At 39.5% G+C, this 72,089-nt stretch overlaps 3 protein-coding genes and 4 pseudogenes across 3 annotated transcripts in view; 5 read left to right on the top strand and 2 right to left on the bottom strand.

Moving 5' to 3' along the window:
* LOC131830414 (olfactory receptor 8B3-like) overlaps nucleotides 1-5,222 on the top strand; it is a 9,054-nt gene extending 3,832 nt beyond the window's left edge. Inside the window, exons 2-3 of the mRNA XM_059172677.1 lie at nucleotides 1,361-2,267; nucleotides 5,100-5,222. Coding sequence (XP_059028660.1) covers nucleotides 1,361-2,267; nucleotides 5,100-5,222 — 1,030 coding nt within the window. The remainder of the gene's footprint in view (nucleotides 1-1,360; nucleotides 2,268-5,099) is intronic.
* A 4,267-nt stretch (nucleotides 5,223-9,489) lies between these two features.
* On the top strand, nucleotides 9,490-10,425 carry LOC131820613 (olfactory receptor 143-like; annotated as a pseudogene).
* Nucleotides 10,426-23,437: 13,012 nt separating this feature from the next.
* LOC131820603 (olfactory receptor 8B8-like) lies at nucleotides 23,438-24,403 on the top strand. Its single transcript, XM_059156294.1, has one exon. The coding sequence runs from the start codon at nucleotides 23,471-23,473 to the stop codon at nucleotides 24,401-24,403; it is 933 nt and encodes a 310-aa protein (XP_059012277.1). The 5' UTR covers nucleotides 23,438-23,470.
* Nucleotides 24,404-37,761: 13,358 nt separating this feature from the next.
* LOC131820597 (olfactory receptor 8B8-like) lies at nucleotides 37,762-38,694 on the top strand. The gene has a single exon (XM_059156283.1). The coding sequence runs from the start codon at nucleotides 37,762-37,764 to the stop codon at nucleotides 38,692-38,694; it is 933 nt and encodes a 310-aa protein (XP_059012266.1).
* A 247-nt stretch (nucleotides 38,695-38,941) lies between these two features.
* Nucleotides 38,942-47,998, bottom strand: LOC131830303 (glyceraldehyde-3-phosphate dehydrogenase-like; annotated as a pseudogene).
* A 12,227-nt stretch (nucleotides 47,999-60,225) lies between these two features.
* LOC131830195 (glyceraldehyde-3-phosphate dehydrogenase-like) lies at nucleotides 60,226-61,280 on the top strand (annotated as a pseudogene).
* Nucleotides 61,281-61,590: 310 nt separating this feature from the next.
* On the bottom strand, nucleotides 61,591-62,437 carry LOC131820587 (olfactory receptor 8B3-like; annotated as a pseudogene).
* Nucleotides 62,438-72,089: the final 9,652 nt, after the last annotated feature.

The raw sequence follows: 72,089 nt of genomic DNA, 5'->3' as shown, positions 1-72,089 counted from the left end.
GATAGGAAGATCTTAGGGGAGACCTATACCTAGATTTCTAATGAGGTCCAAAAGAATTATAAGCCTTATGCAAAAGCCTTGTTCTCTAAGACATGGTACATCTCATGTTAGCATGTGGTTTCCCTTCAAACTCTCTTAGTAAATTTACAACTAGAAGTTTGATCTACTCCTCAGACTGACTCCTGGAACATTCAGTCTGGGAGATCTATGCTATTGCTCTTTGGCCTATAAATGAAGAAATCCTGTGACTATCTGCTCAGTTTTGATATTATAAAAGTCAGTTCCTCTAGGACAGTGGAGGTGAAACTCACAAAGACTCCGCACTGAGTTCTCACAATGGAAGGAAAGTGGGTTATGCAAATTTCTATTTTTCTCTTACTCTGTTGCTGAAAAATGGTGAAAAGTATTTATTTTTAATAACAAGAAACTCAAATATGCAACTCTGACCTCACTGCCTGCATTATTCTCAGCACACCCTTCTGGTGTTGGGATCATTCTCAGTTTGGTAACAGGAGACCTACAGCAGCTTCAAGTGACATGGTCAGAAAATAGGCACATCGGAGGAAGAAAAGTTTTGGGTTTTTTTTCTAGAAATATTTTTTTGCTGAAATATACTATACATATGGAAAGGTTTACATGTTATAGTCAGTATACAGATTGATATATTTCCACAAATGTTACTAATTTAATCAACATTCAAATGTTTCATGCCCTCCTGCAAAGCAAAGGAAACTCATCTACTTTGCTTTGTTCATTATCTTTCCAGCTAGGAGGGAACAAAGGAGGTGAATGTGTAGAAGCACCCAATGTCTAGTTAACTGCAAATCTTAGGCTACCAAAGGTCTCTTCAATAAGTGTTATCAGTAATTGACTTCGTGGATTCTTGTAGTAAAGGATTTGGAAACCCTCTGAGACACTTCCTTCTAGGAAGCAAAACATCTGGATGGTTGCTACTCTAGCGATTTTTCTCTTTTTTGATAGTCATCACGGGGGAACTGACATATGTGGTAGGGTAATGGAAACATGAGTAGGAATTACGAAGTGAAGGGTAGGATGAGTGGGAAGCAGAGATGGGGATAGCTCTCCTCTACCAAAGCTCACCAACAGGTAGCCTTTATCCTCAACTGCTCCATCCCTGTATCTTCTAGTAAAGACGGGAGCAGTTGTTTGTCACGTGCTGCTCACGAAACAAGACAGAGTGGTTTTAATGTTGAAAGGAGTATGTGCTAGTCCACTCTGACCCTGTGGAGTGAAGGAGGACTTATTTGCTGGTCTGAGTCTTCTTCTCATAGTTAAGAGTGTGTAAGGACGGGGGGAAAGCTGGGGTTTCTATTAACGGGACTTTCTTCTGTCCTCACAGATTTCCAAAGAAGACAATATTGGTTAGAAATGACTCCTCAGTGACTGAATTTCTTCTTGCTGGATTAACAGACCGCCCAGAGCTCCAGCAACCCCTCTTTTTCCTGTTTCTGATGATCTACATTGTCACCGTGGTGGGGAACCTTGGCTTGATCATTCTCATTGGTTTCGACTCTCACCTCCACACCCCCATGTACTACTTCCTCTTCAACCTATCCTTCATTGATCTCTGTTACTCTTCTGTTTTTACTCCCAAGATGCTGAAGAACTTTGTATCAAGGGAGAACATCATCTCTTATGTCGGGTGCATGACACAGCTGTTTTTCTTTCTCTTTTTTGTCATCTCGGAATGCTACATGTTGACGTCAATGGCCTATGACCGCTATGTGGCCATCTGTCATCCATTGCTGTATAGGGTCACCATGTCCCATCAGGTCTGTTGCTTGCTAACTGTTGCAGCATACATGATGGGATTTGCTGGAGCCTCTGCCCACACAGGCTGCATGCTTAGACTGACCTTCTGCCATGTCAATATTATCAACCATTACCTGTGTGACATTCTTCCTCTTCTCCAACTCTCTTGCACCAGCACCTATGTCAATGAGGTGGTAGTTCTGATAGTTGTGGGAATTAATATCACAGTACCCAGTTTTACCCTCCTGATTTCTTATGTCTTTATCCTCACTAGCATTCTTCATATCAGATCTGCTCAAGGACGATCAAAAGCCTTCAGTACCTGCAGCTCTCACATCATTGCTCTTTCTCTTTTTTTTGGGTCAGCAGCATTCATGTATCTTAAATATTCTCCTGAATCTATGGACCTGGGAAAAATTTCTTCAGTTTTCTATACTAATGTGGTACCCATGCTCAATCCTCTGATCTACAGTTTGAGGAACAAGGATATCAAGGTTACACTGCAGAATGCCCTGATTAAAATATGGAGAAGAAACATGCTATAGTTACAAGGTATAATGTAAAGGAATTTGATTTTTAAAAATTTTAGTTAGTATTTTTCAGGAAGAGGTTTTGATCATTATCTATATTTCTGCAGATTGTGTTATCTGTGTTTTAATAGATTCATCTTATCATTTCCCTTATGTCATTTCCCTAAGTTATCTCATTTTTTGCTTCCATATTCCTGTACCTGATAATAGTTTACTAAATAACTAATAACATCTTTATAAAAAGAACAAGTTGTACAGATTCTTTTTTATTCCTAACCTGGACAAGTATGATAAAATTCCCAAGTGCCAGAAAGTTGAAATTACAGCTTGCCCACCTAAACCCAGAAGTGTGAATTACTTTAGAAACATTCTTTTTCTTTTCCATATTGTCGCTGGTATAGGCAACAGGCTTCTATGAGATGTGTTCATTACAAACTACGTATATAGCTTAAAGTATAATCAAATCCTTTTGCTCTTTTAATTTTGTTCTATCTTCTTACTAACTTTGTTTTTATTATTCTGTTCTCTCTTGTTCCCTTTGAAAATGGTAAAATCTGTATTACATAGCACCTGCATTTGGGAACCTCAGTCAGCCCAGTTCATTTAATACTGAAGTGAATACATATGACTCCACCTTTTATTGCCAAAAATAGTATTAACATAGTATGACTATAGAAATCATACATATGTATCTCAGGATCCAAATATAGGGGATGACTGGTATATCAGATATTTTGAAAAAGAGCCTAAAGTTCTCACTGTAGTCTGTTATTTATCACTTAAAAGAAAATAATGCATATTGGGAGAAACATGTTAGACATTATTTTACCTTTTTAATGATGTTTATAATGAAAAAAGGGTATATACTAATGATAATAAACTATTCCTAGCAACATTTTGTGAGCTTACTTGTCTGTGTCTTAGTCCATTTGGACTGTTATAACAAAATACTACAGAGTTGGTGGCTAATAAACAATGGAAATTTATTTCTCACAGTTCTGGAGGCTGTAAGTCCAAGATCAGGATGCCAGTACGAATGACCGTGGGTACTCTTTTAAGTCACACACCTCTTCTTATATCCTTACATAGTGGAAGGCACTAGTGATCTATATGGAGCTGTTTTTATTTTATTTTATTTTAATTTTTAATTTTTATTTTTTAAAGATTTTATTTATTTGACAGACAGAAATCACAATTAGGCAGAGAGGCAGGCAGAGAGAGAGAGGAGGAAGCAGGCTCCCTGCTGAGCCGAGACCGCCTCCCCCCCAGCCCCATGCGGGGCTTGATTCCAGGACCTTGAGATCACCTGAGCTGAAGGCAGAGGCTTTAACCCACTGAGCCACATAGGCGCCCTCCTGGAGCTGTTTTTATAAGGCACAAATCACCCTCATGAGAACTCCATTGTCATGACCTAAGCACCTTCAAAAGGCCCCACATCCTGATATGTTTGCGGGTTAGGATTTCAACATTTGACCATAGCACTTTGTCTCACCAAGAAGATAATAAGGATTTAAAGTATATACTGTTTTCTATAATTTGCCTGTTTCTCAATGTTTTTCTCATTTGTATATTTAGAATATCAGATATATTGGGAGGACAAGAAATACTTGTTGAATTGGATTATCTTGTTTGAATAACAACAGTAATGTTTACTGCTAAATCAATAAATTATATTAATAAATATATAATGATATATTAATTAATAAAATTAATATAATATAATAGCAATAATAAATCAGAAAGAACTTTGGGGTATAATTTGTTTGTGGGAGTGGACTGTGGCAGTCATAAGGAGGTGCTGCTCAACTCTTCAAGAGAACCAGCTGTGGGAAGCATTGTTGACTGATGTCTATAGCTTATACTCCTTTGGATTCACTGTTGTGTTCAGGCAGAGTCCATGCTCACTCTGAGATGTCCCCAGCCAATGACTTAGTGTGATGGGTCATAGAGGGGCTGGCCAATAGCAGTGTAACATAGGTGTCTTCTGATAGGCATTCTTTGTTTAGGTACTTCCATTAATCCTAACAGAGACATTCTGGAAATGCACTGTAGTCTGAGATTTTCCTACCATGTCTTTCCTTCTTTCTCTTCTTTCTTAGGTGTCAGAGTTTGAACCCAGTTTGAAGATCTTTATCACTGACTCCCTCTCTCTCCCATTTTATCCTTCACAGCTATTTGCCACAATAAATGCCTTGGAGGTCTAATTATTTCTTGGCATCTGCTCCTTGGGGACCTCTAGATGACACAGAAGGTTTACACTAACTGATTTTAACACTTAAATTTAGGCTTTGATAATGAAGAAAGATCGTTTTTTTAAAAGATAGATAAATAAGTCATGGTACAGCACAGAAGGTTCAGAAAGAGATCCTTACTTATACAGTCAATTCATTTTTGACCAGGCAACAGAGTAAATCCATAGGGATAGGAAAATATTTTAAGCAATTGATTCTGGAAATTCTGTTCTTGAGAAAACAATTAAGTGATCGATCTCTACCTCACACACCATATACAATGATTAATTTTAAATGGATCAGTCTATACATGTAAAGTTTAAACATAAATCTTCTAGAAAAAAACAGAAGAAAGTATGTTGGTGTAGACATAGATTTCTTAGACATATTCTAGAAAGCACTAAACTAAAAAAAAAAAAAAAAAAACAAAGACAAAATAAATTTCATTAATATTAGAGCATCAGTTTACCAAAAAAATTCACAGGCAAGCCACAGATTTGAAGAAGATTTGCATACCTGTATCTGAGTCTCTGATAAAGGTGTTGTAACCATTACATATAACAAGTTAAAAATTAAAAGATACCTCAATAATAAAAGACCATTTCATAAATGGGCAAATTATTTGAAAGCCCAAAAGTCCCAAAGAAAGGCACACAAATGGCCAATAAACACATGGAAATGTGTTTAACTTTCTGCACCTCCTTAGATGCATAGTCAGTAGCTGGACAATACTCCCTGGGCAGCTGCACTGTCCTCCCTTGCTTCATTGCATGGTCTCTGCCCCTTGAGAGGCTCAAGCACTTATTGGCCTCCTCATTGGTCTCCTTCCATGTTGGACCCAGCACTGGGGGAACCTCTACTTCAGACGTCCAAGCACTTTCAAACCCTCCTTTCCTCCAAGCACTAATCCTAATTCAAACTGAGATTCTAGAATCTGATCATGCTTCCTCTTTCCATGTGTTCTACCAGTTATGAGTGTGGTAGCTATTTTATGTAGTTTAATAGTCTTTATATTTTTCAATGTTTTTGTCTTTCCATCTTGCAATATCTGAATAAACCAATTCTTTGTTTTAAATATACTCCATAAGAAGCACATATTATACCATTTGTTTTTCTGACTGTACCTTGTCTATTACAGGTAGCACATTTTATGTGATTTTGATGGATTGATTTGTTCACTTTAGGAGACATTATCTTGCCTATCAGCACATTCCAAACCTTGACAGCAGTGATTTAGTCAGAAGTAGACATTTAACTTCTCTTTTCTACCATAACTGTTTTTTTTAACTTTTCTTTTCTCCCTAGAGTTACTGAGTTGGTAAGATTAAATGTAGGGATTTTGATGGTTCTATTTTTGCTACATGGGGAGAACTCATCTGAGATTAAAACTGAATAGAACCATGAGAGACCATGGACTCTGAAAAACAACCTGAGGGTTTTGAAGGGGTGGGGGTTGGGAGGTTGGGGGAGCCAGGTGGTGAGTATTAGGGAGGGCACATATTGCATGGAGCACTGGGTGTGGTGCAAAAACAATGAATACTGTTACACTGAAAAGAAATTAAAAAAAAAAAAAACTGAATAGAACCAAGAAGAACAAAAAGTGGGAAGAGAGACATGAACATGAATAACTTAGTCCTATACAGCTATACAAGGAACCGTGTACATCCTCAGCTTAGCAGCTTTACACACTTTTGTGGTATAGGCTGGTTTATCTAGACAGATCCAGCTTGAATTTCTGTCACTTAATTTGAAGGATTCCTAATGCACCTTCTACAAAATATTTCACGTATACCACACAATTCTGCATAGTGTAATGGTAAAAGAAATCAGTTCTGGGTTCATAGACACTTAAATATAAATGTTGCTCTGGCACTTGCTGTCTTGACCATGGAGCAGTCAATGAACCCCTTCCTGTCTGATTTAGAGGGTGGGCATGAGGAGGACATAAGGGAAGGTGAATAGAGAATCTAGCACAGTGACCAGCTAACAATAGCTAAGAGTGGTACAAATCTCAGTTTCCTTGGCTATATTGAGAAATCATTGGGTCAAGACCTGTACCTAATTTTGTGTGTGTTCACTCTGTCTTATAGTCTAGATGCTCAAAAATTGTTCATTAAATGTAGTGAGTCAGGAAAATCTCTAAAGAAAGTCTATTTATGGAGTGTTAGCCCTCATGCACCATCTACTTTGGGTAGAATAAGACTCTCAGGACCTAGAATATTACATTCCAGACTCCAGGTTCCTCTGGACTTAGTATGCTTCTAGGTTTCATCCTAGAATTGCAGTGGAGGACTCTGGTTAAAGATGGAAGACTAAGATAAGCAACTTGTCTCTGTTTCTTCTCGAAACTCACCAACATGACAAAAAAGGGATTAAAAGCGGCATTAACTCACCTACTTCACTATTACAACGATGTAACAGTAGGAATTAGGAATAGAGAGCAAGAAGAGAGTGTACATGTTTGTACAGTGATGGTACAGGGTAGAAAAAGTTACAAATTCTCATTTTAGTAGGAGTACTGGTTAGAAACTATTAGAGTAATCTAAATTAGAGATGAAGAGAGAATATAGAAGCTGTGTAAGAAGGAAAGCCAAATATTTCAAGGAGTTGGATTCTCTGGGAATTGGAGACTGGATGAAGATGACCAGTGAGAGGAAGTTGCGTTAAGATTAGTTTGTAGATTAGTTCCCTGGATGATGCAAAAAATGTGCTGACTTTAGTTTTGAACACTTTGAGCCTGAGGCACATAAGATAGACCTTTTTGAGAGGCATTTATGGAAGTCCACCTACATGTAGCTATGGATCTATATACGGATCTGCATTTCTCAAAATGAGTGATTTTACCACCTAAGGGATATATGCCAGTTTCTGGAGAACATTTTGATTGTCACACGTGGTGGTGGTGGATACTACTTGAATCTAATGGGTAGAGGCCAGGGATGCTTTCTTCTTAGGATACACAGGACAGCTTCACAATGAAGAATTATCTAGTCCCCCGCCCCCCAAAAAAGAGTTATCTAGTCCAAAATGTCAATAGTGCCAAGGTTGAAAAATCTTGATATAATGAATATAGATTGGAAATAGGGGAGGGATACCAACACTTAGGCTCTTTTTATGTGTCGGGCATGTTTCCAGTACTTTATATGATTTAACTCCTTTAATCCCCACAACAACCCTATGAAATTTCTCCTTTAAAACTCATTTTGTATCTGTACATTGGTATTAGATAGATATGAAAATATACATACAAGGGCCAGAGAAGTTATATCACTGTCTTCAGTCTCACAATTAAGGATTTTCAAGTCCAGATTTGACTTGAGGGCCCACCCTCTCTCTCTTTCTTTTTAAGTTTTTATTTATTTATTTATTTATTTATTTTTTATTTTCAAATTTTTATTTAAACTTTATTGATTTCAGGAGTAGAATTCAGTGATTCATCACGTGCATACAACACTCTGAGCTCATCATATCAAAGTGCCCTCCTTAATACCCATCACCCATCAAGCTCAGCTCCAACACTCCCACTCTTCTTTATTTTTTTAAGATTTTATTTATTTATTTGAGAGAGAGTGAGAGAGAGTATGAGAAGGGGAAAGGTCAGAGGGAGAGGCAGACTCCCTGTTGAGCAGGGAGCCTGACGTGGGACTCATCCTAAGACTCCAGGATCATGGCCCGAGTTGTAGGCAGTTGCTTAACCAATTGAGCCACCCAGGCATCTGTAACACTCCCACTCTCTAACCACTTTGCTAAAACATCCCTTTATAGATGTGAAATCCACAAGCATGGACAATGCTAAAGTTATGATTTACTGTTTTACTAACACAATCCCAGAGACTTCAGGTAAGTGCTAGAAATGGCAAGTGACTGTGCCCCAGACTTTCCTCTTAGAACTGTGCATAGGGGGCGCCTGGGTGGCTCAGTGGGTTAAAGCCCCTGCCTTTGGCTTAGGTCATGATCCCTGTGTCCTGGGATCGAGCCCCACATCGGGCTCTCCGCTCTGCAGGGAGCCTGCTTCCTCCTCTCTCTCTGCCTGCCTCTCTGCCTAATTGTGATCTCTGTCTGTCAAATAAATAAAATCTTTAGAAAAAAAAAAAAAAAAAAAAAAGAACTGTGCATAGACTCCAGGGGGTGAAGAAGGAAGTGACTAAGGGAGGCACTCATTCCTCTGCACTGGGGATTAGGAATTCCTATTGTGAAATTATAAACTGAGCAAAACATTGAGTCTCAAAGGATCCAGTGTTGGGCCTGTAACACAGGATATGAATATGGGTTCAATAATTTCTACCCTCAGTGGACTCATTTAACTTGGAAGGAAACAATGAGGGAGAGAATAATTTTCTGTGCTACAAATCAATTTTCTTAGAACTACAGGTCATGGAATAGATTCCCATTGCAGTTACCTGATTGTTTTGGAGCTTATATAAGGTTGTTTTCCTCCTTTCAAGTGAAGAGGACTTCTGGGCAAATTCTCAAGTACAGATCATGGCCTGTTCTCCAGAATACCTCTTTTAGCATGAGGGCTGTGCTGATGTATACTGTCTCCTCTCTTGACAGAAACTTTGACACCCCAGAACTGTAGAGCAGAAGTGGCTTTAAGGTCTAGCAGAGTGAGGCCTCCAGGAAAAGGAAAATGAGGGTAACACTACCAATTTATTAATTTATTATTCTTGTCACCCGTAATCCTGAATGGAAACTGGGGAGAAGGGAGGAAATGACATGCAGAGACATTGGAGGTCTTGAGATCAGTATTCTTTCTGCACAAACTGCATGAGTGGGAGTAAAAGAGAAAATGAGGAATCATTAGGAATAATCAGAAGTCTTGTTCCTTGGATTCCTTGCATGACAACCCTGTGCTTGTAAACCAGCAGATCAGTCTCTTCCTCTGGAGACAAAGAGTGAGGGTCCATTGTTAATGCTACCTTCTACCTCTGTTCCTGCAAATCATACCTGTGAAGTGAATGGCTGTGGAGAATGACTCCTCTGTAACTGAGTTTATCCTTATGGGATTAACAGACCAACCTGAACTCCAGCTACCTCTATTTTTTCTGTTTTTGGTGACCTATGTGGTTACTGTGGTAGACAATTTGAGCTTAATTAATTTAATTTACCTGAATTCTCACCTTCACACCCCCATGTACTTTTTCTTCTTCAATCTGTCCTTTATTGATCTCTGTTATTCATTTGTCTTCACCCCCAAAATGCTGATAAGTTTTATTTCAGAGAAGAACATCATCTCCTTTACAGAATGCGTGACTCAGCTATTTTTCTTCTGCTTTTTTGTCAACTCTGAGTGCTAAGTGTTGACAGCCATGGCCTATGATCGCTATGTGACCCTCTGTAAACTCCTGCTGTACACAGTTACCATGTCTTCTCAGGTCTGTTCTCTGCTGATATCTGGTTCATATGTGATGGGGTTTGCTGGTGCCATGGTCCACGGGAGATGCATGTTTAGGCTGATCTTTTGTGATTCCAATATCATCAACCATTACATGTGTGAAATCTTCCCTCTCCTCCAGCTCTCCTGCAGCAACACCTATGCCAGTGAGCTTGTGATTTCTGTTATTGTGGGCACAGTTGTCATTATATCTAGCCTCATTATTGTATTTCTTATATTTTGATTCTTTCCAATATCATTCACATCTCTGCATCTCAGAGTTTGTCCAAAGCCTTTAGTGCCTGTGGCTCCCACCTAGTAACTGTTGGTCTGTTCTATGGATTTGGGTTGCTCACTTAGCGTCAAACCACCTTCCACTGGGTCTGTGGGCCAAGGGAAACTTTTCTCAGTGTTTTACACAAATGTGTTGCCTATGCTCAACCTTTTCATTTATAGTCTCAGGAACGAAGATATCAAACTTGCTCTGAGGAAAACCCTGAAGAGATTTTCAAACTGAGAAGAACCATCTATCTCTCCTTTGTTATGTCTTTTTCTCCACTTTCTGCTTTTCCTTATCCTCTTCTTCCTATTCTTTTTCCTTTTCCTTACCTTTCCAAAGTCTTTCTAGCAGGATTTATTTTTTATTTATTTTCAGCACATTTTATTTATTTTTTATTTATTTTCAGCACATTTTATTTATTTTTTTAAATTTATTTTTTATTTATTTTCAGCATAACAGTATTCATTATCTTTCACCACACCCAGTGCTCCATGCAATCCATGCCCTCTATAATACCCACCACCTGGTTCCCCAACCTCCCACCCCCCGCCCCTTCAAAACCCTCAGATTGTTTTTCAGAGTCCATAGTCTCTCATGGTTCACCTCCCCTTCCCTTTTCCCCCAACTCCCTTCTCCTCTCTAACTCCCCTTGTCCTCCATGTTATTTGTTATGCTCCACAAATAAATGAAACCATATGATAATTGACTCTCTCTGCTTGACTTATTTCACTCAGCATAATCTCTTCCAGTCCCGTCCATGTTGCTACAAAAGTTGAGTATTCATCCTTTCTGATGGAGGCATAATACTCCATAGAGTATATGGACCACATCTTCCTTATCCATTCATCCATTGAAGGGCATCTTGGTTCTTTCCACAGTTCTTCTCTTCTTACTTGGTTTAACATGTGGACCTATTGTTGGACATGAGGGTCATCCTCCATTCCAAGGTGAATCCAAACTGATCTTTATTCCACATATGAATTGAAGACATTAGCATAACCTCCCCTATCTAAGGATAATACTACCTATTATTTTTTTTCTTGTCTCTTCCATCCAAGGTAAGCCATCAAGTAGCATGCTGCCTTACCAGTTCCTTTCTTTCTTTCTTTCTTTCTTTCTTTCTTTCTTTCTTTCTTTCTTTCTTTCTATTTCTTTCTTCTTTCTTTCTTTCTTTTTTCTGCTTTCTCTGAAACAATTACGCAGTGCACTTTCCTCTTTTGAGGGTTTTATTACTTATAATTGCATTAAAACAGAGAAGGTATGACAAAAATTGTGGACACAGTATAGTGGTAAAAAAAAACTGCCGAAAATTTTAGGGTTCTTTCAATAATGGTTCTTGTTCTTGATTTTTAGTTCCATATAGGTAAAAGAAGTGAATACTCTGTTAAACCTAGCTTCTTTCTTTTATTCTTGAGAATGCTTGGGAATGAATGAGCCACACTATTCCGCTCACCTTTTTCAATCCCCACTAATAATGAATACCACTCAGTAGTGGTGAACTGATATTTTGTCATAAGTAGAATTAAAATTGCTACCACTTGTCTATGTACCCATGGATTGTGATTGTGATTAAAAAATCACACAATAATATTCTTGACTACAGAATAGAGTGTCATGAGCAATGTCAAGATTCTTTGTTTGCCTGTGTTAACAGGGATTCCCTTTTGCAAAGGAAGACCTGTACCTGCTTTCAAAAGATGAACAAAAATATATGGCAAAAACCTTGTCCTGTTGGGGTTTATTCTTTCACTATATAATTTGACTCCTCCCTTTGGTCATATCAAATCTGTAACGCATACATATGTCACATTCTTTACAAATTATATTAAAAGATAAGTCTCTTTAACCTGTTCGTTGGAGGAGGAAATAAGTATGGAACTTGCTCAAGATCACCCAGGCAATGATGCAGAGCCCGATATTTTAATTCATGTTCATCTCACAAAGAAATGGAAGAGATGAAAGGAGAATTGTGAATGAATAAGAGAACTTCTGGAGAGTTTTACCAGAACAAGTGTGAAAATGGTAATTTCCTGGAAATAATATCTTCAGCCAAGATGCCTGTCCAAAAGACATTATCTACAGGCTTTGATGCCCAACTAGAAAAATGAACCTGTCCCTGGAAAAGTTTGATTTTAAAGTAGGGGTAGGCAAGGTAAGTTACCAAGACATGAGTAAACATCTCTTGGTAACTTACCCTGCTTACCCCACTTGGGTATTATATGATCTCTCTGATATGAGGAAATTGAAAGGCAGGGTAGGGGGTCATGGGGGGTAGGGAGGGAAAAATGAAATAAGATGTGGTATGTTACTTCGATCAGTTTCATATGTTGAGCTACCCTTGCATTCCAGGAATAAGCTCACTTTTAATAATCCATTTAACATGCTACATAGTGAGGAAAATGTTTCCTCACAATATATATATATATTGTGAGGAAACATCTCTTGGTAACTCACTCTGCTACCCCTACTTTAAAATCAATCTATCATCTATCTATCTATCTATAGGTGATCATTTCTTGGAATAGTAAGGCTGCAAAGTTTGGGAAATGTCACACTTTTCAGAATATTATGTACACTTTAACAAGCTTGTTAGATATTACGCTCTCAGTTGGAAAAAAGCAATGAAAAAGAGTTCTTTATAATTAATACAATGGTAAACAGAGCTCTACAAAATTTTATTTTGTGTGTTACACAGAGAATAAACTGTCTATATCATCCATCACTACTTTTAATTGATAAAAGGATATTGCAAGGCAAGTTTTTCAGAATGAAGCAACTATATCTACTTACTCTATCACACAGCTGTATCTTACATTTTTTTAAATTAACATATTATGTATTATTTGGCTTCAGGGGTACAAGTCTGTGAATCATAAGTCTTACACAATTCACAGCGCTCGCCATAGCACATACGCTCCCCAATGTTCATAGCCCAGCCACCCTATTCCTCCCCCCAATGCCCCAACAAACCTCAGTTTGTTTCTTGAGATTAAGAGTCTCTTATGGCTTGTCTCCCTCCCCGGTCCCATCTTGTTTCATTTTTCCCTCCCTACCCCACATAACCCCCTGCCCTGTCTTTCAAATTCATCATATCATAGAGATCATATAATAATTGTCTTTTCTGATTGTATCATACATTTTTTAAAAAGATTTTTATTTATTTATTTGATAGACAGAGAGAGATCACAAGTAGGCAGAGAGGCAGGCAGAGAGAGAGGGGGAAGCAGGCTCCCCGCTGAGCAGAGAGCCCGATGTGGGGCTCGATCCCAGGACCCTGAGATCATGACCTGAGCCGAAGGCAGAGGCTTAAACCACTGAGCCACCCAGGCACCCCTGTATCATACATTTTTAATGCAAATCTGTGTTAAAATCCTTGCCAGCAATGTGGGAAATTGAGCTATTGGTTAGACATTTGAAAGTATTAAGATATTATATTTTTTTCATTTGTTTATTTTCAGCATAACAGTATCATTATTTTTTCACCACACCCAGTGCTCCATGCAATCCGTGCCCTCTATAATACCCACCACCTGGTACCTCGACCTCCCACACCCCCGCCACTTCAAACCCCTCAGATTGTTTTTCAGAGTCCATAGTTTCTCATGATTCACCTCCCCTTCCAATTTCCCCCAACCCCCTTCTCTCTAACTCCCCATGTCCTCCATGCTTTTTGTTATGCTCCACAAATAAGTGAAATCATATAATAACTGACTCTCTCTGCTTGACTTATTTCACTCAGCATAATCTCTTCCAGTCCCATCCATGTTGCTACAAAAGTTGGGTATTCGTCCTTTCTGATGGAGGCATAATACTCCATAGTGTATATGGACCACATCTTCCTTATCCATTCATCCATTGAAGGGCATCTTGGTTCTTTCCACAGTGTGGCGACCGTGGCCATTGCTGTTATAAACATTGGGGTACAGATGGCCCTTCTTTTCACTACATCTGTATCTTTGGGGTAAATACCCAGGAGTGCAATTGCAGGGTCATAGGGAAGCTCTATTTTTAATTTCTTGAGGAATCTTCACACTGTTCTCCAAAGAGGCTGCACCAACTTGCATTACCACCAACAGTGTAAGAGGGTTCCCCTTTCTCCACATCCTCTGCAACACATGTTGTTTCCAGTCTTGCTAATATTGGCCATTCTAACTGGTGTAAGATGATATCTCAATGTAGTTTTAATTTGAATCTCCCTGATGGCTAGTGATGATGAACATTTTTCATGTGTCTGATAGCCATTTGTATGTCTTTATTGGAGAAGTGTCTGTCCATATCTTCTGCCCATTTTTTGATATGATTGTCTGTTTTGTGTGTGTTGACTTTGAGGAGTTCATTATAGATCCTGGATATTAACCTTTTATCTGTACTGTCATTTGCAAATGTCTTCTCCCATTCCATGGGTTGCCTCTTTGTTTTCTTGACTATTTCCTTTGCTGCGCAGAAACTTTTGATTTTGATGAAGTCCCAAAAGTTCATCTTCGCTTTGCCTTTGGAGACATATCTTGAAAGAAGTTGCTGTGGCTGATATCGAAGAGGTTACTGCCTATGTTCTCCTCTAGGATTCTGATGGATTCCTGTCTCACACTGAGGTCTTTTATCCATTTTGAGTTTATCTTTGTGTACAGTGTAAGAGAATGGTCGAGTTTCATTCTTCTACATGTAGCTGCCCAGTTTTCCCAGCACCATTCCTGAACTTCATCAAATCTATCTATGAAAGACCCACAGCAAATATCATCCTCAATGGAAAAGCTTGCAGCCTTCCCGTTGAGATCAGGAACACGACAAGGATGCCCACTCTCCTTAATATCTCTTTCTTCTGTCTTGCTGTTGGTGTAGAGAAATGCAACTGATTTCTGTGCATTGATTTTATATCCTGACACTTTACTGAATTCCTGTATAAGTTCTAGCAGTTTTGGAGTGGATATTAAGGAGTCAATCCCATTTACAATTGCATCCAAAACCATAAGATACCTAGGAATAAACCTAACCAAAGATACACAGAATTTATACTCAGAAAACTATAAAGTACTCATGAAAGAAATTGAGGAAGACACAAAGAAATGGAAAAATGTTCCATGCTCCTGGATTGGAAGAATAAATATTGTGAAAATGTCTATGCTACCTAAAGCAATCTACACATTTAATGCAATTCCTATCAAAGTACCATCCATCTTTTTCAAAGAAATGGAACAAATAATGCTAAAATTTATATGGAACCAGAAAAGACCTCGAATAGCCAAAGGGATATTGAAAAAGAAAGCCAACGTTGGTGGCATCACAATTCCGGACTTCAAGCTCTATTACAAAGCTGTCATCATCAAGACAGCATGGTACTGGCACAAAAACAGACACATAGATCAATGGAACAGAATAGAGAGCCCAGAAATAGACCCTCAAATCTATGGTCAACTAATCTTCGACAAAGCAGGAAAGAATGTCCAATGGAAAAAAGACAGCCTTTTCAATAAATGGTGCTGGGAAAATTGGACAGCCACATGCAGAAAAATGAAATTGGACCATTTCCTTACACCACACACAAAAATAGATTCAAAATGGATGAAGGACCTCAATGTACGAAAGGAATCCATCAAAATCCTTGAGGAGAACACGGGCAGCAACCTCTTCGACCTCTGCCGCAGCAACATCTTCCTAGGAACAACGCAAAAGGCAAGGGAAGCAAGGGAAAAAATGAACTACTGGGATTTCATCAAGATCAAAAGCTTTTGCACAGCAAAGGAAACAGTTAACAAAATCAAAAGACAACTGACAGAATGGGAGAAGATATTTGCAAACGACATATCAGATAAAGGACTAGTGTCCAGAATCTATAAAGAACTTAGCAAACTCAACACCCAAAGAACAAATAATCCAATCAAGAAATGGGCAGAGGACATGAACAGACATTTCTGCAAAGAAGACATCCAGATGGCGAACAGACACATGAAAAAGTGCTCCATATCACTCGGCATCAGGGAAATACAAATCAAAACCACAATGAGATATCACCTCACACCAGTCAGAATGGCTAAAATCAACAAGTCAGGAAATGACAGATGCTGGCGAGGATGCGGAGAAAGGGGAACCCTCCTACACTGTTGGTGGGAATGCAAGCTGGTGCAGCCACTCTGGAAAACAGCATGGAGGTTCCTCAAAATGTTGAAAATAGAACTGCCCTATGACCCAGCAATTGCACTATTGGGTATTTACCCTAAAGATACAAATGTAGTGATCCAAAGGGGCACGTGCACCCGAATGTTTATAGCAGCAATGTCCACAATAGCCAAACTATGGAAAGAACCTAGATGTCCATCAACAGATGAATGGATCAAGAAGATGTGGTATATATACACAATGGAATACTATGCAGCCATCAAAAGAAATGAAATCTTGCCATTTGCAACAACATGGATGGAACTAGAGCGTATCATGCTTAGCGAAATAAGTCAAGCAGAGAAAGACAACTATCCTATGATCTCCCTGATATGAGGAAGTGGTGATACAACATGGAGGCTTAAGTGGGTAGAAGAAGAATAAATGAAACAAGATGGGATTGGGAGGGAGACAAACCATAAGTGACTCTTAATCTCACAAAACAAACTGAGGGTTGCCGGGGGGAGGGGGTTTGGGAGAAGGGGGTGGGATTATGGACATTGGGGAGGGTAGGTGCTTTGGTGAGTGCTGTGAAGTGTGTAAACCTGGTGATTCACAGACCTGTACCCCTGGGGATAAAAATATATGTTTATAAAAAATTTAAAAAAAAAATTAAAAAATTAAAAAAAAAAAAAAAGGATGCCCACTCTCACCACTCTTGTTCAACATAGTATTAGAAGTCCTAGCAACAGCAATCAGACAACAAAGGGAAATAAAAGGTATCCAAATTGGTAATGAAGAAGCCAAACTCTCTCTTTGCAGATGACATGATTCTTTATATGCAGAACCCAAAAGACTCCATCCCCAAACTACTAGAACTCATACAGCAATTCAGCAACGTGGCAGGATACAAAGTCAATGTACAGAAATCAGTGTCTTTCTTATACACTAACAATGAAAATACATAAAGGGAAATTAGAGAATCGATTCCATTTACTATAGCACCAAGAACCATAAGATACCTGGGAATAAACCTAACTAAAGAGGTCAAGTCTGTACTCAAGGAACTACAGAACACTCATGAAAGAAACTGAAGAAGACACAAAAAGATGGAAGATCATTCCATGCTCTTGGATCGGAAGAATAAACATTGTTAAAATGTCTATACTGCCTAGAGCAATCTATACTTTTAATGCTATTCCGATCAAAATTCCACTGGTATTCTTCAAAGAGCTGGAGCAAATAATCCTAAAATTTGTATGGAATCAGAAGAGACTCCAAATTGCTAAGGAAATGTTGAAAAACAAAAATAAAACTGATTTACCTGATTTCAAGCTTTACTACAAAGCTGTGATCACCAAGACAGCATGGTACTGGCATAAAAACAGACACATAGACCAGTGGAACAGAGTAGAGAGCCCAGATATGGACCCTCAACTCTATGGTCACATAATCTTCGACAAAACAAGAAAAAATATACAGTGGAAAAAAGACAGTCTCTTCAATAAAAGATATTATTATTTTGGAGCACCTGGGTGGCTCAGTGGGTTAAAGCCTCTGCCTTTGGCTCAGGTCATGATCCCAGGGTTCTGGGATCGAGCCCTGCATTAGGCTCTCTGCTCAACAGGAAGCCTGCTTTCTCCCCACTCTCTCTGCCTGCCTCTCTGCCTACTTTTGATCTCTGTCAAATAAATAAATAAAATCTTTTAAAAAAATGTCAAAACTCAGAAATGAAGGTGTGGATATTATAACCATTTCTGTTGAAATAAGAAAGATTATAAGGGAGTACTATGAACAGTTATATGTCAACAAATTGGATAACATAGAGAAATGCATAAATTCCTGGAAATTCAAAGCCTACCGTGACTAAATCATGAAGAAATAGAAAACCTGAATAGACTTATGACTAGTAAGGACATTGACTCAATAACTAAAAATCTCCCAGTGAAGAAAGTTTTTGACCTCATGATTTCATTGGTCAATCCTACCAAACATTTAAGGAGTAATTAACATCAGTTTTTCTCAAGCTTTTTCATAAATGTAAAAGTATGGCACAGTTCCTAACTCAGGCTTTGAGGCCATCATTACCCCAGTACCAAAGGGAGACAGAGACACTACAAGAATTGACATCTATAGACCAATACCCTTAATGAATATTAATGCAAATATCCTCAACAAAATGCTAGCATATGAAATACGCAGCATGTTAAATGGATTATAAAAAGTGAGATTATTCCTGGAATGCAAGGGTAGCTCAACATATGAAACTGATCGAAGTAACATACCACATAAATAAAATGAAACACACACACACACACACACACAATCATGCCAATTGATTAAGAAAAAGAGTTGGACCATATCGACATCCTTTCATGATAAAAATTTCAACAGGATAAGACTAGAAGGAAACTACCTCAAAAGAATAAAAGCTGTGCTTGAAATCTGGGAGCTCTTTCTCAAAGTTCAGGGTTAGGGGAAGGACACTCACTCTCACAGTCTCTATTCAACACAGCACTAGAATTTCTAGTCAGGACATTAGGCAAGAATTAGAAATAAATAAATTTCCAACTTGGAAAGGAAGAAGAAAAAAACACCTCTCTTCTCAAGGGTTAAGATCTTATATGTAGAATATTCTAAAGAGTCAACAAAAATTAAGACCACAAAGGAACTTAGGAAAGTAGCAGGATACAAAGTCAACACACAAAGATTAGATGCCTTTAAATGAACACTAAAAATGAACAATCCTTAAGGGAAATTAAGAAAAAAACAGTTCCATTTATAGCAGCATCATATAGAATTAAATACTTAACCAAGGAGATAAAAGACTTGTAAAATGAAAGTGAAAAAACATTGCTGAAAGAAAATACAGAAGACATACAGAAGACATAGCATACTCTATGATCATGGATTGGAAGACTTAACTACTGTTAAGATGTTGATACTACCCAGAGTGATCTACAGACTCAATATAATCCAAATCAAAATTCCAATGACTCAGCATAATCTTTTCCAGATTATGATGAGTGAAATAAGTCAAGCAGAGAGAGTCAACTATCATATGGTTTCACTTATCTGTGGAGCATAACAAATATCATGGAGGACAAGGGGTGTTATAGAGGAGAAGGGAGTTGGGGTAAATTGGAAGGGGAGGTGAATCATGAGAGACTATGGACTCTGAAAAACAATCTGAGGGTTTGAAGTGGCGGGGGGTGGGAGGTTGGGGTACCAGGTGGTGGGTATTATAGAGGGCACAGATTGCATGGAGCACTGGGTGTGGTGAAAAAATAATGAATACTGTTTTTCTGAAAATAAATAAATTAAGTTAATAAAAAAAATTCCAATGACTTCTTTTTTTGCAGAAATAGAAAAACCCATTCTAAAATTCATATGGAAAGACAAGGACCCTGAACAGCCAAAACAATCTTAAAAAGGAGAAAAACAGGAAGACTCATATTTCCTGGTTGCAAAACTTATAAAAGCTGCATTAATCAAAGGAGTATGGTATTGCACAAAGATAAACAGAGAAACCAATGGAAAACATGAGAAAACCACAATTAATTCTTGCATAAAATGGAAGTTTTTTTTTTTTTTATATGATACCATAACAAAGGCAACAGAAGCAAAGATACAGATAAGTGGGATTATGTCAAATAAAAATCTTCTTCAGAGCAAAAGAAAAAATCAGCAAAATGAAAGGACAACCTATGGAATGGGAGAAAATACTTGTAAACCATATATCTGTTAAAAAGTTATACCCAAAATAAACAAGGAACATCTAAAACTCAGTAATAATAATAACACAAAAGAAATGACTCTATGAAAAAGTGGGCAAAGGACCAGAATACACATTTCTCCAAAGAAAGCCCCTATGTGGCCAACAAGTATGTGAAAAGATGCTCAATATCACGAATCACCAGGGAAATGCAGGTGCAAACCACAGGGAGATACCACCGCATGTCTGATAGAATGGCTATTATCAAAAAGGTAATAGATAACAGGCATTGGTGAGTTTGCAGAGAAAAAGAAATCCTTGCACAGTGTTGGTCAAACTGTACAAGTTTCCTTTGTGTAAGAAGAATAAGTTCTGGAGATCTAATGTACACCAATGTCACTACAGTTAACAATATTGCATACTTTAAATTTGCTAAGAGAGCAGATCTGAAATGTTCACACTATAAAATAAAGGGTGAGCTTGATGAAGGGTATTAAGGAGGACCAGGATTGCATGGAGCACTGGGTGTTACATGCAAACAATGAATCATGGAACCCTACATCAAAAACTAATGATGTGGGCACCTGAGTGGCTCAGTTGTAAAGTGTCTGCCTTTGGCTCAGGTCATGATCCCAGAGTCCTGGGACTGAGGCCCACATCGGGCTTCCTGCTCTGCAGGAGGCCTGCTTCTCCCTCTCCCACTCTTCCTGCTTGTGTTTCCTCCCTCTCTGTATCTCTTTCTGTCAAATAAATAAATAAATAAATAAATAAATAAATAATCCTTAAAAAAACCTAAAACTGATGATATACTGTATGGTGACTAACAACACAATAAGAAAAAAAGAAAAAGGTAACTAAGTAAGGTGATAGATACTTTAACTTGATTGTGATGATCATTTGAAAATGTTTACAAATATAAAAATCAAGTCATGTATCTTAAATACATAAAATTATGTGGTGCCTGGATGGCTCAGTTAGTTAAGTAGCTGCCTTCAGCTCAAGTCATGATCTCAGGCTCCTGAGATCAAGCCCTGTGTCTGGCTCTGTGCTCAGTGGGGAGTCTGCTTCTCTCTCTCCTTCTACTGCTCCCCTGCTGTGCTTTCTTTCTCACGCTCTCTCTCTGTCAAATTATATATATCATATATATAATTGAGTTGAAGTTCTTTTTTTCTTTTCCATCTTTACAGGGTATAATTTTAAAATAATAGTATATATATATTTCTTTTTCATCTTTACAGGGTATAATTTTAATTTTTAATATATACTATATACTATTATTTTAAAATTATACCCTGTAAAGATGAAAAAGAAAAAAAGAACTTCAACTCAATTTCTTTTTTAGTTATACTGAGACTGAATCACAGTTCCAAGATTTACTTTCATGACAAAATTTCAGTTGCCCCAGATAATGGAGATTGACTGAAACTTCTTGAACTAGGGAACGACAGATCTGAGCTTTCAGAGCTCATCCTAGCAGCAGTTTAGATGGTAAAAAACGAGGGCATTTGTGGAAACACTAGAAAATAAATAGGAGCCATTACAGTTCAGTAGTAAAGTTAAAACATTAAAACTGCCTCAATTTGTGTGGTGGTTGAGGAAAGGGGTGGAGGTCATTGTGGTTGTAGACTCTGTTGCTTAGCATGTGGGATATGTGGAAATATTCTGAAGGTTTGCAACCAGAGAACCACATCATTTTAAAAAGTATTTATGGACTTCCTAGTATATACATTATGTACACTTAAGAAATAAATTGGATAAAAAGGATGCTTATTTTTAAAGAACTTACAATTTATTGGAGCACACAACAATTAAAGGGGAAAATGTCCAGTGAATGGGGTGGTAGAGAATCTCTTGGAATTTATGAGAACCTGTATAAAGATAGCTAACATTAGTTGACTGTTTATCATGGGACAGGCACAGTTCTAACCATTTTACTTACCATCATCATAGCAATCAAATGAAAGTGGTACTGTTTTTACCATTCCTATTTTACAATGATAAATCAGAGGAAAAAAGAAATTAGGCAATTTGCCTGGGGTTTTATAAGTAATAGTGAAGGTAGGAGTCGTACGCACACTCCCTAACTCTGTAGCTCCTATTATTTTGTGTGTGTGTGTGATGAGAAGAAATAGATGACCTCTTATGGAAATATTACATAAAACACAGGAGAATTGTCAGGTACACATTTCCAACAGATGCTTAGGAGTAAAAACTTCAGAAGGAATATATGACATGGCACATTATTTTAGAGATATCTCAGGAAAGAGACAATTGATGTGAGATGCTTCCTTTTGAAGAAGGAGGTTCTTTCAGATAAAGTAATAAAGAATCCTGGAGGCAGAACCCTTGCAGAAAATTTTCCATTTAGTATATTTGAAGAAAGAGGGAAATAAACAATATAGTAGAATTCCCTTCAGAGATGAAGATGACAGGGAGAAGGGAGTTCATTTTTGGCTTTGCCTTGGGAGATGGACAATCCCTAGAGTGATGAAAAGCCTTGAGTAAATTTGGAGTCCCTAAGGAACTAAAGACAGATGGATGGTCTGGGGTGTGAATACAATCCTCTTATTTCCTTTTCCACAATGAATCTAATCCCAAGGGGAAGAGACTGAGCAAGCTTCTACTCTACTTATAAGCAGGTGCATTGTATCATTAAACTCACATTCAGTCATCTGTATTTTATCAAGTGGCAAATGATATAAAGACTATTTTCCACTGCTTCTTGAGAGAACTCAAAGTCATAATCAGAAATTATGACCTGCAGTTTGGAAAGGTTTCTGGGGGCATACCTGAATTAAGCGTATGTAACATCCTTTTAGAACAAAGGGACCAAAACCTTAGAACCTGAAATTGCCCCTCCAGGACTTCAGGGGTAAAGACAATGATAAGGGAGTACTGAGATATTGTGATCTAAGGAGGGCGAGTCTTGAATTTCATTTATGAATGTCCCTCTTGTTATGAGATAGAAATCCAGAGATCAATATTATGTAACTTTCTTTTTGTTTTTTTGCAGTTCTGAGATTCAAGTGAGGAGGAATTTGATCAAGGGGAAATCAGGGAATGTTCAGAGAGTTGAGGGATGCAGGGGTACAATATCTTTGTCAGTAAGTTCCCTCTCCGTGGATGGAACTCTCACTCTTCTGGATTTGTGGCTTTTATTCTGTGTCTCCCTTCTCCTTTTGTTTTTCCAGTGGTCATGTTTGTCTATGGTAGGACTAGACTTCCCTTTCTAGGCTAAATTGTGTAGTATTAGTTCTGTTTAGCTTATAAACCTCTAAAAAAGGGGAGAGTTAGTGTTTCCCAGTATCATGATAGAGGTAAAGGCAGAATTCCTGGGTCCAGATTTGGTTAGTCTCAGTCCTCAGATATTCCCAGTATATATTCCCTTTTGTAGGTCAAAATACTGTGGGAAGAGCTGGCTTTTTCTCTAATGTAATCCTGTTTCTCTATACTCACAGATCCCCTTGGAGAAGAATGACTCCTACAAACTCCTCTTTTGTGACTGAATTCATCCTGGTAGGCTTAACAGACCTACCATATCTCCGGCTTCCCCTGTTTGGTTTCTTTCTACTCATGTATGTGGTCACTGTGTTGGGAAATTTGGGCTTGATAACTCTAATTAGGCTGAATTCACACCTCCACACCCCGATGTACTTTTTCCTCTTCAATTTGTCCTTCGTAGACCTCTGTTATTCTTCTGTGTTTACACCCAAAATGCTGATTAACTTCACATCAAAGAGGAATATTATCTCCTACAGGGGATGCATGACCCAGCTTTACTTTTTCTGTTTCTTTGCTATTTCTGAATGTTATGTGCTGACATCAATGGCCTATGATCGCTATGTGGCCATCTGTAACCCACTGTTATATAATGTTGCCATGTCCCCCAAAGTGTGTTCCAGCCTTATGCTTGCTTCATATTTGATGGCATTTTCAGGTGCCATGGCTCACATAGGATGCATGCTGAGACTGACCTTCTGTGGTGCAAACACCGTCAACCATTATTATTGTGACATCCTTCCTCTACTCCAGCTCTCCTGCACCAGCACCTATGTGAATGAGCTGGTAGTTTTCATTGTGGTGGGCATAGATATCATTGTGCCCAGTGTCACCATCTTTGTCTCTTATGGTTTCATCCTGTCCAGCATCTTGTGCATCAGCTCCACTGAAGGCAGGTCCAAAGCCTTCAGCACGTGCAACTCCCACATAGTTGTTGTTTCTCTCTATTTTGGATCTGGTGCATTTGTGTATCTTAAACCATCTTCTGTTGGGTCAATGGGTGAGGGAAAAATATCTTCTGTCTTTTATACCAATGTGGTTCCCTTGATGAACCCCTTCATTTATAGCTTGAGAAACAAAGACATTAAACTTGCTCTGAGAAAAACCCAGAGTAGGAGAATGTTTTGATCATAATCACTGTATGTGGGTATAGTTATAGGAGTTACAGGACTGGTATGTTCGATTTCTTTTGTCAGAATAGTTTAGGTGGGAGTGTTCATATCCTGTATCTTTGTTATCACCATGATGGAAATTTGATTTTCCTGTCAGTTTATTTCTAATATTTTTTGGTAGGTAGAGTAACAAGTAGGGCTCCCCAATTCCCTCCTCTGCTTCAGGAATTCTGGGATGGAAACTGTGTAGAGGTGTGGAAATTCTCAGTGTGTTAGGGCATGTACTCCCCACCATTAAGAGAGCCTCTTAATTCTTGTTCTGACTAAGTCTTTTGGTCCAGTAGACTCTTAATTCCTTGAGAGCCATATAGCCCATAAAGTTCACCAACATGTTGCTGTAGCCAAAGTCATTACCGTACTAGAATATGAACTTGACTAAGTGGTCATTGAGGACAACCCCAGCTCCACTGTGAAAGATGGAAGATTGGGTGTAATTTTTAAAGTTGCAAGTGACTATCTGATCCTCAGTGAAGCCCAGGAAGCTCTTGAGGGGGTCCTCTGATGACTACTTCACTGGCTTTTTGATGTCATAGTAGTTGACAGCTTTCTCCAGGTGGCAGCTCAGATCCACGACTTTACACGTTGGGGGCGGGGACATGCAAGGCGATGCCAGTGAGCTTCCTATTCAGCTCAAGGATGAAGATGCTGATATTCTTGGTCCCAGCTTCATGTAAGGCACAGACTTCTGCATTGGACTCCACAGCACACTAAACAGCAGCATCACCCCATTTGATGTAGGTGGGATCTTGGTTCTGGAAGACTAAGGTGGGCTTTGCATTGATGACAAGTTACATATTCTCTCCTTTACTGTGCCTTTGAGTTTGCCATGGATGGAATCATACTGGAACATGTAGGTCATGTAGTTGAGGTCAATGAAGATGTCCTTGACAGAAATAGCATTCACTTTCTCACAGTTAAAAGCAGCCTTGGTGACCAGGTGCCCAATACCACCAAATATACTTGCTCCAACCTTTACCATCTTGTCTTTAGGATGGTGCTGTCACTGCACCAGAAGATGTGGCTGTGTGTCCAACAGGGAGGAGCACAGAGCCCAGTTTGTTTCCAATTTCTTGATAGAAGATCTTTCTTCCTCATCATTTTCACAATGTCTTTTTTTTTTTTTACCTCTTTAACCATTTACAAATAACATCAATGAATAAATTTATCTCTTTTTTATTGTTATGGATTTTTTTTTCTACTGGAAAGGATAAATAGTTCTGTAAATGATCATGTAAGGTAACAGTATGGTGATCTTGTACCCATGGTGGGGGGTTCTTATACTGTGCTATTGGAATCAGAATCAGATATCTGTACTCCTGTCTATATACCTCCCTGGCCTTCAGTGTGTTTCCTTGAAATGTCATTATTTCACAAAATCAGCAGGTTCCAAAAAATCCATAAAATATAATCTACTTTCCAACTAAATGCTACATGTTAAGCACCTTTTGGCAGAGATTTCATATTTACCATAGGACACATGAGTGATCCTCAATATGTATTTATTGCACAGATGTGATAGCGAAGCTGAGAAAAGTTAATGGATTTTGTCATATAGCTTATTAAGAGAACATCTAGATAAAGTGTAGCCTCCTGATTCTAAGTCTACTGCTCTTTCAAATACACTTTTTGTCTACTTCATTTTATTATTTTTATTTTTAGTTTATTTCAATAATCCTAAAAATGAGAACATTTTTTATTTTGAAAGTTGACTGTGCTTTGTTGGCTTACACATAAATATCCCGCAGGGTAATGGTTGCTTTAGGAAAATAATGTGATAGTTCTTTTTCTTGTCTAAGAGAAGTCCTATTAGGCTAGTAGAGGGATGATTGACTGAAACAGTGAGCTTTTTGCAAATTAATTAAAAAATATTTTAGAATGTTTTCAAGTACTAGTAATTAAGAGGCGAGGGCATGGGAGAGAAAGGAACCCAGCAACAAACATTAGGCCAGGACCCAAAAACCACATGGACAATAAAAAGAAATCTCTCTGTAGGAAAGGACTATGAGGTTTAAAACCACCTTTCATCTGACTTTGTCTCCTGCTCTCCAGAATACTGCAGTTCCCTCAAACCCCGCCCCGTGTCTATACAGCTGTGATAAAACTTACAATGCACAATGATCCTGCATAAGGGGACAAAGGCCAAAAGGCCAAATTGGTAGCCACATTTATGAGGAAGCAGGAACACAGAGGACAGGAGCTTAAATAGTGTTTGGTATTTCAAAATTCAAGTCAAGTTTCATTCTTCTACATATAGCTGTCCAGTTTACCCAGCACCATTTATTGAAGAGACTGTCTTTTTTCCACTGTATATTTTTTCTTGTTTTGTCGAAGATTATTTGACCATAGAGTTGAGGGTCCATATCTGGGCTCTCTACTCTGTTCCACTGGTCTATGTGTCTGTTTTTATGCCAGTACCATGCTGTCTTGGTGATCACAACTTTGTAGAAAAGCTTGAAATCAGATCACATGATGCCTCCAGTTTTATTTTTGTTTTTCAACATTTCCATAGCGATTCAGGGTCTCTTCTGATTCCATACAAATTTCTGGATTATTTGCTCCAGCTCTTTGAAGAATACTGGTGGAATTTTGATCGGAATGGCATTAAAAGTATAGATTGCTCTAGGCAGTATAGACATTTTAACAATGTTTATTCTTCCAATCCAAGAGCATGGAATGGTCTTCCACCTTTCTGTGTCTTCTTCAGTTTCTTTCATGAGTGTTCTTAGTTCCCAGGTATCTTATGGTTCTTGGTGCTATAGTAAATGGAATCGATTCTCTAATTTCCCTTTCTGTATTTTCATTATTAGTGTATAAGAAAGCCACTGATTTCTGTACATTGACTTTGTATTCTGCCACGTTGCTGAATTGTTGTATGAGTTCTAGTAGTTTGGGGGTGGAGTCTTTTGGGTTGTCCATATAAAGAATCATGTCATTTGCGAAGACAGAGAGTTTGACTTCTTCATTGCCAAGTTGGATACATTTTATGTCCCTTTTTTGTCTGATTGCTGTTGCTAGGACTTCGAATACTATGTTGAACAAGAGTGGTGAGAGTGGGCATCCTTGTCTTGTTCCTGATCTCAACGGGAAGGCTGCAAGCTTTTTCTCATAGAGGATGATATTTGCTGTGGGTCTTTCATAGATAGATTTGATGAGGTTCAGGAATGTTCCCTCTATCCCTATACTTTGAAGCGTTTTAATCAGGAACGGATGCTGGATTTTGTCAAATGCTTTTTCTGCATCAATTGAGAGGACCATGTGGTTTTTCTCTCTTCTCTTATAATTCGTTCTATCACATTGATTGATTTGCAAATGTTGAACCATCCTTGTAGCCCAGGGATGAATCCCACCTGGTCATGCTGGATAATCTTTTAAATGTGCTGTTGGATCCTGTTTGCTAGGATCTTGTTGAGAATCTTAGCATCCATATTCATCAGTGATATTGCTCTGAAATTCTCCGTTTTGGTAGGGTCTTTGCCTGGTTTGGGGATCAGGGTAATGCTGGCTTCATAGAAAGAGTCTGGAAGTTTTCCTTCTGCTTCAATTTTTTGAAACAGCTTCAGGAGAATAGGTGTTATTTCTTCTTTGAAAGTTTGGTAGAATTCCCCAGGGAATCTGTCAGGTCCTGGGCTTTTTTTTTTTTTTTTTTTAGATTTTATTCATTTATTTGACAGACAGAGATCACAAGTAGGCAGAGAGGCCAGCAGAGAGAGAAAGGAGGAAGCAGGCTCCCTGCGGAGCAGAGAGCCCGATGTGGGGCTCGATCCCAGGACCCTGAGATCATGACCCGAGGTGAAGGCAGTGGCTTTAACCCACTGAGCCACCCAGGCGCCCCTGGGCTCTTGTTTTTTGGGAGGTTTTTGATCACTGCTTCAATCTCGTTACTATATGTTGGTCAATCAGGTTGTCAATTTCTTCTCGTTACTAGATGTTGGTCAATCAGGTAGTTCAATTTTGGGAGTTTATAGTTTTCCAGGAATGCATACATTTCATCTAGGTTGCTTAGCTTATTGGCATATAACTGTTGATAATAACTTCTGATGATTGTTTCTACTTCCTTGGTGTTCGTTGTGATCTCTCCCTTTTCATTCACAATTTTATGAAATTGGGCTTTCTCTCTTTTCTTTTGGATTAGGGTGGCCAATGGTTTATCGATCTTACTGATTCTTTCAAAAAACCAGCTTCTAGTTTCATTGATACGTTCTACTGTATCTCTGGTTTCTACCTCATTGATCTCTGCTCTAATTTATTTCCCTTCTTATGTGTGGAGTTGGTTTGATTTGTTGATTCTTCAGTTCTTTAAGGTGTAGAGACAGCTGGTGTGTTCTGGATTTTTCAATTTTTTTGAGAGAGGCTTCGATGGCTATGTATTTCCCCCTTAGGACCGCCTTTGCTGTATCAAGTCAAGATGAAGGGATTTAGAAAGCAAATGATGGAGAAAAGACATCTCTTTTTGTGACTCTTCCTTCCTAGAAGGATCTAGAAATAGTATGTAGACCACAGGATTTCTCTGGGTAGGATAAAAGCACAAGGCATTTCCTATTTAAACCAGGTGATGGGTATTAAGGAGGGCCCGTGTTGTGATGAGCACAGGGTGTTATATGCAAATAATGAAACATTGCACACTGCATCAGATTCTAATGATGTACTATATGGTGGTTACATGAATACAATAAAAATATAAACAGGTAATGTAGCAGGGCTGGAGGACCTGGAAACAGCTAAATTACTCCTGTGTTTTAACTTCTGTGTGCGACTCCTCTATGGATTTTACATTACAAAACCTCCATATAGCACCTGGGAGAGCAATGAAAACGTGAAAGAAACATTTGGTGGATAAGCCAAATTGTGACAGATTCCTTTCTTTTTTTAAAAATTAAATTTATTTATTTTTAGCATAACAGTATTCATTATCTTTCACCACACCCAGTGCTCCATGCAATCCATTTCCTCTATAATACCCACCACATGATACCCCAACCTCCCATCCCCCGGCCACTTCTAACCCCTCAGGTTGTTTTTCAGAGTCCATAGTCTCTCCTGGTTCACCTCTCCTTCCAATTTCCCCCAACTCCCTTCTCCTCTCTAAGTCCCCATGTCCTCCATGCTATTTGTTATTCTCCACAAATAAGTGAAACCGTATGATAATTGACTCTCTCTGCTTGACTGATTTCACTCAGCATAATCTCTTCCAGTCCCGTCCATGTTGCTACAAAAGTTGGGTATTCATCCTTTCTGATGGAGGCATGATACTCCATAGTGTATATGGACTACATTTTCCTTATCCCTTCGTCCTTTGAAGGACATCTTGGTTCTTTCCACAGTTTGGCGACCATGGCCATTGCTGCTATAAACATTGGGGTACAGATGGCCCTTCTTTTCACTATATCTGTATCTTTGGGGTAAATACCCAGGAGTGCAATTGCAGGGTCATAGGGAAGCTCTATTTTTAATTTCTTGAGGAATCTCCACACTGTTCTCCAAAGAGGCTGCACTAACTTGCATTCCCACCAACAGTGTAAGAGGGTTCCCCTTTCTCCACATCCCCTCCAACATATCTTATTTCCTGTCTTGTTAATTTTGGCCATTCTAACTGGTGTAAGGTGATATCTCAATGTGGTTTTAATTTGAATCTCCCTGAGAGCTAGTGATGATGAACATTTTTTCATGTGTCTGATAGCCATTTGTATGTCTTCGTTGGAGAAGTCTCTGTTCATATCTTCTGCGCTTTTTTTTTTTTTTTATATGATTGCCTGTTTTGTGTATGTTGAGTTTGAGGAGTTCATTATAGGTCCTGGATATCAATCTTTTGTCTGCACTGTCATTTGCAAATGTCTTCTCCCATTCCGTGGGATGCCTCTTTGTTTTTTTGACTGTTTCTTTTGCTGTGCAGAAGCTTTTGATTTTGATGAAGTTCCAAAAGTTCATTCTCAACAGTTATATGCCAATAAGCTAAGCAACCTAGATGAAATGGATGCATTCCTGGTAAACTATAAACTCCCAAAATTGAACCAGGAAGAAATCGACAACCTGAATAGACCGATATCTAGTAACGAGATTGAAGCAGTGATCAAAAACCTCCCAAAAAACAAGAGCCCCAGACCTGATGGATTCCCTGGGGAATTCTACCAAACTTTTAAAGAAGAAATAACACTATTCTCCTGAAGCTCTTTCAAAAAATTGAAGCAAAAGAAAACTTCCAGACTCTTTCTATGAAGCCAGCATTACCCTGGTCTCCAAGCCAGGCAAAGACCCTACCAAAAAGGAGAATTTCAGAGCAATATCACTGATGAATATGGATGCTAAGATTCTCAACAAGATCCTAGCAAACAGGATCCAACAGCACATTAAAAAGATTATCCAGCATGACCAGGTGGGATTCATCCCTGGGCTACAAGGATGGTTCAACATTCACAAATCAATCAATGTGAAAGAACAAATTATAAGAGAAGAGAGAAAAACCACATGGTCCTCTCAATTGATGCAGAAAAAGCATTTGACAAAATCCAGCATCCGTTCCTGATTAAAATGCTTCAAAGTATAGGGATAGAGGGAACATTCCTGAACTTCATCAAATCTATCTATGAAAGACCCACAGCATATATCATCTTCAATGAGAAAAAGCGTGCAGCCTTCCCGTTGAGATCAGAAACAAGACAAGGATGCCCACTTTCACCACTCTTGTTTAACATAGTATTCGAAGTCCTAGCAACAGCAATCGGACAACAAAGAGAAATAAAAGGTATCCAACTTGGCAATGAAGAAGTCAAACTTTCTCTCTTCGCAGATGACATGATTCTTCGTATGAAAAACCCAAAGGACTCCACCCCCAAACTACTAGTACTCATACAGCTATTCAACAACGTGGCAGGATACAAAGTCAATGTACAGAAATCAGTGTCTTTCTTATACACTAACAATGAAAATACATAAAGGGAAATTAGAGAATCTATTCCATTTACTATAGCACCAAGAACCATAAGATACCTGGGAATAAACCTAACTAAAGAGGTCAAGTCTGTACTCAAGGAACTACAGAACACTCATGAAAGAAACTGAAGAAGACACAAAAAGATGTAAGACCATTCAGTGCTCTTGGATCGGAAGAATAAACATTGTTAAAATGTCTATAATGCCTAGAGCAATATATAATTTTAATGCCATTACGATCAAAATTCCACTGGTATTCTTCAAAGAGCTGGAGCAAATAATCCAAAAATTTTATGGAATCAGAAGACCCTGAATTGCTATGGAAATGTTGAAAAAGAAAAATAAAACTGGGTGCATCACGTTACCTGATTTCCAGCTTTACTACAAAGCTGTGATCACCAAGACAGCATGGTACTGGTATAAAAACAGACACATAGACCAGTGGAACAGAGTAGAGAGCCCAGACATGGACCCTCACCTGTATGGGCAATTAATCTTCGACAAAACATGAAAAAAATATACATTGGAAAAAAGACAGTCTCTTCAATAAATGGTGCTGGGAAAACTGGGAAGCTATATGTAGAAGAATGAAACTCGAGCATTCTCTTACACTGTACACAAAGATAAACTCGAAATGCTTAAAAGACCTCAATGTGAGACAGGAATCCATCAGAATCCTAGAAGAGAACATAGGCAGTAACCTCTTCGATATCAGCCACAGCAACTTCTTTTAAGATATGTCTCCAAAGGCAAAGGAAAGAAAAGTGAAAATAAACTTTTGGGACTTCATCAAAATCAAAAGCTTCTGCACAGCAAAGGAAACAGTCAAAAAAACAAAGAGGCAACCCACGGAATGGGAGAAGATATTTGCAAATGACAGTAGAGACAAAAGGTTGATATCCAGGATCTATAAAGTACTCCTCAAACTCAACACACACAAAACAGACAATCATATCAAAAAATGGGCAGAAGATATGAACAGACACTTCTCCAATGAAGACATACAAATGGCTATCAGACACATGAAAAAATGTTCATCATCATTAGCCATCAGGGAGATTCAAATTAAAACCACATTGAGATATCACCTTACCCCAATTAGAAAGGCCAAAATTAGCAAGACAGGAAACAACATGTGTTGGAGAGGATGTGGAGAAAGGGGAACCCTCTTCCATTGTTGGTGGGAATGCAAGTTGGTGCAGCTTCTTTGGAGAACAGTGTGGAGATTCCTCAAGAAATTAAAAATAGAGCTTCCCTATGACCCTTCAATTGCACTACTGGGTATTTACCCCAAAAACACAGATGTAGTGAAAAGAAGGGCCATCTGTACTATATATTTTTTAAAATTTATTGTTTTTTTCAGCATAACAGTATTCATTGTTTTTGCACCACACCCAGTGATCCATGCAATCCGTGCCCTCTCCAATACCCACCACCTGGTTCCCCCAACCTCCCACCCTCCTCCCCTTCCAAACCCTCAGATTGTTTTTCAGAGTCCATAGTCTCTCATCGTTCACCTCCCCTTCCAATTTACTATCTTTTTTCTTTTTTATTTATTTATTTATTTTCAGCATAACAGTGTCATTATTTTTAAATATCTATGAAGCATGAAAATGGTTTCCATGAATAAAAAGTCTCAGAACACAAATGAAAGCAACATGCTAATCTAAGCAAATTGTCGAGAGAGTATCTTTCCCACTTTCTATTCGGAGACTCTATTGCCTAATTTAGAATGTGTGAGTATATTCTTATTTTATATTGGCCTCCACAATATGTGGAAACACACCAGGGTAGATTATAATAATCATTTCCACGTACTCCTCATCCGTCTTCTGGCTGGATGTGGAGCAACATGGGGGCCCACTTAAGAGATGAAGCTGTAAACAAGAGCTGGGGCATGATTGTATCAGTATTGTGGTGGAGAATGGGAGGACTAGGGGCACGCAGAGGGCGCTGTGGCCCGAAATACTCTGTTTGTAGGTCTGTAAGTTCATTGTAAGCTGTTCAGTTTATACTAATGTTTGAAGTGTATATTTTGTAGACTTTGATGTATGTGTGTATGTATGTATGTATGTATGTATGTATGCTAACTATCATGATAAATTATGGCTGAAAAACTTGGATTCCACCTGGATTTAAATTAAATATTTAAGGAATCAATAAGCCAAGACTCAGAAGAAAGGCTCAGGTGAAGGGAACAGCCTTCCAAGTAAAGAATAGAATGGCTCACACAGAAGAAACCGGAACTAGAGTAGTGTGGAGTAAAGTAAACCAGTCTGGTGCAGAGACCGTGCTTTTACTACACTCAATGAAGACCTTCCACCAGGTTCTGCAGGAGGAACCAAGTCCCTAGAGAACCCTATTGTATCGGTTTATTATAGGCTGTATGTCATTATGTTTAGGTTAAGGTAAAGAGGAGATGTTTCTCCTACATATTATGTAATTTCACTTTCTTAAGCCCTTCTATATTCTTGATAAAGTCTTAAAGAACTTCTTTAGGCATAATTTTGACAATGGTGTGATGATTATAATTTGATAATGTAGAAAATATGGACATATTTAGGCATAGAGAAAATACTGCTTCAATCCCCAGGGTTAGTATGAAGCATAATGATTGAAACAGACCCAGATACCAAACGCATAATTCAAGTTGAGAGGTGACTCAGCAGTCTGTAAATTTGTGTTGAGTCCAGAACATTGGGCTAGAGGGTTTTATATCTCTCCTGCCTAGATCAGCACTGTTCCTGTAAATTGGTGTAGACTGGAGTCTGAAGGTGGAAGTCAGGTTGGCTCAGTTAAGTAAACTTGAGAGTAGATAAGCAGTTTACCGTGTGTGTGTGTGTGTGTGTGTACTCATTATGTGATTATTCTGGGGTTTATCTTTGTATAAATTGGTCACAGTATTGAGAAGTTGACATGATTTGGTAATTTTTCAGCTTTTATTTCTTTGAATAGGTTTTCTGAGTCTTTCTAACTCTCTTCTCCTACTGGGGTTGTTGAAATGCATATATTGATTCACTTGGTAGCATCCCATAAGTCTTTGAGGATTTCTTCAGTAGTTTTTGTTCTTTTTCATTTTTCCCTTCTGACAGAATAACTTACAGTGATTTTTTTACATTTTATAAACATATACAATTTTTTCTTAATAAGTATATGTCAATTAAGCTTGAGGAAAACCAAGCATTTTAGAAGATTGTATAAAATAATGTATCTGGGTTATGTAAAACATGCTTCATGTAAGTCATCACTGAACCATAGCTGTGGCACTTTCTCTCTTTATCATCATCATCCAGGACGTTAAGAAAGGTATCATCAAACTATATTCACCTATACACCTGGTATTCCTAGATTCATCATCAGTATAGTTCCCAAATTAGCTGTGTACTATTTCAATGAGATTTTCACAAACTATCCAGATTTTTTTAAACTTTATTTTTTCAGTGTTCCAAGACTCATTTTTTATGCATCACACCCAGTGCACCATGCAATATGTGCCCTCCTTAATACCCACCACCAGGCTCATCCAACCCTCAACCCCCTCCACTCCAAAACCCTCAGTTTCTTTCTCAGAGTCCACAGTCTCTCATTGTTCCTCTCCTCCCCCGATTTCCCCCAACTCCCTTCTCCTTTCCTTGTCCCAGTGTTCTTTGTGTTATTCCTTATGCTACACAAGTAAGTGAAACCATATGATAATTGACTGTCTCTGGTTGACTTACTTCACTCAGCATAATCTCTTCCAGTCCCGTCCACGTTGTTACAAAAGTTGGGTATTCACCCTTTCTGATGGAGGCATAATATTCTATTGCATATATGGACCATATCTTCTTTCCACAGGGATGTTTAATCAAATTCACGATCCTGTCTTTTCTTCAATCTACTTTGATCTGAATTTTTTAGTTCAGATATTGTATTTCTCAGCTCCATGATTTCTGTTTAATACTTTAAGTTTTCTGTCTCTGTGTTGAAATTTTCTCTGGGTTTGTGTATTGTTCTCTGACTCCAGTGAGCATCTTAGGACAGTCATTTTAATTTTCTGTCAGGAAAATCACATATTTTCATTTCATTAGTGTCAGTTTGTGGAGATTGCTCTTATTCCTTTTTGGAAAGTATTTCAACTTGTCTTCGTTTTCATTGATTCTCTACACTGGTGTCTGCACATTAGACAAAACACTCATCTCTCCTGACATTCAGGGACTGGCCTTGGACTAGAGAAGGTATCACCAACAAGCCTGGCCAGAGACTTTGGAGGCCTCTCAATTTTGTGCAGTCTAACCCTATTTCTTTGGTATTAGTTGCAGTGCCCCCAACTTCTCCCCATGCTCCCCCCCTCACCCCTGTCTTCATCGATTGTGTCTGTGTTCTAAAACAAACAAGACTGAAGCCAATCCCTCAGGCAGCACACAGGTAAGTTGTATTGCTTGCTGGATGCATAGGGCACATTTTTTTCCTCACCAGAGAGAAGCTGCAAAAAAGAGCTTTTCAATCACTTCCTCTATGCTGAGCCAGGGGAAGGAGCTCTGGTGGCTTCCAGCCCACACATCATCTCTCTGTCTCTCTCCCCAGGCAGGTGAAGTATGCTGTTTCCTATATCCCCTCTACTTTCTGACACAGACTATCTAGAAACAAGTCTTCTAGGCACATGTTTTAAAAGTTGGGACATTATACAGATGGTGTAATTCTTTCCCTCCCCAGGGAGAAGCCAGGAACTGGGTTCAAATTGTTCCAATTTGAAGGTGCTGTGCAAGCATAACTGTTATTTTAAAAGGATATCTAGAATTTCCCTAAAATGTTAGGGAATGTGTCTAGATTCTTTAACTGGGAACAGGACTGTTTAACCACTGTCTGGATTTTTTAGAAGGGCAATATATGTATGTGAATCATTTTTGAATCAGTGTGTCCATGAAGAGCAGGAAATTCTAGAACTTTCTTTTCTGCCATGTTGCTGACCTGGAAATGGGAATTTATTTTTGGCTCCTCTCAGGGGATGTCTGGTCCCTCCAGTGGACTGTAACCTTGAGTAAAATTTTGAGCACCAAAGGAACTAGAGACACATTGTGGTCCTCTGTGAAAATTCAATCCCCTCAAGACCCTATTACTCCAGAAACCATTGCCTGTGTAAGAAACTGAGCAGGATTCTGCCCTGTTTATAATTGAGGACATTATATCATTGCCCTCACCTTAAGTCTTCTGTGATTTACCAAGTGCAAAATGATCATAATAAAGACTGTTTATTTTGGTCTGTTGCTTAAGACAACTCATAATCAGAAATTATTGTCTCTGGTTCAGAAGGATTTCCAGGGCTCATCAGAAATTAAGTGTGGACTGTGTCCTCATAAAATTAAAGGGAGCAAAGCCAAAGAGATTAAATCTGCCCTTTCAGGAGCACAGGGGTAATACCGGTAAGGAAGGACCAAGGTGTTCTTGCCTAAGGAGGGTGAGTTTCTGAATTCCATTTATACTCTTGTCTTCCGTTTTATTTTTTAAAAGATTTTATATATTTATTTGAGAGAAGCAGTGTTTGAGAGAGCAGGAGCAGAGGGAAGAAGAGAAGCAGACTCCTTGCTGAGCAGGGAGGTGGATGTGGGGCTTCATCCCCGAACCGTGGAATCATGACCTAAGCTGAAGGCAGATGTTTAACTGACTGAGCCACCCAGGTGCCCCTATTCATGTTTTTCTTTTGTGATGGAAGACTAGGGATCAAAGATGCCAGTTACTTTCCAGTTCTTTGCAGACTCACATGAAATTGGTAGAAGGACCTGTTTAGGGGAGGGTGATGGAGCAAGGAAGATTTAGAAACATTATTAGGTTTCAAGGATGCAATTTATTGGTCAGTTCTATTGATGGGACTCTCACTCTTCTACATCCATTGTTTTTACTCTGTATGTGGGGCAGAAACTTGAACTCTCCTAGACTCTGGTCCTTTATTTTTGGATTAGAACAGTGTTCTTCATTCCCACCACATGAAGTCCAATCTCCCTGAAAGCCAGCACCCATTTGGTGGGGTTGCTGCCTCCATTTTCCTGGTTAGGGGAGAGTTTATATGTTCAAAGAATTGAAATGAGAGAAGGCAATTCCCTTCTGGTCCAATCTTCTCCCTAACCTTTGGTTTTGACAGCAGTCCTGTTGGCATATGGAAGCATTGGCCTTCATTTTGTAGACCAAGTTTTAATGCTCTTTGTTTTATAGCTTATAGAGCCCCTAATAAGGAAGTGTCCATGTCATTAGATTCATGATAATGACAAAGCAGATTCTGTGGGTCCAGTTTGGGGTAGTCTCAAATATTCCCAGTACAAACCCAACTTCTGTGCAAGGAGATATGGTGGGAAATGTTCAATTGTTTCCTGTGTAACTTTTTTCTCCTGTGTTCACAGATCCCCTTAGAGAAGAATGCCTCCTAAAAATGCTTCCTTTGTGACTGAATTCATTCTAATGGGGCTAACAGACTTACCATATCTCCAGCTCCCTCTGTTCTTCCTGTTTCTAGTCATGTATGTGATCACTGTGTTGGGAAATTTGGGCTTGGTAACTCTAATCCTGCTGAATTCACACCTGCACACTCCCATGTACTTTTTCCTCTTGAATTTGTCCTTCATAGACCTCTGTTTTTCTTCTGTGTTTACACCCAAAATGCTGATTAACTTCACATCAAAGACAAATATTATCTCCTACAGCGGATGTATGACCCAGCTCTTCTTCCTCTGTGGTTTTGGTATTTCTGAATGTTATATGCTGACATCAATGGCCTATGATCGCTATGTGGCCATCTGTAACCCACTTTTATATAATGTTGCCATGTCCCCTAAAGTGTGTTTCAGCCTTATGCTTGGTTCATATTTGATGGCATTTTCGGGTGCCATGGCTAACACAGGGTGCGTGCTGAGACTGAATTTCTGTGATGCAGCCACTATTAACCATTATTTGTGTGACATGCTCCCTTTACTCCAACTGTCATGCACCAGGACTTATATCAGTAAGGTGGTGCTTCTCATTTCGGTAGGCATTGATATCATTGTGCCCAGTGTCACCATCTTTGTCTCTTATGGTTGCATCCTGTCCAGCATCCTGCGCATCAGCTCTCCTGAGGGCAGGTCCAAAACCTTCAGCACCTGCAGTTCCCACATATTTGCTGTTTCTCTCTATTTTGGATCTGGTGCATTTGCGTATCTTAAACCATCTTCTATTGGGTCTGTGGATGAGGGAAAAATCTCTTCTGTCTTTTATACCAATGTGATTCCTTTGATGAACCCCTTCATTTACAGCTTGAGGAACAAAGACGTTAAACTTGCTCTGAGAAAAACCCGAAGTGGGAGAACATTTTGATCAAAATCACTGTCCCTGGGTACAGTTACAGGACTGGTGTATTCGATTTCTTTTGTCAGAATAGTTTAGTGGGAGTGTTCATATCCTGTATCTTTGTTACCACCATGATGGAAATTTGATTTTCCTGTCAGTTTGTTTCTAATATTTTTTGGTGGTTACAGTGACAAGGTAGGGCTCCCCAAGTCCCTCCTCTGCTTCAGGGAATCTGGGAGGGAAACTGTGTAGAGGTGTGGAAATTCTCAGTGTGTTAGGGTATGTACTCCCCACCAACTGAGAGCCTCTTTCTTCTTGTTCTGTCTAGGGCTACTGGTCCAGCAGACTCTAATTCCTTGAGAGCTATATAGCTCATATAGTTCACCAACATGTTGCTATAGCCAAATTCATTACCATACTTGAATATGAACTTGACTAAGTGGTCATTGAGTACAACCCCAGTCCCAGGATCAAAGGTGGAAGATTGGGTGTCATTTTTAATGTTGCAAGTGACTATCTGATCCTCAGGGAAGCCCAGGATGCCCTTGAGGGGGTCCTCTAATGCCTGCTTCACTGGCTTCTTGATGTTATAGTACTATGCACCTTTCTTCAGGCAGCAGCTCAGATCCACAACTGACACTTTGTGGGTGGGGACATGGAAGGCCATGCCAGTGTGCTCCCTATTCAGCTCAGGGATGACCATGCCTACAACCTTGGTGGCATCAGTATAGAAGCAGGAATAATGTTCTGGGAAGCCTCTCAGCTATCATGCCACAGTTTCCCAGCTGGGCCTGGCAGGGTCTTCTTGGTGGCAGTTATGGCATAGACTATGGTCACGAGTCCCTCCACGATGCCATCGTTGTCATGGATGACCCTGGCCAGAGAGGCCAAGCAGCTGGTTCTGCAGGAGGCATTTCTGACAGTCTTGAGAAAGTTTTCGTACTTCTCATGGTTCACACCGATCCCAAACTTCAGGGCATCGGTAGAATGGGCAGAGATGCTGATCTTCTTGGCCCCAGCTTCAAGTAAGGCACAGCCTTCTGCCTTGGACTCCACAGCATACTCATCAGCAGCATCACCCCATTTGATGTTGGTGGGATCTCAGTCCTGGAAGAGGTAGGTGGCTTTGCATTGATGACAAGTTACCTGCTTTTTGCCTTGACTGTGCCTTTGAGTTTTCCATGGATGGATTCATACTGGAACATCTAGGTCATGTAGTTGAGGTCAATGAAGTTGTCCTTGACGACAACAGCATCCACTTTGTAATGGCTAAAAACAGCCCCGATGACCAGCTTCCCAGTACCACCAAATATATTACTCCAACCTTTACCATCTTGTCTTTGCGATGATGCTGTTACTGCACCAGAAGATGTGGCTGTGTGTCCGACGGAGGAGCATGAAGTCCAGTTTTTTTACAATTTATTTATTTTTTTAATTTAATTTTATTTATCCATTTGAGAGAGAGAGATAGAGAGAGAATGAGAGTGGAGAAGGGCAGAGGAAGGAGCACCTCCCCATGGAGCTGGCAGCCCGATATGGGACTCAATACCTGGAATCCAGGATCATGACCTGAGCTGAAGGCAGTTGCTTAACCAACTGAGCCACCCAGGTGCTCCTGTTTCTAATTTCTTGATAAATCTTCCTTCATCATCATTTTCACAATGTCTTCTCCTTTTTACCTCTTTAACCATTTACAAATAACATTAATGAATAAATTTATCTCTGTTTTTTACATTGTCATTATGGATTTGTTTTTTTTTCTCCTGGAAGGGATAAACAGTTCTGTAAATGATCATGTAAAGTAACAGTATGATAATCTTGTACCCATGGGGGGTTTCTTATACTGTGCTATTGGAATCAGAATCAGATATCTGTACTCCTGTCTGTATACCTCCCTGGCCTTCAGTGTGTCTCCTTGAAATGTCATTGTTTCACAGATACAGCAGGTTCCAGAACATTCATGAAATATAATCCACTTTTCAGCTAAATGCTACATGTTAAACGCTTTTTGGCAGAGGTTTCATATTTACCATAGGACACATGAGTGATCCTTAATATGTATTTATTGCATAGACATGATAATGAAGCTGAGAAAAATTAATGAATTACATCATACAGCTTATTAAGGAAACATCTAGATAAAGTGTAGCCTCTTGATTTTAAGTCTACTGCTCTTTCAAATATACTTTTTGTGTACTTCATTTTATTATTTTATTTTTAGTTTATTCCAATAATCCTAAATATGAGAACATTTTTTATTTTGAAAGTTGACTGTGCTTTGTTGGCTTATACATAAATATCCCTCAGGGTAATGGTTGCTTTAGGGAAATAGTGTGATAGCTCTTTTTCTTGTCCAAGAGAAGTCCTATTAGGCTAGTTGAGAGATGATTCATTGAAACAATGAGCTTTTTGCAAATTAATTAAAAAAATATTTTAGAATGTTTTCAAGTACTAGTAATTCAGAGACGAGGGAATGGGAGAGAAAGGAACCCAGCACCAGACGTTAGGCCAGGACCCAAAACCACATGGACAATAAAAAAATCTCTCGGGGCGCCTGGGTGGCTCAGTGGGTTAAGCCTCTGCCTTCAGCTCAGGTCATGATCTCAGGGTCCTGGGATCGAGCCCCACGTCGGGCTCTCTGCTCAGTGGAGAGCCTGCTTCCTCCTCTCTCTCTGCTTGCCTCTCTGCCTGCTTGTGATCTCTCTCTCTGTCAAATAAATAAATAAAATATTTAAAAAAAAAATCTCTCTGTAGGAAAGGACTATGAGGTTTAAAACCACCTTTCATCTGACTTTGTCTCCTGCTCTCCAGAGTACTGCAGTTCCTCCCAATCCCGCCTGGTGTCTATACAGCTGTGATAAAATTTACAATGCACAATGATCCTGCATTAGGGAATGAAGGCCAAAAGGCCAGATTGGTCTCCACATTTATGAGGAAGCAGGAACACAGAGGACATGATCTTAAATCATGTTTGGTATTCAAAATTCAAGTCAAGATGAAGGGATTTAGAAAGAAATGATGGAGAAAAGACATCTCTTTTTGTGACTCTTCCTTTCTAGAAGGCTCTAGAAATAGTATGGAGACCACAGGATTTCTCTGGGTAGGATAAAAGCACAAGGCATTTGCTATTTAAACCAGGTGATGGGTATTAAGGAGGGCCCATGTTGTGATGAGCACTGGGTGTTATATGCAAATAATGAACCATTGCACACTGCATAAAAATCTAATATGTACTATATGGTGGTTACTGTTATGCCCGAGTGTTGTGTCTGAGAGACCACCAAGGAGCCAACACTGATGTAGTCACAGGAGGGTTTATTTGACAATCTTAAGCTTGGGCCCAAGTATACCCGACACAGTGGAGTGGGGACTTGGACCCCAAGTCAGATTACAGTCAGAGTTTTTAAAGGCAGAGTAGAGGTGGACTCTGTGGTGGGTGAGGACAAAGGGGATATTCAGAAGGGCTACCAGGGCAAAGAAGACTGTCAGGATATTGGAGGCCTGGTTATTATCAAGCCAAGGTTGTTTTTCCCTCTAATGGGGCACTAACATGAAGACAGTTGGGAGTTTCCTGGTGGAATGTCACATTCCTCCTATCAAGCATCCTTGTTAGTGATATTTAGCACTGGGACATATGTAAACTGAGGGAGACTCCTGTCTTGCAGGATTGTGGTTTCTGCAAGTTAACTATTTGTTCACACATACTACTGAGGGTAGGGGAGTGGCTGGAGAGGGGGCGCAAGATGCCAGTTTTTGCTTTGTCAGGATGGCTGTACTCATGTCAGGGATAGACTTGAGGTGGGTACAGCTTTGTTTTTCTTGGCCTCCACATATCCCCCTCTCAGAGGAACCTAAGGAAGGATCTACTCATGGGTCCATGCTGGTCTCAGCAACAAGTTCCAGTGGTTGATATTGCTGTCTAAGTACCATGAGTTGAATTACACCGACTTTGTCTTTGACAAGAGTAACTAGTCTATTGATAATGCAGGGTAAAGAGGAGACAGGGAATAATGAGGGTTACTTTTTACTCCCTGCATTGGTGTAAGAAGAGGGCATAGTATAAGTAACATTAATGGGGTACATGAGAGTGGTGCAGTCTCAGCTTTAGAGGATTGTCCTTGTCCAGCTGGCTCTTCCCTTCTGGAACAAAGTCCTTGAGAATGGTGCCTGGGTCAGCTGGCCGGATGTGGGTGTAGTGGACCCAGGGAGTAATCCCGTCAACCTTGAGAGCAGTGGGAGTGGTCAGGATCACGATGTAGGGTCCCTTCCAGCGAGGCTCCAAGTGGAAACACTTGTTGGCAGCACATCCAAACCAAGTCCCCGGGTTGGTAAGGATGTGATTCCAGCTCCGTCTCTGTCTCCATCTCAGTGTGGTCAGTTAGGATCCCTGCATGGGCTAGACAGACTGTAATGCCTGCAGTGACTGGAGTACAGACTGATCAGTCATACTTAAGGAGGAGGACCTGATACCCTATCACTCCGGCATTTATCATCATCCGGTCTGGCAGAGTCTGGAGAAGGACCTGGATAGCATGAGTGGTGGTGAAGATGAGATTTTGACTCAAAGTCAATTTACTTGCATCCTTGACCAGGAAGGCCGTGGCAGTAATATGTGGAGGCAAGGGGGAAACCCAGCCGCTACTGGATCTAGTTTCTTGCTAAGATAGGCTACTGGCCTTTGCCAAGGCCTCAGAGTCTGAGGCCACCCTTGCCTTTTCATCCACATACAAGTGGAAGTGCTTGGTAACATTTTAGATGGCCAGTGCTGGGGCGCTCAGTTAGGCTATTTGTAATTCCCGAAATGCTCCTTCTATCTGGGGCTGACTGACTGGCAAAAGCAAGATCATTTAAACAAGCCATCGTGCAACTTCTCTGAAGTTTACCTCAAGTTGTCTAGCTTAGGTAAACAAACATTTAAAGACAATCAAACCTAGAATTTAACATCTATAAAGGTGTGTTAATGAAACATAATTTTTCTCTCTAGAATAACCCTCATTTCCAGAGATAGCCAAATCAGTACTAATTTACTTGAAAAAAAAAGTCCAGTTTTAACAAACTTGGCCTAATTGTTTACATAAGCTCAGCAAGAACAGTGAGTGTGATCATATAGGTCTTTTAGAATCTGCTTTGCTGGAACTTCTTATAAGGAATCTCTAGGTTGAAATTTTAGTAGCCTCTCCGGGCCAGAAGCCAAGCCACGTACTTGCCATCAGACATGCCTGCAATACATGTCAGATTTGGGTGAATTGCTCTTCCTGAGGTGCCCAAAGTATCCTGAAGTCCCTGAACCTGCCTGGAAGTGACATCCTTTACTCACCTGGTGAGGCTACTGGGAACTCTGTAAGCAAGGTATCAGGCCAACAGTTCCAAAGGGCTTTACAGCTCCATATTTTATAAAGTCAACCTTAGTTCCTTTAAGCTGTCTGGTCATATCTGAATCTTTTCAAATATGACATTCCAGTCAAAGCCTTGGTAAAATAACCAGTGTTTCCAATGGTGTCCTGTTACAAGGAGAACAGATTCTTATTGAATTTATGCAAATGACTGATTGCCAAGGAAGAAAGAATACTTGCTGAGACCTTTTGGTTTTCAGAGGGTTCAGATAGAAAAGTTGAATGCCTTGATTTGTTTACAAATGAGTACTTTTACATCTCTGTAAGTTACAGATAACTTAAGAAAAAGTTTCCCTAGTCTGGGAGAGCAAACATTACAGAACCAGTAATGTTTAAAATAAGACAAAACATTAAGAGACACAACATTACAATCTTTCAGTTTATCTGGTCTCATGTTACTAATGCTGGATTACTCTGAATGCAGCTTTATTTCTGTAAATTCTTACCCATTTCAGTTCCAGGATTTTAACACATCAAAGACCTGTATTTGTCCTGAAAGTCTCCCATACAAATTTTCTTTAAGGTGGAATTCATCTTACAAGAGAATTAAAACAATTACAAATGACAAAATATCAGAATAGATATGGTTAAATTACCAGGTGATGACCCTTATCAAAACATTAAAACTTTAGGAAATATACAGAAGCTCTAGAGTAGTTACAGCATTTACCCAAATGCCATTTACCCTTATGCCAAGGTTTAACATTGGTTTAGCAGTACTTACTGAGTAACTTAGTATACCAAGGAAAAGCCTTATGAGTCAAAGAGATCTCATTTACAATTTAAATCTTGTCAACAATTGCTAAAACCTTAGAAAGTTTTAAAACACATGCCTAAATATAATTAAGGTTGTTAAACACCTGATAAAACAAAACATAGAAACTGGGTTTTCTGGGCAGGCAAAGAGAAAACCATAACAGATAATTAACCTAAGAAAACTTTGCCTTTTTAAACAGAGAGAAAACCAGCTTTTTTTTTTTTTTTTTTAATATACCAGTGTCTTTCCTTTTTTATTTTTATTTTTTTAAATTCTTAAGCATGCAGCCTTAAGATAGTGGGTTTACTGGGTTTCCCTCCCATTGTGAATGATGTCGCAGACAAATGGAGGGGATTCTTTCAGATGTTGTCCTGCTTGCATCCCTGGCAGGAATTTAGGAGCGTCTTAGCTAAGGTCTGTCTGTATAAGCCCTGGACAAGGCTACTCCGTGGAGTAGATGACTGTTATGCCATATGATGCCTCATGAGACTCAGGGTGCAGCCCACTCAGACTCCATAGCTGAAGCAATGAAGCCATACAGACAGATTCACACAGTCAGGCAATCTTCAGATTCAGAAAGTTTGGACAACCCCCCTATGGGTATTCCTGGCTAATGGGAGGTGATCAGTCTCTCCACCCAATCTTTACCAATGGGTCTGGCTCAGACAGTGGCCCTGGGGCTTTCCTGCTCTTCTTGCTCCTTGACAGTGAACAGGGAAGGAGCCATGGTTCAGGAAGCACTGAGGATGGTCTAGAGGCCAGTCATGCAGGCCGCATGCACGTTGGTGCAGAAACACAAGAAGGGGGAGATAGAAGAAACAAAGTGCTGCCAGGAGGCAGAGAAAGTTTTAGAGCTCATCAACTCCAACAGAGGAGCAGACACCATGTTTTCCCACCAGCAAGGGGGGAGAAGTTAAGCAGTCCACGTTGACAGAGAAGACAGGAACTTCCCTGAAACAAAGGGAGTCTCGGCAGCTGCTTGGGAATATTACTTACAGTCTCTGTCTTGAGTTAGACTAACCACATTTGGCTCCAGTTATAGCCATTAGCATGGGAAATGAGTGAGGAAGAAGCCCCTACATCTATTAGGAGGAACAGAGAGAAGAAAGTCAGAGTCCCCTTACTCTCTGCTTCCCCTATTTCTTCAAACACAACAAACAACACGATAGACAACAAAAAGACAAGACAAACAAAGACAACCGCAGACCCAGCGGCCCTTCTGGGGCCATCTCACATTAAAGGATGGTCATTTAGACAAGTAGAAAGTCTGAAATTTCCCTTTTATACATCTGTCTGTGCTCAGGTTATGAGCTCTTTCCCTAACATCTGAGAAGTGGTCAATCATCAGAGACATAGGGGATGTCTATCCTATCACGTCCTCAGTCCACAACAAAACAAATACACTTACAACAATTAACAAGAACACACTTACAAAGACAAACAATCTGGAGTGGCCTGAAGACAAAACTGGAAGGAAGTTAAGCCCTGACCGCAACAGCAGCCAGGCCTCCAGGCAGGGTCCGACTGCAGCAGCAGCCAAGCCTCCGGGCAGGAGCAAAGGGATGTCTCCCAAGACCCCCCCAGTCAAAGGTCCACCACACATCCACTTGAGCCAATGTCGACTCCCATACTCAGATTTGGAATTCCTACAGGTAAAAATGCAGATTGGAGCTCCCTGAAGGTATGTGCGCAAATATTTAAAATAAAAAAAAAATGAATGCACTCACCAGCCAGTGTAAGACCCTCCGGGTTGGGGTCCTAAGAGTCTCACAGATCTCACTGGGGCCTCCAAATGTTATTCCCAAGTTTTCACGTCTGAGAGACAACCAAGGAGCCAACACCGATGTAGTCACATGAGGGTTTATTTGACAACTTTTTAAAAATTTCTTTTCAGTGTAACAGTATTCATTGTTTTTGCAACACACCCAGTGCTCCATGCAATACGTGCCATACCTAATACGCACCACCTTGTTCCCCCAACTTCCTACCCCCCGCTCCTTCAAGACCTTCAGATTGTTTTTCAGAGTCCATAGTCTCTCATGGTTCACCTCCCCTTCCAATTTCCCCCAACTCCCTTCTCCTCTCCATCTCCCCTTGTCCTCCATGCTATTTGTTATGCTCCACAAATAAGTGAAACCATATGATAATTGACTCTCTCTCCTTGATTTATTTCACTCAGCATAATCTCTTCCAGTCCCGTCCATGTTGCTACAAAAGTTGGGTATTCATCCTTTCTGATGGAGGCATAATACTCCATAGTATATATGCACCACATCTTCCTTATCCATTCATCCATTGAAGGGTATCTTGGTTCTTTCCACAGTTTGGTGACTGTGGCCATTGCTGCTATGAACATTGGGGTACAGATGGCCCTTCTTTTCACTGCATGTGTATCTTTGGGTAAATACCCAGTAGTGCAATTGCAGGGTCATAGGGAAGCTCTATTTTTAATTTCTTTTTTTTCCCCAACCCCTCCCCCATTCAAAGGTCAACAGAACTATTCATTGCCAAGAATGGAAAGAAAATTGCTGAAAATTATAGCCCATGAATGAAAAGCAATCAAAAGGAGGAAGCAATTTAATCCCACAGGTGGGGTTTGGGAGAAGGCAAAAAGAGGACTGAAGCTTTGCACAAGTGGGCATGGAAACAATAGGACCATCAAATTTACATTTTAAATGACAACAATAATGCTTCCAACTAAGGTTTCAGGCCACAATATTTTTAATTTCTTAGGGAATCTCCACACTGTTCTCTAAAGTGGCTGCACCACTTGCATTCCCACCAACAGTGTAAGAGGGTTCCCCTTTCTCTACATCCTCTCCAACACATGTTCTTTCCTGCCTTGCTAATTTTGCCCATTCAAAATGGTGTAAGGTTGAATCTCAGTGTGGTTCTAATTTGAATCTCCCTGATGGCTAGTGATGATGAACATTTTTTCATGTGTCTGTCTTCATTGGAGAAGTGTCTGTTTATATCTTCTGCCTCTTTTTTTTTTTATATGATTATCTGTTTTGTGTGTGTTGTGTTTGAGGCGTTCTTTATAAATCCTGGATATCAACCTTTTGTCTCTACTGTCATTTGCAAATATCTTCTCCCATTCCGTGGGTTGCCTCTTTGATTTGTGGACTGTTTCCTTTACTGTGCAGAAGTTTTGGATCTTGATGACGTCCCAAAAGTTCATCTTCGCTTTTGTTTCCTTTGCCTTTGGAGACATATCTTGAAAGAAGTTGCTGTGGCTGATATCGAAGAGATTGCTGCCTATGTTCTCCTCTAGGGTTGTGATGTATTCCTGTCTCATGTTGAGGTCTTTTATCCATTTTGAGTTTATCTTTGTGTACGGTGTAAGAGAGTGGTTGAGTTTCATTCTTCTACATGTAGCTGTCCAATTTTCCCAGCACCATTTATTGAAGAGACTGTCTTTTTTCCACTGTATATTTTTTTCTGCTTTGTCGAAGATTATTTGACTATGGAGTTCAGGGTCCATATCTGGGCTCTCTGCTCTGTTCCACTGATCTATGTGTCTGTTTTTATGCCAGTACCATGCTGTCTTGGTGATCACAGCTTTGTAGTAAAGCTTGAAATCAGGTAGCATGATGCCCCCTGTTTTATTTTTATTTTTCAACATTTCCATAGCGATTCGGGGGCTCTTCTGATTCCATAAAAATTTTTGGATTATTTGCTCCAGCTCTTTGAAGAATACTGGTGGAATTTTGATTGGAATGGCATTAAAAGTATAGACTGCTCTGGGCAGTAGAGACATTTTAACAATGTTTATTCTTCCGATCCAAGAGCATGGAATGGTCTTTCACCTTTTTGTGTCTTCTTCAGTTTCTTTCATGAGTGTTCTGTAGTTCCTCGAGTGCAAATCCTTTACCTCTTTGGTTAGGTTTATTCCCAGGTATCTTATGGTTCTTGGTGCTATAGTAAATGGAATTGATTCTCTAATTTCCCTTTCTGTGTTTTCATTGTTGGTGTATAAGAAAGCTACTGATTTCTGTACATTGACTTTGTATCCTGCCACGTTGCTGAATTGCTGTATGAGTTCTAGTAGTTTGGGGATGGAGTCTTTTGGGTTCTGCATATAAAGAATCATGTCATCTGTGAAGAGAGAGAGTTTGACTTCTTCATTGCTAATTTGGATACCTTTTCTCTTTGTTGTCTGATTGCTGTTGCTAGGACTTTGAATACTATGATAAATAAGAGTGGTGAGAGTGGGCATCCTTGTCGTGTTCCTGATCTCAGCGGGAAGGCTGCAAGCTTTTTCCAATTGAGGATGATATTTGCTGTGGGTCTTTCATAGATAGATTTGATGAAGTTCAGGAATGTTCCCTCTATCCCTATACTTTGAAGCGTTTTAATCAGGAACGGATGCTGGATTTTGTCAAATGCTTTTTCTGCATCAATTGAGAGGACCATAAGGTTCTTCTCTCTTCTCTTATTGATTTGTTTTATCACCTTGATTGATTTGCGAATGTTGAATCATCCTTGTAGCCCAGGGACGAATCCCATTTGGTCATGGTGGATAATCTTTTTAATGTGCTGTTGGATCCTGTTTGCTAGAATCTTGTTGAGAATCTTAGCATCCATATTCATCAGTGATATTGGTCTGAAATTCTCCTCTTTGGTAGGGTCATTGCCTGGTTTGGGGATCAGGGTAATGCTGGCTTCAGAGAAAGAGTCTGGAAGTTTTCCTTCTGCTTCAATTTTTTGAAACAGCTTCAGGGGAGTAGGTGTTATTTCTTCTTTGAAAGTTTGGTAGAATTCCACAGGGAATCCGTCAGGTGCTGGGCTCTTGTATTTTGGGAGGTTTCTGATCACTGCTTCAATCTCGTTACTAGATATCAGTCTATTCAGGTTGTCAATTTCTTCCTGGTTCAATTTTGGGAGTTTATAGATTTCCAGGAATGCATCCATTTCATCTAGGTTGCTTAGCTTATTGGCATATAACTGTTGATAATAACTTCTGATGATTGTTTCTACTTCCTTGGTGTTCGTTTTGATCTCTCCCTTTTCATTCAAAATTTTATGAAATTGGGCTTTCTCTCTTTTCTTTTGGATTAGTGTGGCCAATGGTTTATTGATCTTACTGATTCTTTCAAAAAACCAGCTTCTAGTTTCATTGATATGTTCTACTGTATCTCTGGTTTCTACCTCATTGATCTCTGCTCTAGTCTTGATGATTTCCCTTCTTATGTGTGAAGTTGGTTTGATTTGTTGTTGATTCTCCAGTTCTTTAAGGTGTAGAGAAAGGTGCTGTGTTCTGGATTTTTCAATTTTTTTGAGGGAGGCTTGGATGGCTATGTATTTCCCCCTTAGGACCGCCTTTGCTGTATCCCATAGGTTTTGGGCCGAAGTGTCTTCATTCTCATTGGTTTCCATGAATTGTTTCAGTTCGTCTTTGATCTCCTGGTTGATCCAAGCACTCTTAAGCAAGGTAGTCTTTAGCTTCCAGGTGTTTGAGTTCCTACCAACCTTTTCCTTGCGATTGTGATCGCAAAGCACTGTGATCTAAGAATATGCAGGGAATAATGTCAGACTTTTGGTACCAGTTGAGTCCTGATTTATGGCCCAGTATGTGGTATATTCTGCAGAAGGTTCCATGTGCACTTCAGAAGAATGAGTATTCTGTTGTTTTAGGGTGGAATGTTCTGTATATATCTATGAGGGCCATCTGGTCCAATATGTCATTCAATGCTCTTGTTTATTTATTGATATTCTTTTTTTTTTTAAGAATTTATTTATTTATTTGACAGAGCGATCACCAGCAGGCAGAGAGGCAGGCAGAGAGAGAGGAGGAAGCAGGCTCCTTGCCGAGCAGAGAGCTCGACGCGGGCCTCGATCCCAGGACCACGGGATCATGACCTGAGCCGAAGGTAGAGGTTTTAACCCACTTAGCCACCCAGGTGCCCCAGATTTTCTTTTTTGATGATCTGTCTATTTCTGAGAGAGGCGTGTTAAGATCTCCTACTATTAATGTATTCATATCAATATGACTCCTTATCTTGATTAACAGTTTTCTTATGTAATTGGCTGCTCCCATATTGGGGGAGTAGATATTAACAATTGTTAGATTATCTTGGTGGATAGTTCCTTTAAGAATTATGTAGTGTCCTTCTGTATCTCTGACTACAGTCTTTAGTTTAATATCTAATTTATCTGATATGAGAATTGCTACCCCAGCCTTCTTTTGAGGCCAATTGGAATGAAAGATACTTCTCCATCCTTTCACTTTCATTCTGAGTGTATCTTTAGGTTCAAAATGGGTCTCTTGTAGACAACATATGGATAGGTCCTGTCGTTTTATCCAATCTGCAGCCCTGTGTTGCTTTACAGGCGCATTTAGGCCATTCACATTGAGATTGATTATTGATAGATACTTTTTTATTGACATCGTGTTACCTTTGAAGTCTTTCTTTCTGTAGATTGTCTCTATATTTCTGTTCAAAGCTACACTTAGGATTTTTTTCTCTTTAATAGAATCCCCCTTAATATTTCCTGCAGTGTCGGCTTGGTGGTTGCATAGTCTTTTAAGCCTTGCCGGTCTTGGAAACTCTTTATCTCTCCATCCATTTTGAATGTCAGTCTTGCTGGATAAAGTATTCTTGGCTGCATGTCCTTCTCGTTTAGTGCCCTGAATATATCTTGCCAGCTCTTTCTGGCTTGCCAGGTCACTGTGGACAGGTCTGATGTTATTCTTATGGGCTTTCCTCTGTACAAAAGGAACTTCTTTGTCCTGGCTGCTTTCAAGAGGGTCTGCCTACAATTATAATTCTTCATTCTTACTATTAGGTATCTCAAGGACTTTCGAGAATCTATAATCTTGGGGGGAGACTGTTCTGCCTCTAGTACATGAATGCTTGTTCCATTCACGAGATTGGGAAAATTTTCATGGATAACTTGTTTCACTATATCTTCTAGACTTCTTTCTTTCTCCTCCCCTTCAGGGATTCCTATAATTCTGACGTTGGAATGTATCATGGCATCATTTATGTCCCTGATTCTGTTTTCATGGCTTCTAAGCTATTTGGTCCAGGCTTCCTCCTGATCCTTTCTCTCTATCTTTTTGTCCTCCAGATCACTAATTCTATCTTCTGTCTCAGTTACCCTAGCTTTTAGAGAATTTAGATTAGATTGGAACTCATTGAGAGCATTTTGAACATCATCCCTGGTGGCTTTCAGTTCTGCCCTAATCAATTCCATTTGGTCATCCATGGCTTTCCAACCTTGCTATTGCCTAGATAATTGTTAGCCTAAATTCTCTTTCTGACATATTGTCTATGTCAGTAACCATTAGCTCTGTTGCAGAAGGCCCATCCTCTGTATTTTTCTTCTGTTGGGCATTCCTCCTCCTAGTCATTTGGTGAGAGATGACTGAACAGATGTAGCTGGATGTATGGACTGTGGTGCAGTCAAGGTGCACCCTGGAATGCTTCTTAGCAATCAGGATTCCCCACCCAAATGAGAGAAAATAGAAAAGAAGATTTTTTAAAAAGAGAGAGTGAGAGAGACAAGAAAAAAAGGGAAGATAAAAGAGAAGGCTCAGCCCAAATGGGCTCCATGGTAAAATTTATGAAGTATACAAACAGAAACAGACAAACAAAAGACTGATGAAAGTAAATGACAAGAGAAAAAATATTATATATATATATTTATATATGCAAAAAAAAGGTAGAACCTTTTCAAAAGGAACCCCTGGTGTAAGATTTATATACTATCAGGACAAACACAAATACACAGAAACACTGGCGGAAGAAAAAGATGGGAGAGTGATTATAAATTCTCAGTGTGGGTGAGGAAGGTTATTTTGATTCTTCCTGGATGTATCTTGATACCTTTGTTAAAGGACTCAACTTTCCTAAGGTAAAGGGGGATTAAAAATTGGTTTACCTATAGGGGTATCATTGATTGGGGAAAGGGGTTTAACTTGAAGTTTAACTCTATATGAATATTAGAAAATAAAAATAAAAAAGGAATAAACTAAACTAAACTAAAATTAAAAAAAAATTTAAAAATAGAAAAGCAAAAGAAAAACACGGGTGTATGTATCAAAAAGGTCAGGTTAGAAGGTTATTATGGAATTTGATGTACTGGACATCTCACTGTGATGGTAAATAGGGTAAAAATGATCTATATAAGAAAATGAACTAGAATAGTGGGAACGAGTTAAAAATAAAAGTTGTATCTATGAAGTAGTGGTGGTTGTTCTCTTGTAGTCTTTTTTTTTTCTTTCCTGGTTGGTTTTCTGGGGGAGGGGCCTGCCACGTGGGTTTTCAGTCAATGATGTTCCCTGAGTTAAGTCCTCCGCCCCCCTCAAGGGGGTGGGCCCTCAGGAAACTGGTTTTTTTAGGCTTTTATTCTCTGGAGGTTTTTATGTTTGTTCACTTGTTTTCTCTCGAGTTGACCGCTTTTGATGGTTTTTGTAGTTTTAGAGGAAAGCAAACTGCACCCTGACCTCCCTCTCAGAGAGAAGCCTCAGTCTGCTCCTCTGTATGTGCTGCAGGCCCATATAAATTCCCCCTTGGCCACTGGCAGAGCAGGTTCCAAGTCGCGGTCCCTGGGGACGCAGGATCTCCTGCTTGTACCCCAAACCATGGCAGCATTAGCTGTCTGGGAAGCTCCAGACTGTCAGAGAGGTTCCAAGCAGCATTCGCACTCTGAGATTTTTTCACTGGCCCAGGCTGGAAGTGCCTGTTCTTTCCAGGTCTAAGAGCGCTGGCCTTGCCTGCATCTCTGTCAGGGGAGGGTGTGGGGCTCATGCATCTCAGGCTCTGTTAGCGTGGCATGGCATTCTGCCATCTGGTGTGGCTCCCAGCCCCTCACAGGAGCTGGACCCCATGCATTCTTGGGTGCGCTGGCAGCTCAGGTACCAAGACCTTGTTTCTCTGCTGCACTGTCTCTGGCTCAGCACCAGGGGAGGCTGTCCTGGGCCTGGGGACTTAAGCCCCGTCCCTAATTGCCCCAAATCCCACAATTTACCCCCACAATCCTTTGCTCTTTTTGAGTGCTTTCAACCAGACTCCAAGTTAATGGTGGTCCCCAGATGCAGGGCACTCTCATATTGGGGTATTACTTTCCAGTTGGTCGCCTTTGGTGGCTCCCTCCCCCTTTTGTTTATCTTCCAGTATCAGTCCGACATTCCCACTCCACTCTACCTGCCCACTGGCGTCTTCTGCCCCTGTAGAGATCCAGACGTGCATAATTCTGAAATCAGGTTGATTTCATGAGTGATTGGAGTTCTTTGGTAGGTAATCAGCTCACTTTAGGGTACAGGTTGAAATGGCGCCTCCTCCTACTTCCCGCCATCTTGTTTTCTGGGTGAGCCATTCTATTCTATACTTGGAAGGCTGTTCCCATTACCTGAGCCTTTCTTCTGAGTCTTGGCTTATTTATTCCTTAAATATTTAATTTAAATCCTGGTAGAATCCAACTTTTTCAGCCATAATTTGCCATGATAGTAAGCATACATACATACATCAAAGTTTACAAAATATACACTTTAACCATTATTATAAACTGAATAGCTTACAATGAACTTACAGACCTATAAACAGATTATTGCGGGTCCCAGAGCCCTCTGTGTGTCCCTAGTCCTCCCATTCTCCACTTCAATACTGACACAATCATGCCCCAGCTTTATTTCACAGCCTCATCTCTTAAGTGGGCCCCCATGTTGCTCCATGTCCAGCCAGAAGAAGGATGAGGAGAACGTGGAAATGATTATTATAGTCTACCCTGATGTGTTTCCACATATTGCGGACACCAATACAAAATAAGAATACACTCCCACATTCTAAATTAGGCAACAGAGCTTTCGAATATAAAGTGGGAAAGATACTCTCTCGACAATTTGCTTAGATTAGCATATTGCTTTCATTTGTGTTCTGAGACTTTTTATTCATGGAAACCATTTTCATGTTTCACGGATATTTTAAAGTATAGTACATTAACAATAATAATAAAAGTAGTAAGCTGGTATATGTAGAATCAAAACACCAAGTCCTAGTCTCAGCTCTATCAGTTTCAAATTGTAATCTGTGACAAACCATGAAAACACCTGAGCATCAGTTTCATCAACAAGGAAATGAAACTAAGCTTCTCTCTCCTCTTTATCTCACTTTATTTTCCATTGAAATATAAGAACTTACTGATGTGACAGAGCAGAAAAACTAAAACACATTAAGAGCAATTGTAACACACTGCACATCTCTATATTAGTGTTTGAATGGGCTTTTTTTAACTTTGTGCTAGAGACAGAGGCTCCCCACCCTTTTTGATGCCTCCAGCCATTTTACTCACTAAGGAAGATGAGAGTCTTTCCCACAGAAAGTAAGACTTCACATTGGCTATGATTTTCATGTTTAAAGGTACATATTTTATACAACTGAGCCCTGCAGATAAACTGACTGCTTCACCTCGTGGTCAGCTGATAACACAATGACATGCCCCAATGCACAAAGAAAAACCAACTTATGCCAGACTCAGGAGAAAATAGCATTTGTGTCTCCCAACATCGACATCAATTCAACAAAATCAATTTCAGAAGTAATTTTGATCATCTAGAATTGAAATTAGAATCTATCTACTCTGTTGTATTATGAAAATCTACATTTATATCATTCTCTTTACTATGCCTTATTTATATTTGTAATATATACCCCAATGCCGCACATTGATAGGTACTCAAAGGTACACAATGCTCTGTGTGTGTGTGTGTGTGTACACATATGTGTGTGCATAGTATGTGTGTTACATTGAACAAGCAAATGATTAAAGCAATAGCTACTTCCTTTCCTCAATTCATTAAGTACATCCTGCTCAGGTCCTCTTCTCTGGACTGGGTTCCATAACATGCAATCAATGCTGAGCAGTAATCTCATAAAATAAAAGACTTCAAGACTGCGTGTGTGTGTGTGTGTGTGTGTGTGTGTGTGTGTGTGTGTTGAAGGAGGCTGTCAGGAGGAGTGGAGAATGAGGTTTAATAAATTTAAAGGTTCAGCAATTAAAAGGACCTGGAACTCAGAACCCCTTGTACTTCTGCTTTTCATGACTCCTGAATCTCTGTGAACCCTAATCATGCCCACTACAAGCCTGGTCTGAGCAGCACCAGCAGCTCATGAATGAAGTTTGCACAAAACAATTCAGAAGGTAATCAACTTTGCTTCCAATTCTGAAGTAGGAGGATCCATTTATTATTATTATTATTGACCAGAAAGTCTAAGCTTTCACACTGATTCAGAGACAGCTCTGTCCTAGGACAGGTACAGACCAATCCCATGATTTCCCTGCTTGACTCCTAGTTGTGACAATTTCAATAGACTCAAACTTCTTCTCCTAACTTCTTTTATGGCCATTCACATAACACAAAAAAGCAAAAATCATAGTGGATATTCTATGTTGTGTGTATAACACACCTGACTTGGTTCTCCTCCTTTTGAAAAAAGTCCCAGGGGTGCCTGGGTGGCTCAGTTAAACCCTCTGCTTTTGGTTCGGGTCATGATCCCAGGGTCCTGGGATTGAGCCCCGCATTGGACTCTGCTCAGTGGGGAGCCTGCTTCCTTCTCTCTCTCTCTGCCTGCTCTTCTGCCTACTTGTGATCTGCCAAATAAATAAATAAATAAAAATCTTAAAAAAAAAAAAAAGAAAAACGCCCCAAACATGTACAGTGCTTAAATTAGTAACCAGAAAGCTGTCAGCTGAGTTGCTTTTATGAAAGCTTTGTATATCTTACCTTTATAAACTGTTTTTATAACTTTTGTAACCATTTTAATGAACTTTTCCCCAAATAATGTGAAAAAATGGAATTAAATTCAAAAGCTTATTCTTTCTGCAATGAAATATATATATATATATATATATATATATATATATATATATACATAAATTTCTGAATTCTGAAACTAAAGCAGATTGCATTTGAATTTTGAAGCTTCTCAAATGAAAGATTAGTGACCAGGCTTAACATATACTTTTAGGTACCTTAAATAGTGATAAAATAAATAACAAAGTGGATGCACCTTTGAAATGTCTATAAGGGTTCCTGAATAGCACAAACATTATTTACATATTGACACACCTTTTTCAATAAGTAATACAATTTCATCAAAACAGAGCCTGGGTTGGGGGGAGCGCCTGGGTGACTCAGTAGGTTAAAGCCTCTGCCTTGGGCTCAGGTCATGATCTCAGGATCCTCAGCCGGGAGCCTCCTTCCCTTCCTCTCTCTCTGCCTGCCTTTCTGCCTACTTATGATCTCTGTCTGTCAAATAAATAAATAAAATCTTAAAAAAAAAAGAGAGAGAGAACAGCCTGAGAGTGGGTATTAAGGAGGGCACATATTACATGGAGCACTGGGTGTGGTGCATAAACAATGAATCTTGGAACACTGAAAAGATAAAATTAAGTTATAAAAAAAAAACAGACACTAAGTAAAAGAAAAACAAAATTAAAAATTACAACAAAAATAAACTATTTTGTATAAATAAAACTTGTCAAATGAAAATCACACATGTTGATATGGAGGCCAGGGGATGTGGTATGACAGGTCATTTAAAAACAGTAAGTCAGTAACTCTGTGATGACAGATCATAACTACATTTTTCATGGTGAGCATTTGGTTGTGCATATAAATGTCAGATCACTATGTTGTAGATGTGAAACTAATAGAATATTGTATGTCAGCTATACTTCAATTAAAAATTAATTTTTAAAATAAATAATAAATATTGGGGTGCCTGGGTGGCTCAGTGGGTTGAGCCTCTGCCTTCAGCTCAGGTCATGATCTCAGGGTCCTGGGATCAAGCCCCACATTGGGCTCTCTGCTTGGCGAGGCGACTGCTTCCCTCTCTCTCTCTCTCTCTCTGACTGCCTCTGCTTACTTTTGATCTCTCTCTCAAATAAATAATAAAATCTTAAATAATAATAATAAAATAAATAATAAATAATTCGAACATCTAAAACATAAAGAAGACAATAAACCAGTTATGCTAAATTTCACAATAGCTAATTCTTGAATGGAAATCAGGAAAGTGGTAAAATATTAAGTATAATTAAGGTGTCTTAGAAATATTTAATGAATCTTGGAACTCTGAAAAAATAAAAGAAAATTAAAAAATCAAAATAAAAAAATGTAAAAAAATTTAAATCATAACTTAAGAATTAAATTTTTTTCTTTGTTTCAAGTTTTTATTTATATTCTAGTTAGTTAACAAATGGTGTAATACTGGTTTCAGGAATATAATTTAGGATTAAGGAATTTTAGAGTAGTCATCTTATTGTGTTTTGTCAAAAGAAAAATAATCCAAAATCCTACTGAAGAACGGAAACTGTCACAATTTGGCTTATCCATCAAATGTTTCTTTCAAGTTGTCATTGCTCTCTCAGCTGCTATTTCAGGGTTTTTGTAACTTAAAATCCATAGAGGAGTTGCACACAGAAATAAAAAACCAGGAGTAATTTAGCTGTTTCCAGGTCCTCCAGCCCTGTTACTTATATCTGTTTATTTTTTTTATTGTATTCATGTAGCCACCATATACTACATCATTAGACTTTGATGCAGTGTTCAATGGTTCATTATTTGCATATAACACCCAGTGCTCATCACAACATGGGCTCTCCTTAATACCCATCACCTAGTGTAAACATCAAATGACTTGTGTTTTTATCCTATTCAGAGAAATCCTGTGGTCCCCATACTATTTCAAGAGCCTTCTAGAAAGGAAGAGTCACAAAAAGAGATGTCTTTTCTCCATCATTTGCTTTCTAAACCCTTCATCTTGACTTGAATTTTGAATACCAAATACTATTTAAGCTCCTGTTCTCTGGGTTCATGCTTCCTCATAAATGTGGAGACAAATCTGGCCTTTTGGCCTTCATTCCCTTAAACTTGATTAATGTAGGATCCTCATGCATTGTAAGTTTTATCACAGCTGTATGGACATGATGGAAGGCAGAATTGCAGTACTCTGAATAAGCATGAGACAAAGTCAGATGAAAGGTGGTTTTAAACCTCATAGTCTTTTCCTACAGAGAGATTTCTTGTTTATTTTCCATGTGGTTTTTGGGTTGTGGCCTAATGTTTCCTGCTGGGTTCCTTTCTCTCCGATGCCCTCGTCTCTGAATTATGAGTACTTGAAAATATTCTAAAATATTTTTTAGTTAATTTGCAAAAAGCTCCTTGTTTCAATCAATCATCTCTCTACTAGGCTAGCTGAATAGGATTTCTCTTGGACAAGGAAAAGAACTATCACACTACTTTCTTAAAACAATCATTGCCCTGAGGGATATTTATGTGTAAGCCAACAAAGCACAGTCAACTTTCAAAATAAAAAATGTTCTCATATTTTAGGATTATTGAAATAAACTAAAAATAAAAATAATAAAATGAAGTAGACAAAAGTATATATTTGAAAGAGCAGTACACTTAAAATCAGGAGGCTACACTTTATCTAGACATTTCCTTAATAAGCTTTATAATGTTATTCATTAACTTTCCTCAGCTTCAGTATCATGTCTATGCAATAAATATATATTGAGGATCACTTGTGTCCCCTATGGTAAATATGAAACCTCTATCAAGAGACTCTTAACACGTAGCATTTAGGTGGAAAGTGGATTATATTTTATGGATGTTCTGGAACCTGCTGTATCTGTGAAACAGTGACATTTCAAGGAGACACATTATAAGCCAGGGAAGTGTATAGACAGGAGTACACATTATCTGATTCCTGATTGCAATAGCACAGTGTGAGTAACTCTCCCCCATAGGTACAAAATCACCCAGCTGTTACTTTACATGATGATTTACAGAACTGTTAATCCTCCCCAAGAGAAAAAAAAAAACGCAAATTCCATAACAAAGTAAAAATTTTGAAGGGGCGGGGGGGTGGGAGGTTGGGGAAACAAGGTGGTATTAGGGAGGAACCAGGGTATTAGGGAGGGCACAGATTGCATGGAGCACTGGGTGTGGTGCAAAAACAATAAATACTGTTATGCTGAAGAGAAATAAAAAATTAAAAAAAAACAGATAAATTTATTCATTATGTTATTTATAAATGGTTAAAGAGGTAAAAAGGAGAAGACATTGTGAAAATGATGAGGAAGGAAGATCAAGAAATTGGAAACAGGAGCACCTGGGTGGCTCAGTTCGTTAAGCAACTGCTTTCTGCTTAGGTCATGATCCTCGATTCGAGGAATCGAGTCCCACATCAGGCTCCCAGCTCCATGGGGAGCCTGCTTCTCCCTCTGCCCTTCTCCCCTCTCATTCTCTCTCTCACTATCTCTCTTTCTCAAATGGATAAATAAAATTAAATTAAAAAAAAAAAGAAATTGGAAACAAACTGGGCTCTCTGCTCCTCCCTGTCTAACACACAGCCACATCTCCTGGTGCAGTGATAGCAACATCCCAAAGACAAGATGGTAAAGGTTGGAGTAAGTATATTTGGTGGTATTGGGCACCTGGTCACCAGGGCTGCTTTTAAGTGTGAGAAAGTGGATGCTGTTGCCGTCAAGGACAACTTCATTGACCTCAACTGGAACATACATGTTCCAGTATGATTCCATCCATGGCAAACTCAAAGGCACAGTCAAGGCAAAAAACAGATAACTTGTCATCAATGCAGAGCAAACCTCCATCTTCCAGGACCGAGATCCCACCAACATCAAACGAGGAGATGCTGCTGCTGAGTATGCTGTGGAGTCCAATGCAGAAGGCTGTGCCTTACTTGAAGTTGGGGCCAAGAAGATCAGCATCTCTGCCCATTCTACTGATGCCCTGAAGTCTGGGATGGGTGTGAACCATGAGAAGTATGAAAACTTTCTCAAGATTGTCAGCAATGCCTCCTGCAGAATCAGCTGCTTGGCCTCTCTGGCCAGGGTCATCCATGACAATTGGTATTGTGGAGGGACTCATGACTATAGTCCATGCCATAACTGCCACCAAGAAGACCCTGCCAGGCCCAGCTGAGAAACTGTGGCATGATGGCTGAGAGGCTTCCCAGAACATTATTTTGGCTTCTAAACTGATACCACCAAGTTTGTAGGCATGGTCATCCCTGAGCTGAATAGGGAGCACACTGGCATGGCCTTCCATGTCACCACCCCAAAGTGTGTCAGTTGTGGATCTAAGCTGCCTAGAGAAAGCTGCTGAGTACTATAACATCAAGAAGCTGGTGAAGCAGGCATCAGAGGACCCCCTCAAGGGCATCCTGGGCTTCCCGGAGGATCAGATAGTCACTTGCAACATTAAAAATGACACCCAATCTTCCACCTTTGATCCTGGGACTGGGGTTGTCCTCAATGACCACTTAGTCAAGTTCATATTCAAGTATGGTAATGAATTTGGCTATAGCAACATGTTGGTGAACTATATACACTATATGGCTCTCAAGGAATTAGAGTCTACTGGACCAGTAGCCCTAGACAAAACAAGAAGGAAGAGGCTCTCAGCTGGTGGGGGGCACATACCCTAACACACTGAGAATTTCCACACCTCTACACAGTTTCCATCCCAGATTCCCTGAAGCAGAGGAGGGACTTGGGGAGCCCTAGCTTGTCACTGTATCCACCCAAAAACATTGTAAACAAACTGACAGGAAAATCAAATTTCCTTCAGGGTGGTAACAAAGATACAGGATATGAACACTCCTACTAAACTATTCTGACAAAAGAAATCGAATATACCAGTCCTGTAACTGTACCCAGGGACAGTGATTTTGATCAAAATGTTCTCCCACTTCGGGTTTTTCTCAGAGCAAGTTTAACATCTTTGTTCCTCAAGCTTTAAATGAAGGGGTTCATCAAGGGAACCACATTGGTATAAAAGACAGAAGAGATTTTTCCCTCACCCATCAACCCAAAAGAAGATGGTTGATGATATGCAAATGCACCAGATCCAAAATAGAGAGAAACCGCAAATATGTGGGAACTGCAGGTGCTGAAGGTTTTGGACCTGACCTCAGGGGAGCTGATGTGCAGGATGCTGGACAGGATGCAACCATAAGAGACAAAGATGGTGACACTGGGCACAATGATATCTATGCCCACCGAAATGAAAATAACGAGCTCATTCAAATACGTGCTGCTGCAGGAGAGCTGGAGCAGAGGGAGAATGTCACAAAAATAATGGTTGACGGTGTTTGCATCACAGAAGGTCAGTCTCAGTACACATCCTGTGTTAGCCATGGCACCGAAAAACGCCATCAAATATGAACCAAGCATAAGGATGGAACACACTTTAGGGGACATGGCAACATTATATAAAAGTGGGTTACAGATGGCCACATAGCTATCATAGGCCATTGATGTCAGCATATAACATTCAGAAATAGCAAAAAAACAGAAAAAGTAAAGCTGGGTCATGCAACCAAGGTAGGAGATAATATTCTCCTTTGATGTGAAGTTAATCAGCATTTTGGGTGTAAACACAGAAGAATAACAGAGGTCTATGAAGGACAGATTCAACAGGAAAAAGTACATGGGGAGTGTGTAGGTGTGAATTCAGCAGGATTAGAGTTACCAAGCCCAAATTTCCCAACACAGTGACCACATACATGAGTAGAAACAGGAAGAACAGGGGGAGCTCGAGATATGGTAAGTCTGTTAGCCCCATAAGAATAAATTCAGTCATGAGGGAGGAGTCAAGATGGCGGAGAAGTAGCAGGCTGAGACTACTTCAGCTAGCCGGAGATCAGCTAGATAGCTTATCTAAAGATTGCAAACACCTGAAAATCCATCGGCAGATCGAAGAGAAGAAGAACAGCAATTCTGGAAACAGAAAAACAACCACTTTCCGAAAGGCCGGAGACCAGGAGGCCGCCATTTGTATTCCCCGTCCTCCAGAATTCTACGGAAAGCGCTCAGGGAACAAAAGCTCCTGAAAGCAAACCCGAGCGGATTACTCACCCTGGCCCCGGGTAAAGGTGGTGTAATTCCACCTGGGGCAAAGACACTTGAGAATCACTACAACACGCCCCTCCCCCAGAAGATCAACAAGAAATCCAGCCGAGACCAAGTTCACCTACCAAGGAGTGCGGTTTCAATACCAAGGAGAGCAGCAGAATTCCAGAGTAGGAGAAAGCCAAGCACGGAACTCATGGCTTTTTCCCTGTGATTTTTTTTTTAGTCTTGCAGTTAATTTAATTTTTTTCTTTTTTGTTTTTTGTTTTTTTTTCTCGCCTTCGGGTAAAATTTTTTTTTAACTGTTACTTTTTTCTTTTTTAACGATTTTATACTAGTTAATCTAATATATATATATTTTCTTTTTTATATTTTTCTTAGGTGTTTTCTTTTTTTTTAATTCTTCTCTTTTTTTTTCTTTTTTCTTTTTTTTTTTCTTTCTTCCTTTTTGAACCTCTTTTTATCCCCTTTCTCCCCCCTCACGATTTTGGATCTCTTCTAATTTGGTTAAAGCATATTTTCCTGGGGTTGTTGCCACCCTTTTAGTATTTTACTTGCCCCTTCATATACTCTTATCTGGACAAAATGACAAGACGGAAAAATTCAACACAAAAAAAAGAACAAGAGGCAGTACCGAAGGCTAGGGACCTAATCAATACAGACATTGGTAATATGTCAGATCTAGAGTTCAGAATGACAATTCTCAAGGTTCTAGCCGGGCTCGAAAAAGGCATGGAAGATATTAGAGAAACCCTCTCAAGAGATATAAAAGCCCTTTCTGGAGAAATAAAAGAACTAAAATCTAACCAAGTTGAAATCAAAAAAGGTATTAATGAGGTGCAATTAAAAATGGAGGTTCTCACTGCTAGGATAAATGAGGCAGAAGAAAGAGTTAGTGATATAGAAGACCAAATGACAGAGAATAAAGAAGCTGAGCAAAAGAGGGACAAACAGTTACTGGACCACGAGGGGAGAATTCGAGAGATAAATGACACCATAAGACGAAATAACATTAGAATAATTGGGATTCCAGAAGAAGAAAGAGAGAGGGGAGCAGAAGGTATACTGGAGAGAATTATTGGGGAGAATTTCCCCAATATGGCAAAGGGAACGAGCATCAAAATTCAGGAGGTTCAGAGAATGCCCCTCAAAATCAATAAGAATAGGCCCACACCCCGTCACCAGACTTGTAAAATTTACAAGTCTCACTGACAAAGAGAAAATCCTGAAAGCAGCTCGGGAAAAGAACTCTGTAACATACAATGGTAAAAATATTAGATTGGCAGCTGACTTATCCACAGAGACCTGGCAGGCCAGAAAGAGCTGGCATGATATTTTCAGAGCACTAAACGAGAAAAACATGCAGCCAAGAATACTATATCCAACTAGGCTATCATTGAAAATAGAAGGAGAGATTAAAAGCTTCCAGGACAAACAAAAACTGAAAGAATTTGCAAACACCAAACCAGCCCTACAGGAAATCTTGAAAGGGGTCCTCTAAGCAAAGAAAGGGCCTACAAGTGATAGATCAGAAAGGAACAGAGACCATATACAGTAACAGTCACCTTATAGGCAATACAATGGCCCTAAATTCATATCTCTCAATAGTTACCCTGAATGTTAATGGGCTAAATGCCCCTGTCAAAAGACACAGGGTATCAGAATGGATAAAAAAACAAAACCCATCTATATGTTGCCTCCAAGAAACTCATTTTAAGCCTGAAGACACCTCCAGATTTAAAGTGAGGGGGTGGAAAAGAATTTACCATGCTAATGGACATCAGAAGAAAGCAGGAGTGGCAATCCTTATATCAGATCAATTAGATTTTAAGCCAAAGACTATAATAAGAGATGAGGAAGGACACTATATCATACTCAAAGGGTCTGTCCAACAAGAAGATCTAACAATTTTAAATATCTATGCCCCCAACGTGGGAGCAGCCAACTATATAAACCAATTAATAACAAAATCAAAGAAACACATCAACAATAATACAATAATAGTAGGGGACTTTAACACTCCCCTCACTGAAATGGACAGATCATCCAAGCAAAAGATCAGCAAGGAAATAAAGGCCTTAACGACACACTGGACCAGATGGACATCACAGATATATTCAGAATATTTCATCCCAAAGCAACAGAATACACATTCTTCTCTAGTGCACATGGAACATTCTCCAGAATAGATCACATCCTCGGTCCTAAATCAGGACTCAACCGGTATCAAAAGATTGGGATCATTCCCTGCATATTTTCAGACCACAATGCTCTAAAGCTAGAACTCAACCACAAAAGGAAGTTTGAAAAGAACCCAAATACATGGAGACTAAACAGCATCCTTCTAAAGAATGAATGGGTCAACCGGGAAATTAAAGAAGAATTGAAAAAAATCATGGAAACAAATGATAATGAAAATACAACGGTTCAAAATCTGTGGGACACAACAAAGGCAATCCTGAGAGGAAAATATATAGCGGTACAAGCCTTTCTCAAGAAACAAGAAAGGTCTCAGGTACACAACCTAACCCTACACCTAAAGGAGCTGGAGAAAGAACAAGAAAGAAACCCTAAGCCCAGCAGGAGAAGAGAAATCATAAAGATCAGAGAAGAAATTAATGACATAGAAACCAAAAAAACATTAGAACAAATCAACGAAAGTAGGAGCTGGTTCTTTGAAAGAATTAATAAAATTGATAAACCCCTGGCCCAACTTATCAAAAAGAAAAGAGAAAGGACCCAAATAAATAAAATCATGAATGAAAGAGGAGAGATCACAACTTACACCAAATAAATACAAACTATTATAAGAACACACTATGAGCAACTCTACGCCAACAAATTTGACAATCTGGAAGAAATGGATGCATTCCTAGAAACATATAAACTACCACAACTGAACCAGGAAGAAATAGAAAACCTGAACAGACCCATAACCAATAAGGAGATTGAAACAGTCATTAAAAATCTCCAAACAAACAAAAGCCCAGGGCCAGACGGCTTCCCAGGGGAATTCTACCAAACATTTAAAGAAGAACTAATTCCTATTCTCCTGAAACTGTTCCAAAAAATAGAAATGGAAGGAAAGTTTCCAAACTCATTTTATGAGGCCAGCATCACCTTGATCCCAAAACCAGACAAGGATCCCACCAAAAAAAGAGAGCTAGAGACCAATATCCTTGATGAACACAGATGCGAAAATACTCAACAAAATACTAGCCAATAGGATTCAACAGTACATCAAAAGGATTATTCACCACGACCAAGTGGGATTTATTCCAGGGCTGCAAGGTTGGTTCAACATCTGCAAATCAGTCAATGTGATACAATACATCAATAAAAAAAGAACAAGAACCATATGATACTCTCAATAGATGCTGAAAAAGCATTTGACAAAGTACAGCATCCCTTCCTGATCAAAACTCTTCAAAGTGTAGGGATAGAGGGCACATACCTCAATATCATCAAAGCCATCTATGAAAAACCCACCGCAAATATCATTCTCAATGGAGAAAAACTGAAAGCTTTTCCGCTAAGGTCAGGAACACGGCAGGGATGTCCATTATCACCACTGCTATTCAACATAGTACTAGAGGTCCTAGCCTCAGCAATCAGACAACAAAAGGAAATTAAAGGCATCCAAATCGGCAAAGAAGAAGTCAAATTATCACTCTTCGCAGATGTGGAAAACCCAAAAGACTCCACTCCAAAACTGCTAGAACTTATACAGGAATTCAGTAAAGTGTCAGGATATAAAATCAATGCACAGAAATCAGTTGCATTTCTCTACACCAACAGCAAGACAGAAGAAAGAGAAATTAAGGAGTCCATCCCATTTACAATTGCACCCAAAACCATAAGATACCTAGGAATAAACCTAACCAAAGAGACACAGAACCTATACTCAGAAAACTATAAAGTACTCATGAAAGAAATTGAGGAAGACACAAAGAAATGGAAAAATGTTCCATGCTCCTGGATTGGAAGAATAAATATTGTGAAAATGTCTATGCTACCTAAAGCAATCTACACATTTAATGCAATTCCTATCAAAGTACCATCCATCTTTTTCAAAGAAATGGAACAAATAATTCTAAAATTTATATGGAACCAGAAAAGACCTCGAATAGCCAAAGGGATATTGAAAAAGAAAGCCAACGTTGGTGGCATCACAATTCCGGACTTCAAGCTCTATTACAAAGCTGTCATCATCAAGACAGCATGGTACTGGCACAAAAACAGACACATAGATCAATGGAACAGAATAGAGAGCCCAGAAATAGACCCTCAACTCTATGGCCAACTAATCTTTGACAAAGCAGGGAAGAATGTCCAATGGAAAAAAGACAACCTCTTCAATAAATGGTGCTGGGAAAATGGGACAGCCACATGCAGAAAAATGAAATTGGACCATTTCCTTACACCACACACAAAAATAGACTCAAAATGGATGAAGGACCTCAATGTGCAAAAGGAATCCATCAAAATCCTTGAGGAGAACACAGGAAGCAACCTCTTTGACCTCAGCCGCAGCAACATCTTCCTAGGAACAACGCCAAAGGCAAGGGAAGCAAGGGCAAAAATGAACTATTGGGATTTCATCAAGATCAAAAGCTTTTGCACAGCAAAGGAAACAGTTAACAAAATCAAAAGACAACTGACAGAATGGGAGAAGATATTTGCAAACGACATATCAGATAAAGACTAGTGTCCAGAATCTATAAAGAACTTAGCAAACTCAACACCCAAAGAACAAATAATCCAATCAAGAAATGGGCAGAGGACATGAACAGACATTTCTGCAAAGAAGACATCCAAATGGCCAACAGACACATGAAAAAGTGCTCCATATCACTCGGCATCAGGGAAATACAAATCAAAACCACAATGATATATCACCTCACACCAATCAGAATGGCTAAAATCAACAAGTCAGGAAATGACAGATGCTGGCGAGGATGCGGAGAAAGGGGAACCCTCCTCCACTGTTGGTGGGAATGCAAGCTGGTGCAGCCACTCTGGAAAACAGTATGGAGGTTCCTCAAAATGTTGAAAATAGAATTGCCCTCTGACCCAGCAATTGCACTATTGGGTATTTACCCTAAAGATACAAACGTAGTGATCCAAAGGGGCACGTGCACCCGAATGTTTATAGCAACAATGTCCACAATAGCCAAACTATGGAAAGAACCTAGATGTCCATCAACAGATGAATGGATCAAGAAGATGTGGTATATATACACAATGGAATACTATGCAGCCATCAAAAGAAATGAAATCTTTCCATTTGCGACAACATGGATGGAACTAGAGCGTATCATGCTTACCGAAATAAGTCAAGCAGAGAAAGACAACTATCATATGATCTCCCTGATATGAGGAAGTGGTGATGCAACATGGGGGCTTAAGTGGGTAGGAGAAGAATAAATGAAACAAGATGGGTTTGGGAGGGAGACTAACCATAAGTGACTCTTAATCTCACAAAACAAACTGAGGGCTGCTAGGGGGAGGGGGTTTGGGCGAAGGGGGTGGGATTATGGACATTGGGGAGGGTATGTGCTTTGGTGAGTGCTGTGAAGTGTGTAAACCTGGTGATTCACAGACCTGTACCCCTGGGGATAAAAATATATGTGTATAAAAAAAATAAAAAATTAAAATACAAAAAAAAAAATAAAAGCAAGAAAAAAAAAAGAATAAATTCAGTCACAAAGGAAGCATTTTCAGCAGGCATTCTTCTCTAAGGGGATCTGTGAACACAGGAGAAAAAAGTTACATGGAGAACAATTAACATTATCCACCATATCTCCTCGAAAAGAAGTTGGGTTTGTACTGGGAATATTTGAGTCTACCCCAGACTGGACCCACATAATCTGCTTTGTCATTATCATAAATCTAGTGACATGGACATTTTCTTATTAGACACTCTATAAGCTGTAAAACAAATAGCACTAAAACTTGGCCTACAAAATGAAGACTAATGCTTCCATATGCCAACAGGACTGCTGTCAAAACCAAAGGTTAAGGAGAAGATTGGGCCAGAAGGGAATTGCCTTCTCTCATTTCAATTCTTTGAACACTTAAACCCTCCCCTAACCAGGAAAATGGAGGCAGCAACCCCACCAAATGGGTGCTGGCTTTCAGGGTTATTGGACTTCATGTGGTGGGAATGAAGAACACTGTCTAATCCAAAAATAAAGGACCAGAGTCTAGGAGAGTTCAAGTTTTGCCCCATGTACGGAGTAAAAAGAATGGATGTAGAAGAGTGAGAGTTCCATCAATGGAACTGGCCAATAAATTGCATCCTTGAAACCTATTAATGTTTCTAAACCTTCCCTGCTCCGTCACCCTCCCCTAAACAGGACCTTCTACTATTTCATGTGAGTCTGAAGACTGCAAAGAACTGGAAAGTAATTGGCATCTTTGATTCCTAGACTTTCATCATAAAAGAAAGACATGAATAGGCACACCTGGGTGGCTCAGTCAGTTGAGCGTCTGCCTTCAGCTCAGGTCATGATTCCAGGGTTCTGGGATGAAACTCCACATCCAGCTCCCTGCTCAGCAAGGAGTCTTCATCTCCCTTTCTCTCTGCTCCTGCTCTCTCAAACACCGCTTCTCTCAAATAAATAAATAAAATCTTTTAAAAAATAAAGCAAAAGACATGAGTATAAATGGAATTCAGAAACTCACCCTCCTTAGGCAAGAACACCTTGGTCCTTCCTTACCGGTATTACCCCTGTGCTCCTGAAAGGGCAGATTTAATCTCTGTGGCTTTGCTTCCTTCGATTCTATGAGGACACAACCCACACTTAATTTCTGATGAGCCCTGGAATTCCTTCTGAACCACAGACAATAATTTCTGACTATGAGTTCTCTTAAGCAGCAGACCAAAATAAACAGCCTTTATTATGATCATTTTGCACTTGGTAAATCACAGAAAACTTAAGGTGAGGGAAATGATATCATGTTATCAATTATTAACAGGGCAGAAGCCTGCTATGTTTCTTATGCAGGCAGTGGTTTCTGGAGTAATAGGGTCTTGAGAGGATTGCATTTTCACAGAGGACCATAATGTGTCTCTAGTTCCTTTGGTGCTCAAAATTTTAGTCAAGGTTACACTCCACTGGAGGGATCAGACATCCCCCAAGAGGAGCCAAAAGTAAATTCCCATTTCCAGGTCAGCAACACGACAGAAGCGGAAGCTCTAGAATTTCCTACTCTCCATGGACACACTGATTCAAAAATGATTCACATACATATATTCTTGTTCTAAAAAATCCAGACAGTGTTAAAGTAGGCCTGATCCCAGTTAAACAACGAATGTAGGTAGACACATTCTCTAACATTTTAGGGAAATTCTAGATATCCTTTTTCTTTTTTTTTTTTTTTTTTAACAGTTATACTTGCACTGTACCTTCAAATTGGAACAATTTGAAGCCAGTTCCTGGATTCTCCCTGGGGAGGGAAAGAATTGCACCATCTGTACAATGCCCCAACTTTTAAAACATGTGCCTAGAAGACTTGTTTTTAGATAGTCTGTGTCAGAAAGTAGAGGGGATATAGGAAACAGCATACTTCACCTGCCTGGGGAGAGAGACAGAGAGATGATGTGTGGGTTGGAAGCCACCAGAGCTCCTTCCCCTGGCTCAGCATAGAGGAAGTGATTGAAAAGCTCTTTTTTGCAGCTTCTCTCTGGTGAGGAAAAAAATGTGCCCTATGCATCCAGCAAGCAATACAACTTACCTGTGTGCTGCCTGAGGGATTGGCTTCAGTCTTGTTTGTTTTAGAACACAGACACAATCGATGAAGACAGGGGTGAGGGGGGGAGCATGGGGAGAAGTTGGGGGCACTGCAACTAATACCAAAGAAAGAGGGTTAGACTGCACAAAATTGAGAGGCCTCCAAAGTCTCTGGCCAGGCTTGTTGGTGATACCTTCTCTAGTCCAAGGCCAGTCCCTGAATGTCAGGAAAGATGAGTGCTTTGTCTAATGTGCAGACACCAGTGTAGAGAATCAATGAAAATGAAGACAAGTTGAAATACTTTCCAAAAAGGAATAAGAGCAATCTCCACAAACTGACACTAATGAAATGAAAATATGTGTTTTTCCTGACAGAGAATTGAAATGACTGTCCTAAGATGCTCACTGGAGTCACAGAACAATACACAAACCAAGAGAAAATTACAACACAGAGACAGAAAACTTAAAGTATTAAACAGAAATCATGGAGCTGAGAAATACAATATCTGAACTAAAAAATTCAGCAGAGGAGCTCAACAGCAAAGTAGATTGAAGAAAAGACAGGATCGTGAATTTGATTATACATCTCTGTGGAAAGAAGATATGGTCTATATATGCAATGGAATATTATGCCTCCATCAGAAAGGATGAATGCCCAACTTTTGTATCAACATGAATGGGACTGGAAGAGATTATGCTGAGTGAAGTAAGTCAACCAGAGACTGTCAATTTTCATATGGTTCACTTACTTGTGATGCATAAGGAATAATACGGAGGACACTGGGACAAGGAGAGGAGAAGGGAGTTGGGGGAATTTGGGGGAGGAGAGGAACAATGAGAGACTGTGGACTCTGAGAAAGAAACTGAGGGTTTTGGAGAGGAGGGGGTTGGGGAGTTGGATGCGCCTCGTGGTGGGTATTAAGGAGGGCACATATTTAATGGAGCACTGGGTGTGATACATAAACAATGAATCTTGGAACAATGAAAAAGTAAAGTTTAAAAAAATCTGGATACTTTGTGAAAATCAGATGGAAATAGTGCATAGGTAGTTTGGGAACTATTCCGATTATGAATCTAGGAATACCAGGTGTCTAGGTGAAAATAGTTTGATGATACATTTCTTAATGTTCTGGATGATGATAATAAAGAGAGAAAGTGCCACAGCTATGATTCAGTGATGACTTACATGAAGCATGTTTTTTAAAAAAATTAAATTTATTTATTTTCAGCATAACAGTATTCATTATTTTTGCACCACACCCAGTGCTCCATGCAATCCGTGCCCTCTATAATACCCACCACCTGGTATCCCAACCTCCCACCCCCCCACCACTTCAAACCCCTCAGATTGTTTTTCAGAGTCCATAGTCTCTCATGATTCACCTCCCCTTCCAATTTCCCCCAATTCCCTTCTCTCTAACTCCCCATGTCCTCCATGCTATTTGTTATGCTCCACAAATAAGTGAAACCATATGATAATTAACTCTCTCTGCTTGAATGATTTCACTCAGCATAATCTCTTCCAGTCCCATCCATGTTGCTACAAAAGTTGGGTATTCGTCCTTTCTGATGGAGGCATAATACTCCATAGTGTATATGGACCACATTTTCCTTATCCATTCGTCCGTTGAAGCGCATCTTGTTCTT

Source organism: Mustela lutreola, chromosome 1 (genome assembly GCF_030435805.1).
Source record: "Mustela lutreola isolate mMusLut2 chromosome 1, mMusLut2.pri, whole genome shotgun sequence".
In the NCBI taxonomy this organism is placed as follows: Eukaryota; Metazoa; Chordata; class Mammalia; order Carnivora; family Mustelidae; genus Mustela; species Mustela lutreola.
Note: the sequence above shows the minus strand (reverse complement) of the source record. Positions and strands in the feature narration are given on the sequence as shown.

Bases quoted from the DNA above. Each gene is read 5' to 3' on its own strand.
- LOC131820603 (XM_059156294.1), top strand. From the start codon at position 23,471: ATGACTCCTACAAACTCCTCTTTTGTGACTGAATTCATCCTGGTAGGC.
- LOC131820597 (XM_059156283.1), top strand. From the start codon at position 37,762: ATGCCTCCTAAAAATGCTTCCTTTGTGACTGAATTCATTCTAATGGGG.